This window comes from Setaria italica, chromosome V (genome assembly GCF_000263155.2).
Source record: "Setaria italica strain Yugu1 chromosome V, Setaria_italica_v2.0, whole genome shotgun sequence".
Taxonomy (NCBI): Eukaryota; Viridiplantae; Streptophyta; class Magnoliopsida; order Poales; family Poaceae; genus Setaria; species Setaria italica.
In genome coordinates, this window is record NC_028454.1 from 32,076,200 (window position 1) to 32,146,743 (window position 70,544).

At 45.4% G+C, this 70,544-nt stretch overlaps 5 protein-coding genes across 5 annotated transcripts; 1 reads left to right on the forward strand and 4 right to left on the reverse strand.

Annotated features, from left to right (window-relative positions):
• Nucleotides 1–14,531: 14,531 nt before the first annotated feature.
• Nucleotides 14,532–17,480, reverse strand: LOC101764490 (U-box domain-containing protein 35). Its single transcript, XM_022827043.1, has 4 exons — nucleotides 17,049–17,480; nucleotides 16,869–16,963; nucleotides 16,671–16,795; nucleotides 14,532–16,534 (listed from the first exon to the last, which is right to left on the reverse strand). The coding sequence occupies exons 1-4, from the start codon at nucleotides 17,251–17,253 to the stop codon at nucleotides 14,683–14,685; spliced, it is 2,277 nt and encodes a 758-aa protein (XP_022682778.1). The 5' UTR covers nucleotides 17,254–17,480; the 3' UTR covers nucleotides 14,532–14,682.
• A 180-nt stretch (nucleotides 17,481–17,660) lies between these two features.
• Nucleotides 17,661–21,834, reverse strand: LOC101764899 (lycopene epsilon cyclase, chloroplastic). Its single transcript, XM_004969360.3, has 10 exons — nucleotides 21,361–21,834; nucleotides 20,052–20,223; nucleotides 19,811–19,946; nucleotides 19,498–19,711; nucleotides 19,209–19,352; nucleotides 19,016–19,123; nucleotides 18,723–18,819; nucleotides 18,511–18,639; nucleotides 18,255–18,387; nucleotides 17,661–18,150 (listed from the first exon to the last, which is right to left on the reverse strand). The coding sequence occupies exons 1-10, from the start codon at nucleotides 21,682–21,684 to the stop codon at nucleotides 17,985–17,987; spliced, it is 1,623 nt and encodes a 540-aa protein (XP_004969417.1). The 5' UTR covers nucleotides 21,685–21,834; the 3' UTR covers nucleotides 17,661–17,984.
• An 11,885-nt stretch (nucleotides 21,835–33,719) lies between these two features.
• On the forward strand, nucleotides 33,720–38,233 carry LOC101765290. The gene is made up of 5 exons (XM_022827134.1): nucleotides 33,720–33,864; nucleotides 34,039–34,500; nucleotides 34,586–34,644; nucleotides 34,748–35,428; nucleotides 36,949–38,233. Exons 1-5 carry the CDS (start codon nucleotides 33,729–33,731, stop codon nucleotides 37,951–37,953), a joined length of 2,343 nt encoding a protein of 780 aa, XP_022682869.1. The 5' UTR covers nucleotides 33,720–33,728; the 3' UTR covers nucleotides 37,954–38,233.
• A 10,928-nt stretch (nucleotides 38,234–49,161) lies between these two features.
• Nucleotides 49,162–50,557, reverse strand: LOC101766113 (1-aminocyclopropane-1-carboxylate oxidase 1). The gene is made up of 2 exons (XM_004969363.2): nucleotides 50,344–50,557; nucleotides 49,162–50,221 (listed from the first exon to the last, which is right to left on the reverse strand). The coding sequence occupies exons 1-2, from the start codon at nucleotides 50,461–50,463 to the stop codon at nucleotides 49,403–49,405; spliced, it is 939 nt and encodes a 312-aa protein (XP_004969420.1). The 5' UTR covers nucleotides 50,464–50,557; the 3' UTR covers nucleotides 49,162–49,402.
• A 1,487-nt stretch (nucleotides 50,558–52,044) lies between these two features.
• Nucleotides 52,045–57,988, reverse strand: LOC101765698 (beta-galactosidase 2). The gene is made up of 19 exons (XM_004969362.4): nucleotides 57,504–57,988; nucleotides 57,250–57,345; nucleotides 57,020–57,132; nucleotides 56,632–56,698; nucleotides 56,420–56,512; nucleotides 56,192–56,335; nucleotides 55,923–56,011; nucleotides 55,712–55,817; nucleotides 55,543–55,630; nucleotides 54,889–55,007; nucleotides 54,632–54,796; nucleotides 54,286–54,455; nucleotides 54,105–54,214; nucleotides 53,916–54,025; nucleotides 53,709–53,819; nucleotides 53,523–53,624; nucleotides 53,226–53,431; nucleotides 52,826–53,144; nucleotides 52,045–52,735 (listed from the first exon to the last, which is right to left on the reverse strand). The coding sequence occupies exons 1-19, from the start codon at nucleotides 57,660–57,662 to the stop codon at nucleotides 52,625–52,627; spliced, it is 2,478 nt and encodes an 825-aa protein (XP_004969419.1). The 5' UTR covers nucleotides 57,663–57,988; the 3' UTR covers nucleotides 52,045–52,624.
• Nucleotides 57,989–70,544: the final 12,556 nt, after the last annotated feature.

The following is a 70,544-nucleotide window of genomic DNA, read 5'->3' on the forward strand; positions in this document are numbered from 1 at the left end:
CTCACAGAAATCGGCATTATTTTTGTAACGGCTAGCATCGCAATTTGGACACTTTTCCAATGTTGCGTACTCACCATGGTACAATATGCAGTGGTTCCTGCATGCGTGTATTCTTTGCACACGCATCTTCAATTGATTGATAATCTTCTTTGCTTCGTATATGTTTTTTGGCACAAAGTTAGGCTTCGGGAGCAACTTGCCCAGCAGAGTAAGGAGATCATTGAAACTATTATCTAACCAGCCGAATTTAGCCTTCGAAATCAGAAGATGAAGGACGAAACGCAACACTGTCCACTCATTCCCACATCCCTCATACATACAGTACTTTGCTACCTTCTTGAGTGTCTCAAAATTCTCTGACCCTTTAGCACTCCCTAGCAACACTTTTGGTTCAATGTGGCGCAACATGTCCTCCATATCAACATCACGTTCCTCGTCCACCTGTAGTTCCACACGCGCATCTGTTTGATCACCATTTTGATCTCCACTGTCATAATCATCATCTATCATAATATGATCATTTTCATTTGCATCATCACCACCCACTCCATTAGAGCTAGTATCGATGTCTGTGTTGTTGAAAGTACCTCTTGCCTCACCAGGATGGGACCAAATTGTGTATCCATCCACAAAACCTCGCTTTATCCATCCAATCAATATTCTCCCATACAATATTGTTGTTACAGTCAAAACACGGACAACATATTTGTTTTGTTCTGCAAATGTGAGCGTGCTTCTCTGCAGCCTTCACAAACTTTGATACCTCTGACATGAATGTATGCGAATATCTCTGTATGCCATACATCCATGCTCTATGATCCATCTTTGACAACCTATGACAACAATTCTATATTATATTAACTAATTTAATGAGCTATGGATCGCAATTCTATGAACTCGATTAAATTATGGATGCATTAACTAATAAGTAGGAAGAAATATAATAAAAAACAATTTTATATTATCCTAAATGAAACTCAATTAAACCATTGATGTAATAATTAATAAGTAGAAGGAAAAAAATCAAACTTAGTTATATATTAAATTCAATCAAACTCATTAATTAAAACTATGGATGTAATAATTAATAAGTAGAAAAATATAATCAAACTCAATTCTATATTATATTAAAATGATAAACATAGCATTATAATGGTTATAATATGATCATAGAATTTTATTTAAAAAATAATCCATCTCTAGTTACTTTCTCTCTCTTCTCTCCTCTCTCTTCTAGGTCTAGATCTAGATCTAGATGACAACCTAAGAAGTTAGAAATGATGGATAGAAGTTGAAAAAGAAGGTTGAAATGGCACAAACTTACCTTTTATAGCCACCTCCTCCAAAGAAAACAAGAGCAAAACCTTCCCCCTTAGATTTGGTATTTTTGGAGTTTTTCCCGAGCTCCTCTCGAGCAAGCTCCAAATGGAAGGTTGACTGGAGAAGAAGCTATTTGCAGCTTTATCTGGGCAGCATTTGTGCTGGTAGGCCACCTAACGCACCCGCCAGCACAGATGCATCCCATCTATGTTGGCGAGTGCTTAGATTGTCCGCCAGCACAGAGCCATCTGTACTGGCGGGCACTAGCCCGGCGGCCTCAGTCACCTTTGTGGTGGCGGGTGCGAATTCCACCCACCAGCACGCTAATTTCGACGTGCCAGCATAAATTATTTCTGGTGTAGTGTTTTCACTTGTACTTCTATCTAATATTTTGCACCCCTCCAACGATTTCTTCTTTTATTTTTGCAATGGAAAAGTGAATAGTGCACATTTAATTTAATTGACACTCACATTTTTGTTTCTCTTGATGCACACTCTATTTTAAGTTAATGAGATTCATGTTTTATTTAGTGGACAATTTAACTTGATGAGATTCTTATTTCTTTTTTTCTCGAATAATGCAGGAGAGAGTTGCATGTCATTTCATTGAGAAAGGATACAAAGTACAACAAGTTAGACCAACAAACCAACCTGAGCACCAACACACACATACACAACACCAAGAAACTAAGCTTGGGGTGCCAGCGACCCTGCCAGGACTTTTTGGAGATTAGAGGCACCTGCCATACACACCACAAGGTGCATTCATCAGCCACAGTTTGTATAAGAGCAAGAAGGTTAGGCGTTGTCCCCTCAAACACACAAGAATTTTGGTGTTTTCAAATCTTCCAAGCCACAAGGATGATGAGATAAATAAGTCCTTTTCTCAAATCCTTTGTCACACCTCTAATAGCCTTTTCCCCACCAACTAGAGAAGCGAGTTGCCATCAATGTAGGCGCTAAAGGAGTCAAATTCAGATGATTTAAGACAAAAACCAGACCTGCTGATTGAAGACACAAGAAACTAGCAAATGTTGAATAGATTCATCTCTAAGCTGAAGCTTTTGTATATGACTTATGTAGGGAACACCTAATGTTTTCCTTAAAATTTCCAGGGTTCTTCATTTTATTGATAATGAAATTTTGGAATCTTTGATTATCTTAATAACCTGACATCAAGAAGACTTGGTGATAAGAGAGTTGGGCTTACATGATTTCCTTGTTGCTAAGTATATATGTGAGTCTGACCTAACGAATATTAGTTGGTTTATTCTAGCTATGACATTGGCTTATTTTCAGCTCAACTGATGATCATAACAAGGTTTGGTTCAATATTTGATACTATATATGCTTTTCTCATTATGGAATTATGAACTGCAGTATATATACGTGTAGAATTTCAAAACATAGACGAAGAAGACTGATAATAGCTAGTTGATTGATTTCCTATTGATCTCGCTAGCCTTCATGCCATCTGGCCCACTTCATTAAGCCTTCCACTATAGAGCTGTTGGGAGTTATGGACTACCACACCAAAGAACTAACCCCAATAAAAAAAAGATATATATGGAGGAAAATATCAGTATAGTGCATACACATTATAAGATGACAATGTTAATATTATTATTGGATCTACATGTGTTTAAGTGTACCATCAAGTCAAATGAAATCTTGTGGAAAGTATTGAACAGTAACATAGTTCTTCTATTGATAGTTTATTCACCTACACTAATCACAACCTTCAAAACTCATGCACACAACTAGTACTTGCTTGACATACTGTTGATTGCCCGATTCCAATTCCATGCACTTTGTCAAGCATAATTGATTTGTTCAACCGGTTCATCAATCACAGAAAAATAGATATCATAATTTACATAGTTGAAGGAGGAAAAGGCATCAAATTGCTTCTGTATGTTTTGTTGATCTGAACTTTAAGTGCCATATCTTCAATGTTACCTTTTTCTCTTATTTGCCTGTTTTGAGCTCTAGGGTTATTATATGTGATAATTCCTCCCATAATCTCCTTTATATTTTTAAGGTATTTGGTATCTACATCCTACAAAAAACTGTCAGCACACCAGTTTTTTGTGTTAAACTCTTACCTTGTGCACAAAGGTATTTATTCCTTTATCTTACTTTTTTGTTTCTATAATTTGGAGCATTAGCTTTCTCTGTTGACGGCATGATGTTGGGTTTCAAATTTTTAAATGAAATGTTTCCTTTGTTGTTGATTTGTGCACCTATTTGTGTTATCTTGAGGTGGAAAGTGTTCATAGTTCTAGTTCATAGTTCAATTACCAATTAGTTGCATTCCAAATTTTGTGTAAGCCTGATTTTATTTGTATGTAAGTTCCAAGTGAATTTGTATATTTGTGCAGCACTCTTGTCTTGTGGATTGAAGATGGCATCTCGTAAATGATTTTTATGTATGTCCATTTATTTGTAATGAGTGACACATTTAATTTATTCTTATTTTTTCCATTCCATTTTGTTTGATGTTCCCTTACCCATTTTTATTCATTTTTTGTGTATGTACATGTTCTGTTTTGTTCATGTTGGAGAAGGATTTCTGCACCTGACGCTACTCGTCGGACTTGTCCTGGATCAGCTTCCCAACCTACCACCCAGTGCCAGCAGGTAACCCTTTCCTTTTGATTTTTCTGTTGTGATTTGGAGGTGCTTAGATCAGGGGATGCTGGGGTTATGTCGTCCTTTTTGTTTGGGTTGAATTTATGTGTGATGCATTATGTGTACTGTGAAATGGAGACATTTAAATATTATATTGAAGTCAACCTGCATATGGTTTTATCTTTATTCAATCTATCATGGGCAGTTATTCTAATATTGTACACTATCTATATTTTACCTTTTACTGAAATTGTAGTATATTTGCTCATGTAAAATTTGTTCTAGACTGTAAGTGCTAATTTTTCAATGTTCATTATTATTTTTTTGCTATGATTTTATACTGAATTTTCATGTAAATACACTAAACCATCATGCTTTAAACAAAGTATGATATGAGCCAATATTTATACGAGTTGTTGTGCCTGTTAAATATTTCTTATTTGTTAGTCACCAATAGATATTATTTGCATAGGGTAACTAAATCTATATTGTCCAGTTATGTATATATTTTAGTTTTTGTTTATATTTTTCTCCTATTCATAATTGGACCATCATAACATCTCCTTGCTGATTATTTTGCTTCTCTTTTTGTTGTTGTCACTCGGTGGTTGTTCATGGTTCTTGTTTTATCATCATCTTTTTCTTTCTTTCTTTGTCTCTCTTTTGTGTCTCTCTCTTGTGAGTGTATGCTTGTATCCAAGGTTATTATTTGTCAACTATTTTTTATGTTATCAATAATTTGACATGCCTTAGGTTAGGGAGCATTAATACCTATTGATTCTTCAATATTTACGGTGCCTAATTTTAGTTGACGTGAAATTTGTGTGGCACCTAATTATTTTACATATCTAATAATAATTTTTTAGAGTGTTATGCTGCTAGCATGTTCGAGTCATTGTATTTAAGCCCCACCATTTGTCATTCTATGTTCTTTGGCTTTATTTTTCTTCATTATGCAAATATTCATCTATCATGCAGAATTTCAGAAGATAGATGAAGACAACTGATATTAGCTACTTGACTAATTTTTTTATTTTGATCTTGTTAGCCTTCATGCCATCTTGCCCATTTCATTAACTGTTTCACTATACAGCTATTGGGAGTTATTGGCTACTATGCCGAAGAAATGACCCCAATAAGAAAAGATATATGGAGGAAATATTATGTATAGTGTATGCATCCTATAAGGTGATGGTGTTAAATTATTATTGGAGCTGCATGTGTTTAAGTGTACCATCAAGTTAAACAAAAGCTCATGGAAAATATTGAACCTGAACATGGTCATTCTATTGATAGTTTATCCACCTAGTGATCACAACCTTCCAAGCCATGCACACAAGTAATACTTGCTTGAACTACTGTTTATTGTCATATGCCAATTAAATGCACAGGTTCTCTTGTAGGTGACTGGCTAGTGGAGCTTGCTCTCAATCTAGAAACCCAGCTTCGAACCCTGCACCTTCTTAAATCGAAGTGGGGGGCGGTCTGCCTCTTCCCATCAAGTTTTTTTTCAATCATAATTGATTTGTTCGACTGGTTCATAAATCTAAAAAAAATTAGATATCAAATTTACATAGTTGATGAAGAATGAAAAGAGAGGCATCGAATAATGTTTTAAAAGAGAATGTCTATTAGTCAAAGTCATAGCACTATTGTTTAATCAACTAGCAATGCAACAATGATTTCTTGTTTGTCTTCTTCAAAACCAAAATCCATGAAATATAATATACATATAGTTCAAGAAAGCAGCTTTTATGAGCGGGATAAAAAAGTGTCTTAAAAGAGATTGTCAATTAGTCATAGTCATAGCACTATATATGTTTAATCAAGAAATATGGTGCTTTCTCATTTAATTGTGCTAGTCAGTGCCCTGCCCCTGAAAGTTGCTTTTGCTGACCATGCCCTTGGCTCTTGTTTTTATTGATGAAACAAGAGCAAATGAAACAATTCCAAACATAGCCGCTCTACTACAAGGTTTCTTCCTCTCCACTACCTTCTTATCATAATATAAATCTATGGATATAATGTTTTACGCATGGGTAAGACATAAGCTGCTCAATGTCATCAGACATTGCTGTTGGAGGTATGCCCTAGAGGCAATCATAAATATGATATTCCATTTATATTCATGATTTTTATTGTGTTTCTTAAATATAAAATATAGGCTACTTGAATTGATCTGCAATTATGTGAATTGTATGTGGAACTCTTTACTTGTATGGTTATTCTAAAGTTGTTCCTAGTCGGAGTTCATGTGAGGACACACATGAATATTAGACTAGTACATGTATTAGTTGATGACTATGTTTCACAAGTCATGGACATGGAGATGTCAAACTAATAATGTAGCCACATGTAGAGACATGTGCTAGGACTGACCCAACACGAGAAGTAGTTCTCTCTTTACACAACATGTACGCTTTGTCCTTAGACCTGAGATTGTCGCATGTACTCAAGATGTTGATCGACTTACTTAGGGGCTATCAAACGCTACACCGTAACATGGTAGTTACAAAGGTAGCTTTCGGGTTTGCCAAGAAGCATGCTGTGAGGCATGGTCAAATCAAGATGGGATTTGCTCCTCTCTGATTGAGAGTGATATCTCTGGGCTCCTCGAGTGATCGGATCTGAAAATGCATGGCCATGCTACGTAAGGTTAAGAGTTAACCAACAAAAGGGTTTCGAGTCACAGGATCAAGAAAGAGTGGTCAGCTTGGAGCTAGACCAAATATCGTGAGGCAAAGGGAATAACATGTATGTGATGTTGTGACGGTTCATCTGATATGATCTTCGTGAGCGTATAGGAGTTGGCACATCTTACTAGAGGTCGCTACCGACTATTGGGCTGAGTAGGAGTACTCGGGCCATGTCTATACGTATCCGAACCTATATGGTCACACACTTAAGGGGCTGGAAGCCCAATTCGGATGTGATCTGAATTGGATCAGGTTTAGGAGTACTAATGGGCCTTGGACCCAGAGGCCCATCAGGAACCCCTATAAATAGAGGGGTGGGGGTGCCCTAGGGTTTGATCCCTTTTGGTCGAACCAACAGCCACTACGCCTCCCACGCCCTCGCCCTGTTGCAACTCGCGGATCTAGCAGTCCGGCTTACGATGCTTCCTCCCTGCACGTGTGGATACCTTGGAGGTGTTGCACCTACAACACTTGGACGAGTCGCCGACGAGCCACGACGAGCCGCCGACGAGCCGCGGCATGAGGAGGACCTTGCTGTACATGGACGAGCTGCTGAGGAGCTGCTCAACGTCGACGTGATCGACTACGCTGATCAACTTCACTGCCCCGACGTGATTCTACATCTTCCGCACCAGTGCATCGAGTGGTAATCCCGTGATCCATATACGACAATTTTCCTGGTATACGCGGTAGAAAAATTTTATTTTGCGCTAGCGTAGCCTACCTCGTATCCCAACAATTGCTAAGTACCACAAGAGGATCTCCATAGATATACCGGCAAGTTTGGAGCAGGTTCTCCTTAGATGGAGCACCATTGTCGAGGAACTTGCTGCAAGGACAAGGTTATTCCTCGATTCTTCCTCGATAATGTTGTTGGTAAGTGACCATGCAATGGTTTGGTATGTGCCATTGGTAAAGAATACCTCATAACGATTTATTTGTTGAGAGGGGTTGGATTGGGTGTTCTGAAATCTAAGGCTCCAATCACATATAAAAACCTATTTCAATTTCTATCTTGATGTGCACTAGATTTTTCTATGTGTTGATATCTCTACTGCAGAAGAGTTTTGCACCCTAGGTTCCAATTCTATAAACTAAACATGGCAATTCTCGGAAAGGTAAATGCAAAATGTAAAGTGCAATAAGGAATGCGGAAGGTAAATAAGGTAGAGAAGGCAAACTCTCGGCGTGGTGACAAGGTGATTTTTACCAAGGTAACAGAAAGCAAAACTTTCCACTAATCCTTGTTGTTGGATCCCCTCTCAAGGGAATGCCCGCGCATAAACTCCCGAGTCAAGTAATTCTGTAGGATAACCGATGGGCCTTCCTCACACATAAATGGGTCTCCACCTAGCCTTTCCCGGATGCTCTCCTTGCCGCTCTTCACTTGGTAGAGCTTTGGCATAACACCTAGGACCTCTCCTCCCTATCACAAGCACCGGCGGCCACTCCACAAACGTGGTTGGAGGGTCTCGCAAGACTTACAAGCCCCGGATTTATAACTCTTGGTGCGCGCAAGCACCAATACAAAGGAGGTGTGAGAACCTCACCCAACTCTAGGCTAATCCCTAAAGCAATGCGCTAATAGACCTAAATTAGCACTAATCAAGATCTAATCCTAATGCTAATTGTTTTAATCTTCTCTTAAGTACTTTGGTGGCTAGAGCACTTGTGTGTATGTGAGAACCAAACCTATAGCTTCTCCAAGCTCTAACACACCTGAAATGGCCGGGCATAGGGGTATTTATAGCCTCAAGCTAAGAAACTAGCTATTGCTCCAACGGTCACTAAACAATGATCACATATTTATATTATGACCCCTCATAGCCATCACCGTATCAATCAGTGATCACCGATTGATACTCTGATATTGCTGCTGTGATGACCGTATCATTTGGTGGATGCATTAAAAACTTCTAGAACCAAATTTGAGCCGATGCCGGGATGAGCCGATCACATCGATTCATACTATGATTGCGATTGTGATCACCATATCATCCTATTATGCATGTTGACTTCAAACCTTGCTAGTCACCGATTCATCCTATGCTCCCTTCATGGCCATCACTCTATCATCCTATGATCACCAACTTATACTCTAATATTGTGACTGTGATCACCAATTGATACTTTGATATTGTGACTATGATGAATCTTCACTATTTTGCTTCATTTCTTTTATGATATCTTGGGTTGCTTTAATGTCTTTTAGGGTCTTGCACATGTCATCTTAAGCTTTGTTTGATGTGTTTAATCACTCAGGCCCATTACCTTGCATCCATGTGACTAAACCTTGTATACTCGCAAACATTGTTAGTCCCATAGGTTAGTGTGTGTTGAGACACAAACACCAAAATCACTAATGGCCTAGCTAGGACCATTTCCCTTACGGAGAGCCAAGGCAACTTGATCCACAACATATTTGTACATTGATTGTACAGTGAAGGACCAGTGTTGGACCCATATTTTGAGATATTTTCCACTTAATTGAATCTTGTTGGTCTTCAAGCTACACAAAAGAAATTATTGCAACAAACTCATTCCATTTAAGTACTCCTCCCCCCCCCCCCCCACTAAAGCTCTTCTAAAAAAATGTCAAAAGGGTGAGGAACTAAATGCATTAGCTACTATAGTGTGTTTTTTTCCTAGTAATGTTGTACAAAGATGAGTATTGTTTTTAAGAGATAGGTTTACAAACCACACATCCTCCCATTATCTATTTTGAGTACCATCGTGAATGTTAAAACTGAAGAGACTAAGAAAACAATCTTTGACCTTCACAGGGCTTGACCAGAAATGTGAATCTCCTTGTTTCCACTGAATTCATTTTGTTTCTAAGATGTTCCAGCCAAACCTTATCTTCATTCTTCAACTTATAATCCACTTGCTAAGCAAACAGATGTTTTGGATTTCAAAATTCCTATACCACCTTAATCTTTTGGCAATTAAAGAATTCCATATTTCGTCAACCTATATTTTTTCTTATGATAATCACCTTTCCAAAAAAGGCAGACCTATATAAGTTCAATTTCTTAAGAATTTCTTTTGGTATTTCAAAAAACATATCAAGAACGTGGCTAGACTACTCAAAACTGATTTTATCAAGTCTAGTCAACTACCATAAGAAAAAAAGCTTTCATTTCCAACTACTCATAGAAAAAATGACCTTCGATTGCTTTCCAATCTTTATTATTAAATTTCTTATGATTCATTGGAATTCCACAAATATCATAAAGAAAGATGGCCCATTTCACAATAAAAAATATGGGAATAATGTTCCATGTGACCATTTGCTTCTTCGTAGCAAAACCACTCACTCTTATGAAAATTTATTGTTAATTATGAAAGTTGCTCAAACACAAACAAAATGACTTTCATATTTTTTGCTTGCTCCAAGTCATGCTCCATGAATAAGATCGTGTCATCATTATATTACAAAATTGAGAGGAAACTATCATATGCGGGACCATTCCCTAAATCTAACTTTTGGTCTTGCAATGAATATGGATTTTTGGTGATCTTACCCCTACTTTGAAGTGCAGTTGTATTTTTACCCTTATTTTTAAATTATTTTGTGATTTTTCCCTTAACTATTCACAAGTCAATGTGATTTTGCCCTTGGTCTTTGCATATTTGCCCCATTTTTTACCCTTGGCGGAGGACAAAATCGCATTGACTTGTGAATAGGTGGGGGCAAAACTACAAAGTTGAAAACGAGGGCTAAATCACAATTACACTTCAAAGCAGGGGCTACAACACAAATGCCCTGATGAATAAAGCCAACATATTTGCAACTAGATTAAACATAATGGGTAGGAGTGGGTCCCCCTGATAAAGGCCTTTCTCCGGTCTAGAGAAAGTGATTGCCCTCACGTTTCTCACCAACCATATAGCATATATTTGTTCATGGAGGGATGCATGTTTGGTCCACATGCAGAGAAAGAGGACTAGATTGCTAACTTCTTGCTGCAAACATGTAAGTCATCTCTGAGTATTCTTCCCATCACTGGACCTTGAGAGGTTAGCAATCAGTACAGTCATTAAGCATGCCTGCAAGGATGAGAGGGTAATCGAAGAGTTCTGTCAAATTGTTCATATCAACAGTGATGATATGAACAAGCTTGCAACTGATAGTGTCATCAATAAATAAAACAGAATTATTTGCTTCCAATGCAAGGTCATTGATTATTGTTGATCTTGGTCACAATAGCGGTGATGCAACATGGAGAAGGTTTCACTCCTTGATTTGCCTCAAAAATAGTGAGAACAACATAGTTTTACTCATCAGAACATGGAAGGAAGTCTCCAGGTTGGGGACGACATAAGCATTGAGGATGAAGAAGCTTTATCGAGATGAAGTAGTGCACTTGGAAATTGTGCATGGTGATTATCCCCAGTACCGTATCAGAAAAGGCCATCCATTATATTTGGGTAATCATGTTTATTGTGGGGACTGCCCTCGGGCGTCCACACATAACGCATTTTAGTGCCATCCCTGGATTAGTAACTGGCACTAGAAAAACTCGACCTGCGGGGGTACAACAGCCCCTGGGCATTTCACTAAAAGGAAGACATTTCTCATGCAAGTCGAGAAAGTCCCCGAACCCCTGCTCTACCCTTACACAGCGGCACTGTAGTGTTGGTGTATAGACCCGGCAACCTACCGAGGGGGTGCCCGAGGTAGTGTTTTGGTTAGTGGGGCTCGTCGAGATCAGGAACTCGAAGGTAAATGCAGACACATGATTTAGACAGGTTCGGGCCGCTGAATAGCGTAATACCCTATGTCCTATGTGTTGGTTGGATTGAACTACTTTGGAGGGGTCCCTGCCTCTCCTTATATTGCCGGGGGCCGGGTTACAGGTCAGTTGGTTACAAGAATACTAGTCGGATTCGACTAGACGAGTTCTATTCTTATCCCCTGGGCACTTCACTAAAAGGAAGACCTTTCTCACGCAAGTCGAGAAAATCTCCGAACCCCTGCTCTACCCTTACACAGCGGCACCGTAGTGTCGGTGTTTAGACCCGGCAACCTACCGAGGGGGGTGCCCGAGGTAGTGTTTTGGTTAGTGGGGCTCATCGAGATCAGGAACTCGAAGGTAAATGCAGACACATGATTTAGACAGGTTCGGGCCGCTAAATAGCGTAATACCCTATGTCCTGTGTGTTGGTTGGATTGAACTGCTTTGGAGGGGGTCCCTGCCTCTCCTTATATTGCCGGGGGCAGGGTTACAGGTCAGTTGGTTACAAGAATACTAGTCGGATTCGACTAGACGAGTTCTACTCTTATTGCTACAAGTACTTTTCATAATCCTCGACTAGTTTCTATCTTGCCATGTAGACTACGCTGTCCAGCGTCATAATTGTGGCGTCGTGCCCCCCCCCGGGGCCGAGCCCGCTTACACCTGGCAGCTCTCTAGGATATCAAGAATTCTCTCACAGACCAACACAAGTCTTTTCTGCGCACTTTGTCCTCACTCGTGCGCACCCGGGAAGAACTTCCCAGTCGATCACCCATCCCGAAATTGCTCCGGGCCAAGCACGCTTAACCTCGGAGTTCTTTGAGGATGAGCTTCCGGAAAAGAAGTTGCAACTTGTTGGTATGAGTATTCTATCAATCCTATTAAGCCTTGGGCCAGAATGTCACATACTCACCCCCTTAGAAGACCGACGCCCTCGTCGGTCAACCCCAAGCCAAGAATGTCCCCTCTTGGCCACGTTCGTGTGTCCAGTGCCATGCTGTCGCGCCCCCCGGGGCCGGGCCCGCTTACACCTGGCAGCTCTCAAGTTGCAACTTGTTGGTATGAGTATTCTATCAATCCTATTAAGCCTTGGGCTAGGATGTCACAATAATCCCCATGTCAGATACGTCTCGATATCCAGCCCCATATTTAGGACTATCCAAACCTTCTAGTGGGTCCATATATGTATGTACAAAAGCTCCCGAGTACTTTTTAGTCAAATGCACAGTTCTAAGTACTTTTGTAGACTTCACCGACTAGTGTTGGTACTCTTCAAGTACTTCATCTAGTTGAATCTTCAAAAGTACTAAAAAACTGTCATGCGGCTAGAATGTGCTCAAGCCTCATGTAACACAGTCTTGTATCCAAGAATCTCATGTAACACGAAAGTCGCACTCCATATGGAGTAACCCCCGAACCTTAGGTTGAATCGAAGAATCAGGTTGAGGGTTAATCTGTAATTTGTATCACTTTCCCCTTAAAAACCCAGAGAAAAAACTTTTTGTCAATAGGCACGTGGCACACAGGCCCCAAGCTTTTTACCGACTAGTTTGGTGGGTATAAGGGTCAACCTCTGGTGAACGTGACCATCTTTGAAAGGAAATCTAATATCTTCCGAAAATAGAGGTAACCGCCAATCCGCAAAATCCGCGGATCCGTTAAACCTGAAATTCCTTTATTCATGCTGTTGTTACTACACTGCAGTTATAAATAACGGAGAAAGTTATCCCTTTCGTTTCACTTTTGCCATCTGCTGTTCCAATCTCCACACTGTAGCCCTAGCGCTACCGCTGCTCAATCTACGAGCGCTAGCGCCGCCGTCCCCCACCACTCAGCCCCCGAGCATATGCGACAGAAGAAACTCGTGACATCAAGGATGGGGAGAAAAGCTGCTGCTGTCAAGCCTACCATGGAGGAGAAGAAGAAGAAGTCTGACAAGAAGGAGTCGCAGTTGCCGGCGCCCAAGTACGGGAAGACGGACCAGACTGCGCCGCCAACTCCTGTTTGCGCTTGGAAGCGATCATCCTTGAAAGAGGAGGAAATCAAGACGCTTGTGGCTACCAATCTGCTCCAAAATTAAGGTGTTAGGTTAGAAATTGAAAATTCACCAAAATTCTTGACGAGACCCTCCAAAGCTTAACGCTAGAGCTTGTCTGCAATATGTGTACATGTACGCAAAACTTTGCAATCATTTTCCCTCGTTGGATCTTCATTCAATTTTAATTTTGATTCCTCCCAACTTCCATGTACTACTTATTTATTTTTATGGTGTACTTGATGGTGGATGGCTCCATGCTGAATTTAGGTTGTATGTTGAATTTTTACCATGATTGGTACAATGGTGTGCCAATGATTCCTGTCTTGCTTAGCGAGTGAGTGGGTGAGGAGACGAGAGATTGACATCGCAATTTTCACCATGGTTAAGTACTACTCCCTCCGTTCCAAATTGTAAGTCATTCCAAGAATCTTGGAGAGTCAAAACATCTCAAGTTTGACCAAAATTATAGAGAAAAATATAAAGATTTATGACATCAAATAGATATACTATAAAAATATAATTGATAAAGAATCTAATGATATTTAGTTGACATTATAAATGTTATTATATTATTATATAAATTTGGTCAAACTTGAGATACTTTGACTCTCTAAAATTCTTAGAATGACTTATAATTTGGAACGGAGGGAGTACAATGGTGTACTACCAATTATCCAGGTCTTGCGTAGCGAGTGAGTGGATGAGTGAGGAGGTAGCTGATATAGCCGAGTGGTACATGTGCTAGTAGAAAGAAAACACACCAAATAAAAATGTGGGCCAAAACCACTAAATAAAAATATAAGTTACATGCTCATGATTTGATTTTATGTTTTTTATTGTATTGTATATGAGATACAAGATGGTCATGTGTAATTTTTCTATTCTGTGATTTTAATGAGCGGTGGATAGAGTCGAAGAAGGTACATGGCCATCAACTTTCTCCTGTTGGCATACTGCTTTATGTCCGCTCAACTTTTTCCTGCCCGTGAGTAGTTTATATAAAGGTGGGTCAAACAGAAATACGTTCATCAAGGATTGATGGGTAGGCAGCCGTGACCCTCAAATCAAATCAGAAGTTAAAATGGTGAGAGAGGCTCTAGAGCACTGCAAGACGTGTTAGTATTTCTCATACTCAGAAAACTGTACATACACCAAGATTTTTGGATTGAACCCTCGGCAAAAAGAAAAGGAAGAAAGAGTCTTCTCCCCGTTTAAAAAGCTCGCTCTCTAACTGACACAGGACAGGACCGCGCCGCCGCTAGCTCTCCGCCGTTTTCCAGGACGAACCGCCACCACCCACTGTTGGGGAGCTGACGGTGGTCTGCACGCCACCGTCGCCACTGCCATAGCTGGGCCCGGCCGTGACGCTCGCATCGTAGGCGATGCCGAGGTTCCTTAGCCGGTTGAGCTCCGGCAGGATGACGGTGGCGAGGTCAGGCCGGTCCCTCCGCCGAATCTCCGTGCACTTAAGCGCGAGCTTGGCGAATCCGAGCGCCTCGTCGACAGGCCAGTCCTTGACGGTGATGTCGAGCATCTGGTGGAAGGTGCCGGCGTCGATGGCCTTCTCGACGTGATGCGTGAGCCCCATGGGCGGGCGCGCGGTGACCACCTGCAGCAGCAGCACTCCGAGGGAGTAGATGTCCGACTTGACCCCGAGCTTGCCCGTCTGCTGGTACTCCGGGTCGATGTAGCAGAAGGTGCCCGCCGTCGCCGTTAGCCGGTACTGCGTGACGCTGTCCGCCACCGCCGGCGGCACGAGGCGCGCCAGCCCGACGTCGCTGATCTTGCTCACGTAGTTGCGGTCCAGCAGGATGTTGGCCGGCTTCAGGTCCCGGTGCACCAGCGGCTCCGGCTTGGTCTGGTGCAGGAACAACAGCGCCGTCGCGATCTCCGCGGCGATCCGGAACCGCTGGCTCCACGGGATCGGCGGCGTGCCGCCGCGCCGATAGAGGCGGTCCTCGAGGCTGCCGTTGTCCATGTACTCGTAGACGAGGCAGCCGTACTCCGGGCAGGCGCCGAGGAGGAGCACCATGTTTGGGTGGCGGATGCAGCTGAGCACCTCCACCTCCTGCTGGAACTGCTTCCGGCCCTGGTGCGCGTCGGGGCGGAGCACCTTGATGGCGACGGGGGTGTGATCGAGGGAGGCGCGGTACACGGGGCCGTACCCGCCCTCGCCGATCTTGAGCTCGTCGGAGAAGCGCTCGGTGGACATCTCGATCTCGTCGATGTGGTACCGGCGGTACCGGAAGTCGTGGTTGGTGATGGCGTCCAGGGCGCGGACCTTCTCGTCGGCCTCCCGTCGCGCGCGCACCTCGGCGTTGCGCCGCCGCTGCGCCTCCAGGTCGGCCAGCCGCTGCGCCGCCTCGGCCGCCTCCATGGCCGCGCGGCACTTGGCCTTCTCCATCTCGGCCACCGCCAGCGCCGCCTCCTCCGCGTGCTGGGCCTCCTCCAGCCGCCGCGCGTCCTCCAGTTTCAGCATCTGCATCTCCTTGGCGCGCTGCTTCGCGTTGATGGCCTCCCGGCACGCCGCGTTGTACATGTCCATCGTCTGCTTCAGCTCCAGCCGGAGGCGCCGCATCTCGGCCTCCACCTCCCGCTGCGCCTGGCAGGTGGCCGGTGACATGGGCTCCCCGCCGGGGCTGGCAGCGAGGGTCGTGGACATGTCGAGGTTCTCGCTGAAGTCGATGGAGGAGAAGCGCGTGCTCTGCCCGAAGTCGAGCTCGGCGAGGGACTCGTGCCGCGTCGACCGGGAGGACGCGTCGGAGTAGTCCTTGCCGGCAGGCATCACGTGCTTGGCTGACGACGGGAGCGATCGCTCGCGGAACGGCGGCCGCGAGGTGAGCTCCGGCAGGGTGGAGCGGCTGTCGACGGAGCGCCGAGCATCGGGCATTGCCGGCGGCAAAAGCCCCCTGGAGCCGCGCCGAGAGTACAGCCCGACGGCTCCCCGGAGGGACTCGTTGTCCGGGAGGACGTCGGTGCCGGTGACGGCCGGAACGCCGCACTTGGCGAGCCTGACGTTGACGGACTTGCCCTTGGCCACCACGTAGATGTTGCAGTAGTCGGGCGCGCACTTCATCAGGGTCGACGGCACGTCCGCGTTCTTGAATTTCCTGCTCGAATTATAGAGGACGCAGTGTTTCATTTCAGGGCGTTTTAACTAGTGTCTGTCGATGATTCTCCGTTGAATCATACGTGCAATCCGGAAGAAAAATTGATGGAAAAAAGAAAGTGGAAAATTTGCGTTACTTGGTGAATGCATTTCTGCAGGCTCCTCCGAGCGCAATGCTCTGGATCTTGTTTGCAGTGATGTAACCTAGAATGGCCTTGGACACGTCTGCCTCCTCCAATATCACCTCGGATACTTCCACCTGCTGTAAACATGAATGATACCATCAGACACAAGATTGCAAATTTGGACGCTTTGCATTTGTCATTTGTCATTACAGCATTTCGGTTGAAGAATCCTCTGTAGGGGACAAAGATCTCCTTCATTTCAGCCTCCAGCGCACCCTGCGTCGTCTCTGCCAACGCAAATCCATCTGCACATCATCAAACGAAAACCATAGCTCAGCCGCCGCTGCTGCATGAAGGAACACCCGGCCGGCGATGAGAACGACGACGTACGGGTGGCGGCGGGGTAGTGGGCGGCGACGTGGAGGAGGATGACGTGGGAGGCGCTGGAGAGGAGGTGGTCCACGACCCACTTCGCGGCCAGCGGGCTGTTCCGGTCCCGGTCGATGGCCACGACGATGGTGGGCGCCGGCTGGTGCAGAAGCGCCGGCGGCGATGCGGCCCGGTACTCTTCCGGACTCAGTGGGCCCCCTTGCATCGCGCCGCCACCGTCCGGTGATTGTGGCAAGCCGCCGCGGCCACACCAACCGAGATGGACGCTGGTGACTGGCCGGTCGGTGGGTCGTGCGATGGATGCGGGAGGATGGGGGCGCGGGAGAAGAAGGCAGAGAGGTGAAGGGAGACGGGGTGTTCCGCCTCTCCTCCTGCCCTTCTTCCTCCTCTCTCCCTTGCCTCCAACCTTTGTCTCCAACAGGCCTTGTCCAATCCTTCCTCTACATCTTGCAGGCTAAATGCCATGGCACAGGAGCAAGGACAGCCTCATACTATTCTTGCACATCTTTTTTTAAAAAAAATAATTTTCTCTTTGTGCAAATATTGTTGGAAAAGAAAAACATTTTGGCTTGGAATTGAGCAACCTAAAATAAGGGTGTAATTGATTGGGCATGCATGTAAAAAGCCTTGAAATAGCAAAGACAGGGATGGAAACAAATACAAGAGACAGAAGGCCAAAAAATGGCCAATCCAGGAACCATGACCATCAGTTGATCTTTCTACTTGTGTTCTTCCAGCATGACAACACCATGTGCTTCCCTATCCCATCACCATAGCAAACATAAACAGTTTCAAGCGTATTCTATATCATGCCAGTGACACCGAGACCCGCCGTCAAACGGCAAAAAGAAAAGTAACCCCTCAGATCCCCTCTAAGTTATATACAACTACAAAACTGTACAGTTTCTAGAGTTCTTGCAGACTGGTGACTTGGTTTTACAAGGTCAGGTAGGTCTTGATCATTGTTGAGCCGGTCGGATCAGAGAGTAGATGTCTGACGAGGTTCATTCGCAATTGATTCGGAGCTATCGCAAACATGTAGAATGAAAATAGTATTAGATCTACCGATGAAAGGGTTGAGCCCAAGAACCCTCGCCACATCCTGTTGACAATAACAATGGCTGTCAAAACTTCTTGGAAATTGTTACCTTCAGTACACCGAATCTCTATGAAAATAGACTGAAAACAGGGCAAAAGTGAAACTACCATTTCGGCACCCTGAAAAAGGCTTCGAAGAATGTTTGTATGCCTTCATTATTCAGTTGGATGATCAATGCCAATCCGAAAAGGAAAAATGAGCGTTGCCGTTTCCTTTCTTGAGGCCATAGTGTTCTCCAAGCTGAAACATCATATAACAATTAGAAGCAGAAGGTTTTGCTCACTTGTCTAAAATTTAAAAAGACTGAAGCTGTACTTGTCCAGAAGTGATGTCTACGAGAGTAAAAACCAGCAGAATACTTACCAAGCATTGATGGACTGTAATTTTGAGAACTTCCTGGCAAATATTGCGCAGGAACTCGGTTCCTTAAGATATCTGATATTACAGAGGCATATCTTGGAGCCTCAGACAAAGATCTGACCACTGAGTAGCCTATGAATTTTCCAACACGTTGTGAATATCAGCTAGATTGCAAGGAAGGACATGGTGTGTAAAAATTAAGGATTTGGCCATACCAGTTGCAGGGTGCACCATACTTGCTGCAGCACCAAATGCAAGATTTTTCTGATCTGTATTTGGTAAGGAACCTCCAACAGGAATGTAGGACCATTCCTGAAACCAAGCTTCAGCATTTCAGTTTATGTTCACAATACATATGAATGAGAAATTAACAAGCTGTTTGGCTGAGATTGCTGCAGCTGCTAGCCTTCTAAAACTACAGGAACCAGAGTTGTTGGTGCTGCAGGCGCAGCTGCAGCGCAGCGGCAAGAATCATAGCCGAACATGCTAGTGACCCTTAACTTCTTACCTCCTCATGAACTTTCAGGATCCGAACTCCCATTGCATCCAACCGATACATCAACCTTTTCTTAAGTACATCAAAGGGCATCGCATCTTTAGAGGCTAAGCATGTTTCCTGTGATAAAGAATTTGATCGGAAACTTTGAAGCATGGAAGTACTGGTTGTAGAATCACAGATGTAATGGAAGTTCCATACAGACCTCAAAGAAAACTCGTGTGGATGACATAGGCATAGCATACAGGAAAGTTGGATTTTCTTGTTCAGAATGCGAGAATTTCTCTTTGAAACAATCTCTGTAGTCCATGAAAACCATTAAGCTGGGATCATATGGATTGTTTTCCACCTGAAAAATTCAAATCATTCTGAAAGAACATATAACTAGTAACCAAATGCTATGTTGAAAGTTTCATCAAGAACGAGAATGAGCACTGATATTATGTAAACTATGAAATGGCAAATGAATTGAAAGTAACAGCTTCTTTGTGTACCTCAACTTCTACTCCATATGCAGTCTGCACACAGACACGGGGACCTCCAACCTCGTATTCTAAAAGCCGACCAGATGCTGCCCCCGAAGCAACAATCGCAAGCCTACAGAGTATCTCACGGCCCCTTTCACAACAGACTACTCTATGACCATCTGGAGATTCGATGATCTTGTCCACTTTCGAGTTGAGGTATGTAACGCCAGCTTCATAGCATCTGCCAATGATTTAAGTGTTGCTACTTGTCAATCATAGTATATCACGTTGCTTGGTAATTCATACTTTTGAATCCCAATATTGGTACATGAGAATTTACCTTCTCAGCAACTCCTCATGCAGCAGGTCACGGTGCACCCTGCCATATGGACGGCCAATCAGTATTGGTTCATTATTGTCTAGATAGACAATGGTATCCTTCCAGACATGCTCAATACAGCTCTCTAGACCAAGATCTGGACAGAAAAAGAGAGAAAAGAATAAGTATCGTCAAAGTAAATTATGTTGATAAAGATATTATGCAAAAACTCTTCATCGTAGCAATGCAAATAATATAATACCTTTGAATTCATCCTCCCACACACCATAGTTATTCGTGAACGGAAGGTCAGGGCCAATAAGACCAACAGTGAGGCCTTTCTTGGCTGACTCTGAAGCTAGAGAAAGACCGGCAGGACCACAGCCAATGATAACCAGATCAAGTACTGAATTTTCATTGGATATGGGCAGCAGCTGCGAAAAAGAAAAGACCACATATTCATTTTTCCTGAACCATACAGCGAACCTATGCCAGTACGATTTTTAGCTACTTCATCATGTAAGGAAATACTTCATTCCCTAAGAAAATAGGTTTACGATAAAACAAGAACTAAAACATTGTTAATGTGCACATATTTTTAACAGCACATGTTTCCGTCAAAGGTTTGAGCAATCCTAGGAAAAATGGCATAATTTTGAGGGATTACATGTGCCTAGACTACCCACTTGACTGCTTAAATTAAAGCAAAGTCAAACTGCGTGACATTAGACCGTAAATGACATGCCCATGTGTGTACAATCCAGTGAATTCAACATCACTGTGCATTCAGGCAACATCATACTGTTGGTGGAACTAGTAAGTAGTAAACAGAAAAAAAGAGACATGATCTTCATGTGCAAACACCCTAGGACGTGTGGCTGTGATTTATCTTCTTACAATAGTCCGGAAATGGAAGTGACTAGTCATTGTCCCTCCCCACCAATCACAATACCTTGAGTCTTGTGACAGTTCCTAAGTAGATTTTTCAGATCGCAGTCAAGTACAGTTACAGCACAATGTTCACTTTGTAATAGTATAAAACTGATAAGCTACTCTCATTTTCATGATAAAATGCATTTCAGAACTTTTAAACTACAGTATACACTTCCAAATGGACATAAACGATGATCAACTGTGTCAACCAGCCGAAGAGGAGATGGACAAGTCATCACCACCCGTTTCCACGGACGTCATTGTAGCCAAAGCACGTGAAGTACGGCGCGTGTGGTTCCATACTGAATTGTGCAATATTTTACTACGCTCTTAAATGATTACCCTAACCTACTTGGCTGGGGTTATTTCTCTTGAAAAAGATAAAGTTCGATTGCTGATGGATGGACAATATGAATGGTGTGCGGTTACAGGCAAAAATGAGAAATAGAAAGCTTCGATGTACATGAATTTTATCTCGTACATGTTAATCAAAGTTTATAGTGGCAGATGTTATGGATTTCATGTCCAGTAAATCCCAAAATACTAGTACAAGATAAGGGGACGAAATCTATAATCATGATCATTAGAACAAGCACAGAAATTGATTAGAGAATTATCAGTATCAGTAATCTAATAACCTTGGAGGCGATCTTGGACTGGCTTTCCATGGGCTTGGTGGCCTGCATTTGCACGTAGAGCAGCTCGCCGCCGCCCCCCTTGCGGTAGTCCTCCTCGTCCGCGAACTCCACGCCCGCCGCCGCCGCCCCGACCGCCGCCGTCTCATCGTGCTTCTCGGTCGCCACGCACCTCACCTTCGGTCCGGCCACGCGCCGGCCCGCGCCCTCCCGCCGCCGCCACCTCTCCACCTCCGCCCTCCGCACCTTGCTGCCTCCGCCGACCGCCCCGTGCGGCAGCCCGCGGCAGCCGAGCGGCGCGGAGATCGCCGCGCCCGAGAGCCCCATTGCGCCGCCCCTCCTCCGGCTCTCACCCACAACCTCCTCTCCCGGCGCCGCTGTCTTGCTTCGAATTCCGCGGCGGTTGGTCGGAGGCGGCGGCGAAGACTAGCAGAGCAGAGGAGGTGGCCGCTGCGGCTGTGCCGTTGTGGAGGGAGAGGAGAGGCACGGGGAGAGGGGTATACCGGATATGGCACGTGGCGGATGTGGATTGGTCACGGGCCCCCGCGGCGTGGATATGGTTTTCGCTTTTCGGGAGCGAGGGCGTCGGGGGCCGTGACTCTTCGGCTGCGTTGCCCGTCCCGCGTGTCAGTGACGTGGTGCTTTCCAGAGTTGACCTGGGCTGGATAGAAGGGCCCTGTACCGTGTGATTTGGGCTGGAACCTTTTGGACGGGTACTTGTACTTTAGACATTTAGAGCTACTCCAGCGTATAATCTTTCCAAAACTTGTGAAATTTGACATATCATATAGATGCTAAGCCAAACAAAATGCTTCAGCCTATAAACTAAAGCAAAATCAACTTTTTATAAAAAATACTTATGTGCGTTAGCTTTCCCTACCCGTACATGCAACAGATAAGGAATGATGGACAAATAAAACACTATTTTATTTAAAGCACCAGGTGCAAAAGTAAACACCATATCTAAGGTGGAGCTTCAAAGCACTCCCTTCTCCAGCATGAAGAACTAGGCAATCTTTCTCTAACATCTTCTAGCACCCCCTTAGCAACTCAGTTGGAGTTGTTCTTATTGGGATGTTGAAACTGTTGATCATCATTTTCTCCGATGTGACAATGACGTGGTACCAGTTTTGCCACATGGAATCCAACAGACGGCCACTACGTTGAATGAAGCTGATAATTCAATCAAACATATAAAAATTCATTCTTAACAATGTTTTAAAGGTCACAAGGCGACTTTGGAAACATGTGCGCACCTTATCGCCTACGCCTAGGCGACAAAGCGGACCGATTCCCCAAGGTGAGCTGGGTTCGCCTGGATGCCTAGGCGACGCCTTCAAAACATTGGTTCATAATTCCTTAAGAAATGAAAATAGCACTCTGCCAAGAGTTAGTGGTTGCAACAGGCAATTGATAGTGGGCTCATATTATATTTTACTCTTCAAATATTGTATAGATGAATCTACATACTCTGGGGATACCTTTTCATCAAGCATCACACTTCAGATTGCATCGGTTTTGCCCATGTTGTGGGCTTGTGGATGTTATTGGGGATTGGATCGGAGCATGTCACATCTAGTTATGCATGATAAATCTGCACCTACCTGGATAAAATTCAGGTGATTATAAATGGGCGACTACGATATGATTCATTATCTCATTTTGTAAATATGTAGAGAGACGATATGATTCATTGTCTCACATTATGATTCATTATCTCACATTATAGTACGTACAGAGATAGAAGGGGCAGATCCAGCATGGGGGCTAGAGCCCCCAACACACCCCCACCAAAAAATCAATGAATACAAAAAGGAGGAAGAAAAGAAGGGAGAGATGAACCCCTCTTATCTCAAGATCTTGGAGCCGCCCTGATAGCCCATTTGGATTAGATATAGGGCCCTGTTGGCTGCGCAGCTGCTGCTGCAGCTAACGTTTAGTCACCATAGCAGACGCAGCAAGGCTTGTTGCATGCTGGTGTTGTTCTGTTGTGCTCCTTGAGCTGCAACCCAAACACTGTAGCTGTAGCTGCAGCCAGCCGCAAGTAACACAGCCGAGCCGGGCCATAGCTTTTAAAAGCTAAATTACACAACCTAAGTAGATACAAATATGATGGTAGTTTACTACTGATAGTTTCTTGGCGATATAATCAGTGGCAGAGCCAAGATTCTATAGTTGGGTATTCCCTTCTCCTAAGTTCTAACCCAAAAAAAATCTAGATGAACAGGAATCACTTAAAGACATTTTTTCAAAGCTCTATGATCTACACTTAAATACATACACACTAACTAACTAAAAGGTAAATCAGTTGTTCTACAAAACTTCTAATTGCAAAGCTCTGCTCATTAGTCAATAACATTAGCACTCACCGTTCAGGATTTCGTGTGCCGTTCCTGCAGCAAGTCCCTGTCGCTGTTGGCCATCTCCCTGTTTGGCCAGCTGGTCTCCAGCGGCAGCGGTGTTCCCCTGCCCCTACGGCCATGCGCAGTGCGTAGCGACGCTTGGCGGCAGTAGGGTCACTGCTAAGGAAAGCCCCATCAGTACCAGGTTGGAACTCCCTTTAGTACCGGTTGCACAACCGGTATTGCTACTTCGATACTAAGAGGAACCTCTTTAGTACTGGGTGAAATAACCAGTACTAAAGAGGGTATTAAAAAATAAAAAAAGAAATCCCACCCTGCCTAAGCCGCACCCCGCCAGCCCGAGCCCGACCCACACCCCCCCTCGAGCTCGAGCCTCGCCCCTGCCCCCCGCCGCCACCCTTTCCCCCGAGCCGCACCCCGCCTTCCTGAGCCTGAGCCCTCCTGCCGCCATCCCTTGGGCCCCTCGCCGAAGACGCACCCCGCCGCCACCATCCCTGCCGTGCGTCCTGGCCTCGCATCGCCACATCCACCCGTTGCCGCCATGGGAGAAAGAGAGATAGTGTGAGGGGGGCTCACCGTCACCACCGCATCCACCCGGCCGCCACCGCAGCCACCAGCGCCGCTGCCGCATCCACACGCGCGAGCGACCGCATCTCCTGCACCGCCACCGCTCCTCACTGCCACAAGTGAGGGGCAAGCGAAGGGGGGAGGGGAGGGGCAACGGGAGAGAGGTCCGGCGGGAGAGGGAAAGAGGGAGGGGGGCGGGGAGGGTCGGGTCGGTGAGAAGATAAGATGAAGAGAAGAGGGAGAGGGAGGAGAGGAGAGGGGAGAGGAAGAGGGCCAGGCCGGTGAGAAGATAAGATGGAGAGGAGAGGGAGAGGGCCGGGTGAGAAGATAAGATGGGCTAGGCGGAGGAGATAGGGATGGGTGACCCCCCTTTAGTACCGGTTGGGGCTCCAACCGGTACTAAAGGTCACCCATTAGTACCAGGTGGAGCCCCCACCCGGTACTAAAGGCCCGGTGGCACATTAGTACCGGGTGGAGGCACCAACCGGTACTAATGTGCAGCCTTTAGTACCAGTTGGTGGCCCCAACCGATACTAAAGGGGGTCACGGAGCACTAGCCGTTAAGCCTGGAACTAATGATCACATTAATATTGGGCCCAATTTCAACCGGCACTAATGCAGTGGACGAAAGATCCATTCTAGAGTAGTGGGTGCTGGCCACAGCTCCTTACCGACGCTGCTCCCGCACTTCGGCCACCGGGGTCTTGGATTTTGGGGAACAGACTGAGAAGAGAATTGGAGAGAGAGGAACTGAGAGGGAAGCCGTGCGAGTCGTCTGGCCAAGTCGCCGAGACGGTGTCTCTAGAGGACGAGCGGTGGTGGGAGCGGGCCAGCGAAGGCTGTTGCCGGTTGTGGGCGGAAGTTGGCCTGGGTGGGAAGAGGACTGCAATTCTAGGTTGGAACGGCTTTGGACTAAGTTTTAACTCAGGAAACTAAGATTGTGGCCTAACATGGCATGTATATATGTAAATACTTAATGTATATCTGATTTGCAGCTCAAAAAATTAGTTATTCCTGGGAATACCCAAGAATTCAGCAGCCTCTGCCAGTCCGCCTGTGGACATAACAATGTATTTTTTAACAAAAGACGTTCTTGTCATCATATACCTTATTTATATTAAGAAAAGCAATAAATAGTACAGAAAATATCTTGATAGAAAATAAAATTGTAATAACTTTTAGAAAATTTCTTCTCCACCGCATCGATCACAGCCATGACGTCGACTAGGGGCGGATCCAGCGATGGGTCAGCCAGGGCTCAAGCCCCTACTACAGCTCTAGATATAACGGAGCCCCTCTCAAGCCTCTCCTAACGTTTTAGTCATGGATGAAGGAGAGGAGGAAGAAAAGAAGAAGCAAAGAAAGGAGAGAAGGAAGATGAGCCCCTCCTAACTTATTACACTATCCGCCAATGACGTCGACCATTCTAGGCCGTTCCCCATCTGCGTCGATTATACTGGCATAAGAATGTTGTTGTCATGAGTTAATTTACTTGTCCATTCGTACCTTTTATAAGACAACAGGATCAGAATTAATAAACATCATCCAATGTTCCGCATCCCAGATATATAAATGGCCGTAGTCCATTAAATATATGATATATTTATGTAGTGCCCACCATCAAACCCCAGCTCATATAAATCGAGGAGACCAGGATATCGAATAATCCAATGCTTGTTCCCATATCTAGCGCGTGCTCTTTCCGGGCCACCAGATTACCCATATCGGAAAACCTACCTGTTTGTCATTAGTTCAGAGAGGAGATTCGTTTCAAAAAAAGGAAACATGCTGATTCCGAAGCTGACTTTGTGTCGAGTCTTATCAGGGCACCGATGCTTGATCATATAGAAATCCATGAACAGGAGCTCCAAAGTAGAAGTGACTAATGTTGTTGCGACAGAGAAAAGAAGAGAGAATTCGTACAGCAGAATAATTATTGGGGAGCACCAGTTCTTATTACTTTTCTTGGCACTTTGCTTCACCGTTAAAATATTTGCGTTGTAGGAACTGTTCCCTTAATGGAGTGATCATTTATTTGCAGCAGATGCTAGTAACTCAGTTTTTGCTGCCAACATGATATCTACTTCACCGTTTACATGTTTTGGTCACATAATAGAATATGACAGTGTTAAGTTGTCCATTAATTAGTGAACCAACATTATCCAGAATTTTGGAGCAAAACGATATAAAAAACTATATTTCTAATTTCAAGCAGCTCGAGTATATGCATATATTCTTCAACAATCAGTTTTTTCTGATTAATGGTCAGTTTTTCGGTGCATTAACTCTCGATATAAAAGGAGAAAGGATTGTGAGTGCATACCCAGTGCTACCATGGATTACGGTGCTGCTATACCGTGCCATCAAACATGGTAGCTCTTAAACTAGTGCATGAAAGATTTATCTAAAATATATGGGTGGATCGAGAAAGTATATATTATCATGCAAAATTTGATGTTGAATAAAAAATAATGCAAAGAGAAATAAGAGAAAATTTGAATAGCTGCACATAAAAAGGAGAAACATGGCAGATCGAGTTTGGAACAATGTTATCTCTCTTTCTTTCTCTTTTTTTTTTACCATTTTCACAACTTTTTAAAGTATGGAAACACGGAGCGCATAAAGGTTGGGAGCACCATATTTGTTCTTCGACGAGGACGGCACATCTCTATCTTACATGAGTTTTTTTATATGCCCGAAGAGCCTAACTATCTGAATAATGACGTCATAAATCAAGGAAAACTATATGTAGGCAATGTAGGAGTCAGCGGGGCTGTCATCGTGGTATCTTATGGCAGGCCAGCATTATTAGATCGATGACATGACTACTGAACTTGTCATGCATGTAAAGACGTCGAAAAAATTATAATGTTGGAAAAATTTAAAGTGTAGAAACGGGTGGCTACTAGCAGCGCTAGAGCCTGGGAATAAACCTGAGCTGATGTGGTGCTATGCATATTTTATTTGTATGTAGAAGAATAAATATTTTGAGAAGAATCACGCGGCCGCCAATGAATGGAAATTAATTAAGGAAAATAAACTAATAAGGTTGCCCAGCTATATATGAACCCCTCTGTGTTCTCCATTTGTCTTAAGCACACACACGTAGAACACCCGTTCCGTGACTAACACAAGCTTATTACACAGCAGCCTATGTGTACATCACTCCACTGTCAAATTAATATGTGTGCTACGCATGAACAAGACAGGCGAGGAGGCAAAGCTATAGTATTTACCACGCACACAGTGGAATTGATGCATCGAGAAAGTTGCGGCTAAGCTAGCTGCATGATGATGAAGGTCGGAGCTCTGAAGCATATGGGAGTCTGACAGCAGGTCAGCAGCCTTAGACGCCTGCTGCTAGCTGGAAGCATAGCATAGGAGACTCAGCTCCAACGGTTTGGCGTGAAGGTGACAGAAGAGAGTGAGCACACGTGGTCGCTTCCCTGCATGTATTTCTCGTGCTTGGAGCTACGCGTGCTCACTTCTCTTCCTGTCACCTCCCCTCTTTATCTCTCTCCATAAGCCGTATCCACTTACCTCTAAACCTTTTTAACTTTAACTATGCAAAAGATTTATAAAGATTGGTAGCATAAAAATAATAGTAGTAGATTCAACATGAAACCGGTTTTCATAATATGTAACTTTTTATATTTAAAATAATTTATTTTTATAGGTATTATTGGTTAAAGTAGCTAGTATTTTAGATATTGTGTTCATATCCTAAAATGTTTAGGTTTGTGGATAGACGGAGTAATTATGTTTTTCTAGCTAGCTCAACTGATTAGGGTGGAAGATACGGTAGTGCACTCTAACCATCCAGGTTCGAGTCCCTCTAGCTTAAATTTGGATACCTATTTCTTCTTCTTAATAACTTAATGAGAAGTTACTCATCTCCTCCTAGGTTGATCTAACTTTTGTAATTATGTTTCCTTGCCTCTTGTTTGAGTATAAGCCTTTTCTTTTGGGCACGTTTATTGATATAACCTTAAGTTACCTATGTGAAGTTTTTATATATAGGCATGCACCTACGATTGTTCATCTTTCACCATTATTTGGTTAGACCTCCATATTTTGCCAGTTGCTGCACGCACTAAGCACACCGCTGATTTATAGATATACAACTGGCTTACAAATAGTTTTGGTCGAAATTTCAGATTCACGGCATGTCACCGCTATTCCAACTTGTTATAGGTAAAGTTAAGTTGGTTCACATTTTGAAGTTTGAAATTTATTAGTTGGAATCCTTGGCTGTAAAAGCTGAAAGTTCCGGTCAGCAGCCAAGAATTGAAACGGTGTGGTTAATGGGGTGTGTGTTGGGGGTGTCGTACATACGTAGTGGTGGTAATAGATCATGGCTCTAATGTCTCCTTCACAATCCAACTTAGCCCTATCTATTTTTAGTTCAAAATCATATAAATTTATGGCTCAGTCTTTATTGAGCCCGATCCTTAAATTTACTAGGCAAAATTAGAGGGCCCTTTACCACCTCTATACATACATCTATGGGCCCACCAAAAGGTTTGGACAGACCCATACACAGAGCTGTACACCGAGACGTATCAGACATGGGGACTATGGTGCATGCTGGCATAATCTACGTGGAGGACAGGAACTAGTCGAGGACTTGGAGACTACTCGTAGCAGTTAGAGTAGAACTCTCTGGTCGAATCCGACTAGTACTCTTGTAAAATAACCGGCCTGCAACCCTGCTCCTCCGATATATAAGGACGGGCAGGGACCCCCTCCAAACGAATTCGGTTGAATACAAAAGAACAAGACACAGGACGTAGAGTATTACGCGATCTAGCGGTCTGAACATGTCTAAATCGCGTGCCAACGTACACCATTGAGTTCCTGATTTTGGTAACACCCACCAACTAAAACTCTACCTTGGGTACTCCCCTTGGTAGGTTGCTGGGTTTAAACACCAACAGCTGGCGCGCCAGGTAGGGGAAGTCGTTGAGATTTCCCTTGTGAGTTCGCTAGCACAAGTCATCATCAAACCTGCAGTCGTGTTCGAAGCAAGCGCGACGTTCATCTTCGGCTCCTGGGCCTGCGTGCGACGATGCTGAAGGCTTCCACCACCACATGGAGGCCCCGGAGGAGAAGTTTTACAACATCAACCTTCATCGCCAAGCTTTGGAGGAATTCGTTGAGAGATTCAACAAAATTTTTTACCTCTTCCAAGGATCAAGAAGCAAGTCCAAGTACTACTCGGGCTCTACATCTACTCGGATCGGTTCTCATGAGTCGGCATTCCAGCCATCGTGCAAATCGATTCAAACTCCAAGTCAATTCCCGTTCGGATTCCGTAACGCGGCTGCCACCTATCAAGCAGGCCTGTCTAGATTGCAATCCAACCCGGGTGCGATCAAGGACCCGACTACAATCACTACTCGGATTTTGATGAGGAGACGCCATTATCAGGTCCGCAGCAGGACCTGGTGATCACTTTTTCCCCCCAAGGCAGATTCATCTACTGCCCTGGCATGAGGCCACCCGCTCTTGCCCAGGACAACAAGTCACGCTTCATCGCCCACATCGACGTTCTCCCATACCAAGAAGTGACGCCCTTATCCCCTATCCATGAAGGCAATGGCTCTACAGAAGTCATCACCTCAAGTTCTGGAAGCCACTCGCCAGACAGTGAACTCTTCACCCTCGTCACAGGGCAAGATATGGAGAACAGCGATTCACTGGAGAGGAATCCTCGACACGAGCGTCACCCAGATGACGTCTCGTAGGATGAACTCACCGCCAACATCGTCGGGGAGGAGACCGAAACTCAGAGAACCCGGCGACGAGCAAGGAATACAACGAGAGCAGACCGTCACCACTGGCTTGCAGAGGGGCTCCCGATCATGAATTTGGACAACGCCTTTGAAGCAGTCCAAACGCGGCAACACCGTACGCCTTTCGCCACCATTGCTTCTATCGACCTTATTACCCATGCCATGCCACATAACAGATATACTAGGCAGTTGGCAGCGCTGGCGGAACGCGCCTACGAACAACTCGACAGGTAGAATCCAATAGCATTGGTATCACATACTCCATCCCAGCGAAGTCAACATGGCAGTAGCCATAGAGGCTCTTCAGCTCGACAATCCGGAGGCGCCAGACAAAACAGGGATGTACCCGAGGGTAGTCGGACACCTTCTGTGGGAGGTCGCCGCCACCACAGAGCCGATCCTGAGCTCGCGCATCCCACAGGAGATCTTCGAGAGGTAATAAACAACAACCGCGATGCTCGTAACATATTGAAGGACGGCATCGTGAGCGCGAACTCGAAGTCGACTACAGGGGCAACGACAACGATAGCTTCCCGGCTTCTACAAGTCGGATCAGGAAGACTATTTTACCTGAGAAATTCAAACCTCTGGGCATCTCCAAATACGATGGCAAGCAGGACCCAGTTCAATAGCTTCGATGCTACTCATTATCAGTTCAAGCTGCAGGAGGGAACGATGACACAAAAGTCATCTATTTCCCCATATGCATGGAATCAACACCGCTCACTTGGCTCGAGTCATTGAAGTCAAATTTGATTGACTCATGGCAAGACCTTAAGAGGGCGTTTACCAACAACTACGCGGGAGCAATGCAGCGTCTAGGTAACAGAATTGACTTGGCAAAAATCAAGCAACAGCAAGACAAGACCCTGTGAAGCTACTTGAGTCGTTTCTTCGATAAGAAGGTCAACATTGTAGATATCAAAGAGCAAGATGTGATCAACTGTTCCAACAAACTCCATTAGAAGCAAAGGAAGAAGAGGAGAAGAAGAGAGGACAAAGAAGAAAAAGATGAAGAAAGGGTGTAGATGGAGGAAGAAGAAGCAAGTCTCCCTTACTTTTGATCTTGCCTCCACCATTCAACTTTTGATCTTGCCTCTGCCATTGAATGCAAGTGGATGTCCAAGAGCATTGGGTAGTTAATTAGTTCATTCAGATGATGAGATTCAAGTGTACGCACCCAACGACTAAAAAAATAAAACTTGCATCCTTTCCTTACCTACGTTGTATATACCGAAATATTGTAGCTAGCTTCGTTAGTGCATAATTCAAATGTGGAATTTCTCAATCGAATTTGAACTAATTGTTAAAGAGTATAATTCCATCTACTACTCTCCAATATAAGATCTACATTCTTAGTCTTTTTATTTCATTTTTCTATTTGTTACATAAATTGTCCAGAAAGAATTCAGAGCGCTGCTTACTTTAAGCTAAAATTGTGCTTACAGGCCACCAGTTTACGGGCTTGGGTGGTAGCCTATTCTGTTAAATTGGGCTGGGCCTAACACCAAAGCTATGTTGGGTACTTGGGTGCTACTGTTGGGCTAGTAGCTTTCTTTGATCTAGACTTTATTTCCTTCCTCGGGCCACCATCATCATGGGGAATATGTATAGTTGTGTGCCTGAATTTGTATCCATCAGTTTCGGTAAGATTTGAGCTTTCATAATGTTGTTATAATTTGATTATAGAACAATGAGAGGGCGATTAATTAGTTTGAATCTGAAAAGTAAAATCTGTTTTTCCTCTCGAACCATGAAGCTTTTTCACTACCTTCCATATGGCAGTCCTTTTGGGCCACACCGGTGCCATCAGTACATTCCCAGTGGATGTTTTAAATTAGTGGATAGATACAAATCACCACCGATAAATTGGAAAATACACTCGAAATTAGAAAGAAAAAAAAGAGCGGCACCAGACAGGGAAAAAAAAAGAGTAGCTCGAAACAAAGCTAGCGGATCGTGACTCGAAATTAGAAGCATCCCAAACCCAGCCATTCCGCACAAAGCGAAAGGTAGGCCAAGTAAAAGAGGCTGAATTGCAGCACGCTTTCAATTGAAACAGCATCATCTTCTTGCATTGTGTGCCTAGAGAAGAACGCTGGCATGACAGTGACATGCCGGATTGCCGTGCCTGCGCTCGCTTTTCCTCGCTTTCAGTGGCGCCGCGCGCAGAAGCAGAGAGATCAGCCTCGAGAGCAACGACGGCGGCCATGGGGTGGGTCACATGCTGACGGCCACGAAAGACGCGCGCGTATACCCGGCGAACGACGACGAGGGAATGAAGAAAGGGAGAGGAATACGGCCAGGAAAGACGCGCTCGTCGCGGTGGAGCCGTGGCCGCTTGTCGCCAGCTCATCTTTACACAACTGCACTTGCCCATCACTCCACTCGTCGGAGGAGGCCATGACAACTTGACAAGAGCCAGTTCGGTGGCCGCTGCAGCGTATGCTACCAGTAATCCAGGTCTGACCCTTGTCTTGTGGCCTGAATACCGCGGCCGTTACCAGAAAACCAGGGGTGCATCGACTCAACTGCTTAAGCAAATAATTAGGGCCTGTTTGGATACACCCTCATAAACTTTAGGACACTCATAAAGTTTAGGAGCTAGAAACTGGTAGTCCTAAAATTTATGAGTGGGCTGTTTGGATGGAATCATAATCTTTAGGATGTTAGAGGGGAAATGACTTTTGTACCCCTAATTACTCCATCCCTGCTCCGTTTCTAGCGCCGTGGAGAGAGAAGGGAGGGGCAAGAGGGGTAAATGATGGGCTGGGGACCACTTTTAGGAGAAAAATGATCCATTATGATGGTTTGGTCCTCCTAATGAAAAAAGCATTCCTAAACATTATGAATGCACTTTTATGACATATGTTTGGATGCACAAGTCCTAAAAGTGGACTAAAAGTGAAGTCCTAAAGATTATGAGTATGTATCCAAACAGGCCCTTAATTTGATTTTCATTAGTAGCAGTCATAGCCCAGGAGAGAGAGAGAGAGTTGTGCCGCACAAACGTAGTGCAGAGAGCATGCCTAGCATAGCTTTGTATACATTATGTGGGCTCAAAGAAAAGCGAGAAAAGGCTACGACGAACGACCTGGACCGGCAGCAACCAGCCACAGCCCACAGAACCACGGTGGTCAAAACCGTGGAAAAAAGATGTCCCGTTTCCAAATGGGATTTCAACCAGTGCTGTGATCGCAGTTGCTGGGGGCAACAACACTATCCTCTATGTGCTCCGGTCTATTTGCCTGACATACTACTTGTCACTGACACCCGAGATGCCCGTACGACATTTGGCATCTAAGATTCCAGACTGCCGGTGGAAACAAGATAACACTAAACAGCCATGTTATGACAAAGACAGTGATCAACTAATCGTCAATTTGCCATGTCAGACAAGATGGGTACACGGTTTTGTGGCCCACAGTATTGTATCACACTTTGTTAGACATTAGCAGCACGATTGACACTCATATCTGCAAACTATTACACCTCATTTGTCCTACCTCCAAAAACACCAAAACTTTTTGCAAAAGCAAGCCATTTTTCGTGGAAACATCGTGATAATTCCACGTCATGCAGCCACCTACCACCTGTGCCTACCAATCTCCGCGTCCTAGCAGCACTATACATAAAGGCAGTCAGTATGTGTGCGACCCAGCAAAATTGCATTACACCCAAGGCCAAGTTCAACCCGAATACTCAATTGCAGAGAGATACTGATTTGAGGAGGAAAAAAGAAAACGAGAAGGGATCAAGAGACACTGACCTCTGCTTTTCGTGTGGGGCTCTTCTCCCTGATGCTTTCTTCTCCACGCCCATCTTCCGTCCATGCACCAAGGAATCAAATCTTAATCAAATTCCTTTCATTTCCCTCGCACCAATTCCTCTCCATTTTTTTTTGTTTCTCTTTCTTTGACCAAAATCGGTGAACGAGTTGACATATGTACCCATAGGGCCGGCGCCGCCTCCTCAACCTCCGCAAGGGCTCTGTTTCGGCGCCCCCTCCTGGCCATGGGGAATCGGGGAGCAGGGCCAGAGCTCGCCCAGCGCGTCGTGGACTGACGCCATGGTGGAGGGGGGCGACGGAGGACAAGCCGGGCTGAGGTTCCTCCTCCAGTTCGATCCGGGAAGGCCGGGCTTCGATCGCACCCTGCTCGGCGTCTCGCTCTCCGCGCTGCTCAGCCGCCTTCTCGGATGGAGCAAGGACGGCGGTGGCCAGGGGAGACTGTCCGTGGCGATCGCGGGGGAGGAAGGTGGTGGCGGCGGCGGCGGCTCCGGGAACGCCGCCATGTCCGCCGCCGCGCTTGCCGCGGCGGTTTCTTTTTGTCTCGCGGCGATGTACGCGTCTGACCAGCGGCCTCGCCGCGCACCGCCGCTGCCGCGGCAGCGACGGCGCCTACCGGCGCCGGATTCAGGTGGCGATTCAAGTGCTCCCTTTGCTTCGTTCGCGTCTCGATTCGATGGTGATTCTGAATTTTTTTTTGTGGATTTTTGTTGCAGCTGCTAGGCTTCGTGCTCTGCCAGCGCCCGACGATGGGCTCAGGATTCTGTCGTCAAACGTGAGTTCTCAACCCAACGACTTTCCGTTTCTTGATCATGCCAGCTCCGCACAGGCCTTTTGGAGTCGACTCATAACTGATCCTCCCATTTCCGTGTGGAAAGGATGAATCTTTGGAAAACGTGATTCACGGCGCGTCCATCGGCGCCGGAGACGACGAGCCGGATATTGTCGCGCGAGTGCAGATGGATACTACGACGGCCGAAATCGTCGGAGCAAATGCCGACGACGAAACAAAGCAAGACCCATCGGAGCAAGAAGAGCGGCAGGAGCTCGAGCGGCAAGAGCACGAGCGGCTCAGGGAGCTGTGGCTGTCGCTGCTGGAGCGGGAGCAGAGGCTGGAGCTCCGGCTGCAGGAGCTCGAGGGCCTCAGGGCGCAGGTGGCCACCCTGCGGGAGCTCGAGGGACGCGTCGCCGCCGCCACCGTGGAGGAGCGGCGCCTGCAGCTCAAGGTCTCCACGCTGCAGGATGAGAACGGGAGGCTCAGAGCACAGGTGGAGGAGCTCGACACCGCCCGCGCCGAGCTGGCGCGCGCCAAGGAGAAGCTGCGCGCGATCAAGGCGCGGGTGCAGGCCGAGCAGGAGGAGGCGCGGCGCGAGGCGGCTGTGCTCCGGGCGAAGGTGGCGGACCTGGAGAGGGGCGGCGAGGAGACGGCTGGTGCGCTGGCTGCAGAGATTGCGGAGCTGCGGAAGGCGAACGCCGCGCTGGAGGAGGAGAACTTGGAGCTTGCCCTCAGGCTGCAGGATGCACAACAGGCTGCGTCCTCTGTTGATCCAGTTCTTGAGGTAATTGGCTTAACTCATGTCTTCAGTAAAATTTAATCTTTACACAGTACATTATCTAATTATTAAATTTTTTTTCTGAATTATTAGATGCTATTTTGTTAGTTTATAATAGCGTGATAAACCCGTTGAAGATGGTACCTTGCAAAACGATTGAAAAATGAGTAAAATATAGTTAATGGAAGTAATTTGGTCCACGAGGTTCAAATGGATGCTTGCATTCACCATATTTATGCGATTTGCATCTGTGCTGGTGAAGTGCCCTTTGTCATTCCCTTATGTTGGGAATAAAGCTCTCTCTAAAAAGCAGAGGCTGAAATTTGTGCCAAGTTCGCCATGTCATTGTCATAGCTTTAATTTGACTTGGTTCCCTTATCAAATTAGACTACCACATCCTGGGTGGGTTTGTTTATTCCGATGCTAAAGTCATGGTTAGAACCTTCTGCTACTGAATTATTGGCGTTGAGCACGAATTGGTCATTTTCGCCGTTGAATTATATTGCTTAAACAAATTAATCTTCTTTCTCCCTGACTAGCATATGCTGAACGTGATGGGTCATAAACTTCTCCGTGCACCTTGCTCAACCATAGTTTGTTACTCCTTCAAGACCTTTCAAATGCTCAAAAGCCAAAGAAAATTGCTATTTTACTCTTCTACACAATACCCGACTTTTCCTTTGATTCAATCTTCAATCCCCACCCCTTCCCCAATTCTCTTGAGATTCCTCCCCCTCGCCTCTACCTCCAGGGACGTCATGTTTCTTCGACGGGTTAGGATGAGGAATTAGGGATTTTAGAGGTTATGTTTGAGGGTCGAGGAGGAGGCAACTTGCTCCAACGGTTAGGACAAGCACAACAAGGATCCGGAGGCGGGAGCCGACAGAGTTGTGAGTGTAGGAGAGAGGGCGAGGGCCAACACATATCATACATAATGTACGACGATGTTGCGAGTGGAGCAGGGAGAAAGAAGACTAGAGTGAGAAGAAATAAGGAGAAACATTGGATTACATGACGATAAAGATCAAGGATTTAAAATTCAGATTTGTGAGGAGGGTGAAATGGAGTACAAATTCATGTCAAAAGAAGGGAATACAATTCTTCCATAGTTCTAGCATGCGGGAGATTGCCTTTCTTCAGTTCTGCTTGCAAATTTGTCAGAGCAGGCAGATGACTCCCTCGCAATTACATTCACTTTCTTATGCAAAATTTGATATTCCCAAATGAAGAAATATGTTCTGTAGCTATCACATCCCAGGTCTCAGGCTTTAAGCAGCATAAGCAGTTAAGCACACACCAAATAAAGGAGGAGCGTTCCCACAACAGAAAGAAGCACGTGTAGTCAAGCAACATGCCACTTTATTAGTGCCATACGGCTCTGCTCTAAATTAGTTTAGTTAAGCTTCCCAAACTGCTATCCTGGAAACATCCTAAGCTTTGTTCCAAGTGGTAATCGGAACATTTCTGCACTTGATCTTCTGGACGTGCCATCCTGAGGCTAATCTTGTCCTTTTCTCCGCATGCAGGAGGACATGGCTGAGGAGGCGAGGTACCTGAGGGAGAGCAACGAGAGGCTGACCAGGCAGATCGAGCAGCTTCACAACGACCACTGCGCGCACGTCGAGGAGCTCGTCTACCTCAAGTGGGTCAACGCCTGCCTCCGCCACGAGCTCCGCGACCATGACGGCCACCCCACTACCGAGCAACAGGACCACCACCACGATGACAACGCCGGCGCCGGAGACCTGTCGGCCCTGGAGCTGAGCAAGAGCATGAGCTTCCGCTCCAGCGAGAGGGCCAAGCAGCTGATGCTCCGGTACGGCCACCCCGGCCTCGAAGGCTTCGACCCCGCCCTCTTCTCCCCGCTGCACGAGTCAGTCGATGGCGATGGCGACGAGCGGTCGCCCGCGCGCAACTACTACGAGCCGGAGCGGAGCCCTTATGCTAGGTCGGAGAAGACGATGGCCGCCTCTGCCGCCGCCGGTAGCGCGGCGGCGGCGCCAGGGAAGAAGGCCGGGCCGCGCAAGCTCAAGTTCCTGGGCAACATCAAGAAGCTGCTCCCAGGCGGCAAGAGAGGCCACTCAAGCCACGGGCACGGGCACGCCGGCCGCGACAGCAGCAGGAAGGCGCCGGCGCCGAGCGATGAGTACCTCGAGAAGGCCATGCAGTGGCTGTCGGCCCACGACGCGTTCGACGGCGGTGACCACTCGTACGAGAGCACGCCGCTGTCGTCGTGCGCGCGCACGCCGCTGAGCAGCGTGACGACCGCCACGACGGCGGACTCGCGCGCCCGCGGCGGCGGCGGCCACAGCGAGCGCGGGGAGACGACGACGCGGGCGGAGGCGGGGCCGACGATGGCACGGTCGAGGAGCGACGCCGGCAGGTCGTACGGGCGGGAGGCGAGCCGGTACCACGCGCTCAGGCCGGACCACCCGGCTGGCGGCGGGATCGAACCGGACGGGTCTCGTGCGACGGAGAAGCGTGAGCCGAGGAGGCGGTCGGAGGAGCTGAGGAGCCCGGCGGTGGCGTGATGAGGACAGGGGGCATGCATTGAGACTTGAAATTGAAAGTGATGCGCAGATGCAATCAACGCATTAACAGGAACTGGCTTATAAAAAAAAAAGGGACTGCAGCATGCAAAAGACAGGGTTTTTCTTGTGAATATTTGTACTCATGTTGAAGCGTGAACCTGGATCGAAAAAGTGCCATGTTGATGATTGATGACTGATGAGTCGAGAAAAGACGATGTAAGAGAAGATCCGCATCATGTTCGGATGAATGATGATAACAACATTTTGTAGTTTTCTCCCCCATTTTCTCACTTCTTTTGTTTCGGTTTCCTTTAATTTGCCAAACTTCCTATTCTTTAATCGCCCGAAACATTGAGTGATCTCAAGCGACAATGTAAATAGAAGCTAGCCAATTTCCTCGTAGGTGCAGCAGGTGTTATTGTTTATGGTTATGGAGTATAGATTTTTGTAATTAATATTATTTTAATGAAAAATTGTAAATGGATGCCAAAATGAGAAAATCATGAATCTAGTAGCATGTCTGCCTATCAGGTACCGAAGAGCATAATAGCTTAATACTCTCTCCGTTCTAAATTTTGGAAACTGCCAATGAGTTTTACTCTTTATTTTATATGAAAGACGCAGAGAGCTGTCGTGTAAAGAGAGGTGCTAAACATCTCTCTGTTTTCTAACGTGCACTTCGTGTTTTTACAGGTAGAGACATATATATTGGTTCGACTTCGATCTCTTACAGATATTGTATATTATAGTCTCTTGTGGATTTTATATTCTGGTGATATGTGTGAGTGTTGCTTAGTTTGCGAGTTGAAATTGGACGCTACCACATACAAAACTGAAACAACACATAAAAAAGTGATCAGGGACGCCCATGTACTGAGCCCTCACACGCCTAATGCTTAACAACAGAGAAAACTGAACACAAGCATAAGCCCATACTATTCAAACCAGAAAATGGACGAAATCAGCCGATGTGGCGGGGACAAGCTCCAGTGATCAGGCCATGCAGAGCTACGAGACCGCGTGTTCTGGCTGTCCAGCGACCAGTTGCGCTGCAAACGGCCATCTTCTCCGACCTCTCCCTCGGCGACTCCCTCTCGTCACCACCCGATGCCGCCGACCAGCGCAACAAAACTTCCTGTCACGATGGCCTCGAGACTTTCGAGCGTGCGAGCGATGGGGCCGCGCATTGTGGTTCGGGTCTCGGCGGCGAGCCCAAGCGGACTAGGCAGCTCGTGTGGAGGCAGAAGGCCGAAAGACAAAACTAATGGGCCTAAATTCGAGAGTACAACAGAAACGAAAACAACCCAACATATATCTGAGACGCAACACAACGAGAAAAAAATAGGCAGGTTGTGTGTGAAGAAAAAGAAATCGACTGAAGAGACCAATAAAAAATTACTCGAGTAACCAACGAACGTTTATAAATTATGTAAATTGTTTTTTTGAAACATAGAAATTCTGTAGATCAAAACACTAGTTGCCGCCTTTGCTTACGACGAGGTGGGAAAGGCCAGATGAAACTATTGTCTTTGTGTACGAACTATGAAGTGAGCGGCCCAACCGCCCACGTCGGCGTGCGTGCTCGGGCTCGCGCACCAGCGGGCCGCGCCGTGTGGCCCACGTAAACAGAACCTGTTTTGGCCCACAGTCAGTTGTCGGCTAAATTTCAGCTAAAGATTATCTGATTGAACCCAGCTACAGGTACCTCGGTAAAATCCACCGCTCGTTCCCCTCCCACGCCCCCTCGCGGCTCGATCCCCGCGCGCTGCCGCTTTGCACGCCGCCGCTGGTCCACTCGGGATCCGGGCCTCCTCCTCCACGGCAGGATCCGGGCCTCCTTCTCCGGCGGCGGCGCCAGGGAGTGGGATCCGCCGCCACCTCCACGCGCCATCCTCACCAATTGCGGTCGCCTCCCCGTGCTGTCTTCGCTGGCCTTCTCCGCAGGGCCGGCCCTGGGGGGGCAGGGGGGGCGGCTGCCCTGGGCCCCCAAATCCCAGGCGCCCTACCCCCAGGCAGTCAGCGAGACAGGTCCCAACGGAGGCCCAGGCAGGGAAAAGATAACGAGTCACGACACAACTCCGATTCCTAATTATTAAAGGCAGGCGCACAGGTGACAGGCCCCATCGGCCATCGCAAATTCGCACACGCAGGCCTGCGCGCACGCCCCGTCACCCCTAGGCCCTAGCGCCGCCCGCCGCCGAAAGGCTGCAACCTGCTGCCGTGCTAGCATGCTGCGCGCCTACTGCCGTGCATCGCGCATGCGTGGCGGTCGCACTCCCGCGCGTGGCCGTGATCCCCTCCAGAGCTGTCAGCTGTGTCTCGTGAGGGTTTTGTTCCGGTTCTGTACTTATGTTTAACCTCGCTCGACGAGAAACGAGATCAGGTTGTTCCTATTTGACTGCGACAGCAACTAGGTAGGATGCTTGATTATCAATTTTCCAATTCTCCATACCATTAATTATTAATTCACTATCATAAGTTATTTAATATTAACCAATTTATAACTATTGTGTATTTATAATAATTTCAGCACTGTGGGATATCATGTCGTCTAGAAAATATGAATCAGGCTGCGAGAAAAGGAAAAGGAAAAGACGTGTGGATGAGTTGATAGAATCACAGAGAGGAGCTATGGATAAATTTTGCAAGAGTTATCATGACCCTAAGAGTAATACGGGCGCCTCGACGAACCCAGATGAGTTGGCAATAGTTGTTGCGGATGAACCAACTAATGGGAATCAAGAAGAAAATGTTAACATCAACGTCGATGATGACAATGTAAATGACTCTCAGACCACAATAAATGCATCAGGTGCACATGCACAGTCTGCTAGTGTTGATGAGGAACCAATTTACACTTCAGATATTTATGATCCAAGAAATTGGGATAATCTTGATAATAACGCAAGAGACATATTAGTCGAGAAAGGGCCTATAAGAGAAGAAAATATCAAATTTCCTCTAGATGCTGCCTCAAGACATTTTTCATATGCTCATTATTCTAGAAAATTAAGCAATGGAGAGGTACATGATAGAAAATGGTTAGTTTATTCAAAGCATGTTGACAAAGTTTTTTGTTTCTGCTGTAAAATCTTCAAGTCTAGCACTAGCAAGAGTCCTAGTTCCTTAGCAGGTGATGGGTTAAGAAATTGGAAGCATATCAGTGAGAAGCTTAAAGAACATGAAAATAGTGTTGAGCATATTAGTAACATGAATAGTTGGAATGAATTAAGAGCTAGACTGCGGAAAAAGGAAATAATTGACAAAGAATTGCAGCAGCAAATCACAAAGGAGAAAGAACGGTTGAGGCAAGTTTTGTTAAGAATAATAGACATTGTGAAATTTCTTGGTAAACGCAATTTGACTTTCAGAGGAAGTAGTGAGCAGCTTTATAATGATAGTAATGGTAATTTCTTAGCTTGTGTTGAGATGATTGCAGAATTTGACTTGGTAATGCAAGACCATCTTAGACGTATTCAGAACAAAGAAATTCATTATCATTATCTTAGTCACAAAATTCAGAATGAGTTGATCTCTCTTTTGGCTTCTGATAACACAAGTTATATCATAAAGGTTGTTAAAGAGGCCAAGTATTTCTCTGTTATCCTAGATTGTACCCTTGTCAGTCATCAAGAACAAATGACTTTATTAGTTCGATGTGTTAATTTATCTGATGGCAAGATAAAAATTGAGGAGTACTTTTTGGGGTTCTTGAAGGTGGATGACACATCTGGTATGGGCCTTTTTAATGTATTGCTTGAATCTATGGAGTCATTTGGCCTAAATATTAGTGACATAAGGGGTCAAGGATATGACAATGGTTCTAATATGAAAGGAAAATACAAAGGGGTAAAAACACGGTTACTTGATATCAATCCAAGAGCATTGCATATGCCATGTGCGTGCCATAGTCTAAATCTTACTCTTTGTGATATGGCAAAATCTAGTAGGAAAGCTGTTTCATTTTTTGGAATTGTTCAACGCATATATGTGTTATTTGCTGGTTCTATGAAAAGATGGAATGTTTTGCTTAAACATGTTCCTAGTCTAACTGTCAAATCATTGTCCAATACTCGTTGGAAGAGTCGAATCAAAAGTGTTACAGCAATAAGATATCAAGCTACTGAGTTAAGATCTGCATTGTCTGAGTTACATCATGATTCTGACGTTGAACCTAAGGATAGAAGTGATGCAAAAAATTTATTTGATGCACTTGGCAGCTTTGAGTTTCAAATTGGTATGGTTATCTGGCATGATATTTTATTTGTTGTAAATAAAGTGAGCAAGAAGTTGCAATCACCAGCCATGTGCATTGACTCTACTTTGAAGCAAATACAAGGTATAATGCAATACTTTGAGAATTACAGAAATGAGGGGTTTTCTTCTAGTCTGATCATCGCCAAAGGTATTGCAACAGATATGGGTGTGGAGGCATCATTTTCAGAAAAACGTCGTGCTACGAGGAAGAAACAATTTGATGAAAGTAATTGCCAAGAAGAAATTCTTGAAGCTGAGAAGGCTTTTGAAGTTGAATATTTTTTTGTTTTGGTTGATATGGCACTCGCTTCTTTGAAGAACAAATTTGAAGAACTCATGGTGTTTAAAGATATATTTGGATTTTTGATGAGCTCAAGCACTTTGAAGTCATTAAATGATAATGAACTTGATGAATGTTGCATTAAATTTGCAGAAACCTTTTCTTTTGATGGTTCATCTGATGTTGAGGTATATGATCTTATTTCTGAATTAAAGATTATGAAATTCACTTTGCCAGATGACGTAATGTCTGCTATGGAGATTTTTGAGCATGTCATAGATGTGGATTGTTATCCTAATATCTCCATTGCTTACCGACTCTTATTTACTGTGCCTGTGACTGTCGCATCGGCTGAAAGAAGCTTTTCAAAGTTGAAGTTATTGAGGAACTATTTGAGGTCAACAATGACTCAGGAGAGGTTAAATGGTTTGGCAACATTATGCATCGAGAAGAAATTGTTGGATGAGATTGACATAAACTCTATCATAAGTGACTTTGCATCGAGGAATGTTAGAAGAAAATTTTAAGGTAATATGTATAAATAATTTGATATGAATATTGCTTTTAGATACATTTAATTATGTATTGGTACTATTTTATGTATATATTTGTATAATGTTTATATTAAAAGGCCCCAACTTTTACTTTCGCCCCGGGCCTCCCAAATCTTAGGACCGGCCCTGCTTCTCCGCCGATGGGAGCGTCGGGGTTCGTCTGGCCACCGCTCGCTCGCCAGGCCGCCACTCGTCGGGACACCGCGCTAGGTCCGCCACTCGCTGCGACGCTCCCTCGCATAGAGAATCCGCTCGCCGGGACGCCGCGTCCCTGCGACTCCCTGCCCGCGGCCTTGCGGGGTCCCTCCCAGCGCCGCCGCTCGCAAGCCTCGCGCGCCTGCGGGACCTCGACCTCAGTCGCAACGCGCTCGAGGGCCCCGTCTCCATGGTCCTCGCCGTCGTGTCCCCGGGCTCCGCGCCGCTGTTCGACCTCTCCGCCAACCGTGCTCGAGCGCCCTGTCTCCGTGATTTGTCAAATATGGTGGTGTTGCAGATCGATTTGAGATCAAGCTTCTTCGATTTACAGCATGCGAGCTTGATTTTTGGTGGTCGTGTAGCTTGATTTGGATGTACATGGGTTGGATTTAGCGGCCCAGCTTCGCTGTGGTGGCAAGAAGACAAGAACTTGAGTCTGGTGCCAGTGCAATGCTTTGCGAGACCGCCGAGACGAGAGCGGCGTGAACGGATTTGGGCAGAACATATTTGATCTGGGGTTGGATTTGGATAGGATATGGCTCAGCTGAGAGATCGAGATTTGGGGGTGGATGCACAGAGAAGCAGCAAAGGAAGAAGAGGATCAGGGGTAGGCTATAATTTAGCCTAGCTAAAATTTAGCTGCCCTGACCTGACCTGGCTAAAAAAGAGGCACTAAACTATTAGATCTAGCTAAAAAGAGGCACTAAACTATTAGATGGGTGGATCCAAACAGTAACTTATTCTAGCGTATTTTAAGTTGCGGTACACTTCTTGTTTTAGTGGTCGTGGAGTCATGCATGAGCGTTCTCTTCCGCCCCGTTTGGATATCTGAATTGAAGCTCAGAATTGAGAATTGGAATTGGAACTGACGAATTCTGTTGTTTGGATGCTGATAGTATTGAGAATTGATATTGAGATCCAATACCATGGAATCCAACCACAACTAAAACAAACCTCCATCAAAACCAAGCCTCACCCTTTGTATTGGAAAGAATCGGTCGTTCTTTTCCTCCATCATCCAAACTCCACAACACATGAGCACCGCCGCCGGAACTCCACCCTCGACCTCCATCGTCAGAGATTCCCTACCGTCGGAGCTTCCTCACCGCTGCCAGCCCCATCCTCTTCTTCCTTGCGTTGAGCGCCCCCTCATCTTCTTCCTCATAGCTGCGCCTCCTCCTTTTCCGCGCAGCCATCGGCCCTCATCTTCTTCCTCGGAGCCGGCATCCCCTTCGTCTCTTCCTCACCGGTCGCATCCACTTCTTCCTTCCGCACCTCGCTGGGGAGCGGCAGCCGGCGGCGGGGGCCTGTGCCGCTCATTGAAGCACCGACTGGCGGTAGGGGCCGCGCCTCTCCTGCCTCCCTCCGCGATGAGCCGTGCCGCCGGCGACTTGCGTTGCGCCTCTCTTGCCTCCCTCCGCGACGAGCCATGCCACCCCACTGCCACCAGCCTCCGCCACTCCCCTTTCTCCCTCCCTTCATGGATCTGGGCACGAACCGACAAGGAGTTGGTGGTTGGGCGCATGGACCTCGAGCTGGTTGTTGGGCGCTGGCGATGGGAGGAGCAGCGACAAGGGGCTGCGCACGGGAGAGAAGATGAGTCAATGCTGAATTTCACGTGATGCACATTCAAACACGAATTGGTATTTGTCGTCTCCTTGAATTCCAAATGTGATTTCATCTACATCCAAACAATAGATTTGGTATTGTGACCCATTTTCAAAACCTCTCTGATTTGGTATTGAGACCAACTCAATGCCAAGCCTCACAATATCGACATCCAAGTGGAGCTTGTTTTTTTTCCTGTTCTGGGTTCCTTTCTTCATTTGCTTGGCCAGCCGACCTTTGGAGAGAGCCTTCAGCCTTGCTTGGATAGTGTGTGATCCATTCCAATCCTCAAGTAACTGGTTCGACAGAACTCCTCCAGTAGCTGCACCTGCAGCTGTGTCACTAGGGGCGGACCTAGGACCAATTTTGAGTGAGGGCATATGTGGCGGAACCAATTTAAACTCGCTTAAGTGTGTCTAATCACTATCGGAATAGAAATTATTCATAATGCATTTGAAACAGTTTAAATCCGGTAGTCTGTCGAGTGTTCCTGGAATAACCCGAATTATACACATACAACTTGAATCTTAGCCATACATCAGGATCACTTCCACGAAGGGAAAGCATCAACAAATACTACTTTTTTACATAAATACTGAAGGGACAAATTATTACAAACCGTAGTTTGAAACAAACTTAAAGTGCAAGTTAAACCATTCTAAGAGTTTCAAACTAAAACAAGCCTGGGAAGTAAAGTAATTAAACAACTAAGTCCAACACTAGGGCATATGAGACTCGTAGAATACTCTAGTTTTCCGGGCCTTCCTTTTCGGCAGATTGCTGCATCATGTCTGAAAACAACAAAAGTGGATCCCCTAAGTACAAAGGTACTCAGTAAGACTGACCCGTCTAACTAGCATAGATAAAATAAAATAAAATTTCAAGAAGTATGATAGCTTTTTAGTGGACTAGCTGATTCAACATTTTGCGAAAAAGCTTACTATTAGTGAAACATTAGTTTTGTGATTTTATTAACCATTTATGTTTACCTAACCAATCTAGGTTTATAAATCATTTGCGCAGACGAGTTGTTTAGAACATCATACAACAATATTAATTCAAGGAAAACATCATATTGAACTTGTTTACTCTATGATGCTTAAGCGACGATCAATTGCATTCATAACCGAAAATTGCGGCGATCCGGACCGATTTACATCCTGCAGGAGATACCTAATCACCAGCCATGCACAACTAATCGGGTTGCGCATAACGACCTTTTGATTAGCCGTACCCAAAGATCGGAAACATAATTATCCAAACCCAGGGACGCACCCCCATATGGGACCTCACGTCTGGCCTGATCTCCATGTGAGTTTCAGGCTATGCCCCTGCCTTTCTCCCGCACGCCAAGCACGAGTAAGGACATTTCCAATCAAAAAGCCAACTAATCTACTGGGCTTGCTAGTTCCCAATAGCAGTAAGCAACTAGGTAATATCACTTGATCAAAGGTTAAGACAACGAAAGGGCCTTAATTCATTAATCTCAGTAGACAAAACTATCATCTCTAGCTCCTGTCCATGACTTTAAAAAATCAGGCCATTTCCTTGATCCAATCGTGTATGAACATGATTACCTTAAGTTAATGAGCAACAAAAGTTACTCTAAGTATAGGTTCTAAGAAATGCTAAGCATAGGACATTACTAGTTATTTTGAACAGGTGGCAAAAATGTCCAACAAACCAGGTTGGATTGTGCATAAAAGTAATGTTTCAATCAACTCCTAGACTTAATGCATAAATAGAGAAAATAACCAATAGTTTGGACATGTGAATATAAATCTCTAAAAATAATAGGTGTAGATGCTCCGGGGCTTTCCTTGGGTCCTAAAAAAGTTAGCTTCTTCAGAAGACCCTTCAATAACAGGAGCTAGCTCAATAATCTCCTCGAAATCATGAGGTTCTTCAGACAATTCCACAAATTCCACCTCCGGTGCTTCAGATTCTATGGTATGATGCAAGTCATAGTTAGTAATGCAAAACTTTTTGATAAAAAGAGATTATACAACTTATGTTTATGATAAAGTTGCAAGCAAACACTAAACTACCTAAAAAGATTAGCCCTCCAATTATTTTCTTAACTAACCTAACTTAAGCCTTTTCTATATTTAGAAAAGCATTATAAATAATTTCTAATCTTAAAACCTAATCCCTATGGATTAATAAGAATTTGTGAATAATAAAACATTATTCAAAATTTTATTCATTTTATAAAGGTTAAGTATTTATTTAAGTACCTTAAATAAAGGCACTAAATAAATACCTAATTTTTATTATCTTTTCCTAGGGTTTAAGAATTTTAATGCATAAGGGAAAAATAAAACACACCTAATAAAATTGGTTTCACTAATTTTGGATATTTCTACAAATTAAAATGAATTAAATATGAAAACATAATTTAAATCTAATTTCTAAAACCCCTAATCCAATTTCTCCCAAAAAAACCCTCAGGAAAAATCTTCTCACTCACCGCCGCCCTACCGCCCTCTTACACTCCTATGGCCCCGGTCAACACACAGTACCCCACCCTTGATAGTGGGTACCGGCACGGGTAACCGCGAGAACTCGCCGTCGGCGAGGTCTCCGGCAACGGTGGCGACCCAACTAGGCTTGCCTTGACCACGTGCACCTGCTGGGGGTGTTGTTGGGGTGGGTTGGCTAGCGGCGGCGGCGAACGGCAAAGACCAGCGGCGGAGTGGGCGGCGGTAGGTTATGCGGCGGCGTGCAGCTCACCGCGCGCGACTCCAGGTCAACAAGCGAGCTCCATAGCTACGACTGGACCCAAGACGCATGGCGCACCCCAAACCCAAACTTCCCGTGGCCGGAGCAAGGCGCTCCGCAACGACGGCCATGGTGGAGGCGCGCGCGCAGCGGCGCAGGAGCTCCGGTCAACTCGGCTGTGCTCGAGGCCAACAAGCGGCTGCTACACCATCTACTGCACCTACGTGACTCAACCGGACCCTAAGACGGCCACGAGAACAATGGCAACACAGGGCTCCACGGCGGCGGCTTACCAAAAGCAGAGCCGACAGTCGGACCTGAGGAAGACGGTGGTGGGAGGGTGTTGTGGTGGAAGGGGCTAGACGAGGACTGGCGGAATAGGTCAGGGATGGTCAGGAGAAAGTATTTACGGCAGGAAAAAGCTAGCCGTGGCCGAATGACGAGGGAATTCGCCAGTGATCGAGGAGGCGGTGAAAAAGGGGCAGCAGCGGTAAAAGGGATGAACACAGCCGGTGAGCGCGGTATATATTCGAATTTTCACCGCCTCCACGTCGGCCACCTCAAGCCTTCTCACCTGCTTCGCTCGCACGCAGCACCGGCACATGGCACGGGTGAAACCGCCTCCGGCCATCGGCGGCAAGCAGCTTTGTGGCAGCACCGCGACTCTGCTCTTCTCCCCTTTTCTCCATTTCCGCCCGATTTTATTCCAAATTTGTGCTCAACTTTCAATCCAAGCTCTGCAATCTCCTTTAACCAAACTTGTAAGGATTCATGGGGCTTCATCCAATAGATTTGCACTTTGAGCAATGGATCACTCAAACGCTCGAATCGAAGCCCCGAAAATCAGCCAATGCACTGTCGGTCAGTGCTCAATGGCACATGCCATTTAGTTTCGTCATTGTTGCCTAGGAACAGCTTAATTTTCAAACTTTGACCTCCAATTAAAATTTAAATTCTTAACTTTCTGTGTTCAACAACTTATCTAAGATGTTGATTAAACATCCAAGATTATTTAGGGTCCCTCGAGTTCCAAGATTGTCATTTAGAATTTCTCAGAAATTGAGCTCCAAGTTGAGCATTTAACTCTGTTTTCAGACTTTGGGAAATTTCCAAAAATTGATAGAGTTGACGCTGGTCAACAACTTTGACCATGAAGTTGAGATGCTTATGACTTGAGTTTGGTCCCAAACTTGATTCCACTGAGTTCCAAACACTTTCAACTTATGATTCCATGTTTGATTCAATTTTTTCCAAATTTGACCATTTATTTGAATTTTTGTCAAATTCCATCTAAATTTGAACTTAACTCATAATACCTTAATTTACTCCAAACTTTATTATTATCATCTTGATGACCTTTTAAAGTTCCAAAAACACTTGGTGTTACACCACACCTTAAGAACAATTAAAATTTGAAAGCTTATATATGGTGAAAATTTGCAAACTACCCTAGCATGATAAAATTGAGTGAGGGCCTGTACCCTCACTCACACCAACGTAGGTCCGCCCCTACGTGTCACTGATGCGTAGGTCCAGATTCACGTGTCAGTGACAAGAGAGATGTACTGCTGAGGATCTCTATCCCAATTTTCCACCGTAATCCATTTGTATCGGAATTCGGAAGACAATGGATGATGTGCAAACTGCAAACAAGCTCTTGACGGCCGCACCATTAGTCAACCGCAGAATGCTTACAGGTAATCACTAACCATCACGTAAAAGATTTGCTAAAACAAACACGCAACTAACCCAAATGCAGGCCATGGATCAACAAGCAAAGCACGGAATCGAGACGCAGAACAATATATCCATGAACGAAAGCATCGTTGCTGGCTTAGCCGAGCAGCTTCTTGACAGCCTGGAACCTGGCGTCCTTGTCGCCGAACTTGGTGCCCTGGTAGTACTCGAGGTAGTCCCCGAACCTGTACGGCCCAGGGTAGGAGAGGGCCGCCGCGTCCCCCCTCGCCGCCGGCTCCACCACGGCGTCGGGGCCGGGGTTGTAGAACGTGGCCACGGACAGGCGCCGTCCCTCGTTCCCCGCCGCGACGCGGTGCACGACGCTCCGGTACGCGCCGCCGCTGATGACCTCGATCTGGTCCCCGATGTTGACGAAGAGGCGGCCGCTCCTGGTGGGGCCGACGGGGACCCACTCGGCGCCGCCCCTGAGGAACTCGAGCCCGCCGACGGCGTCGTCCTGGAGGAGCAGGATGATGCCCCCGGCGTCGGTGTGCGCGCGCAGGCCCCACACTCGCTCCGGGCGCGGGCAGGGCGGGTACATGGCGAACTTGGTGCCGACGAACGGCGGCGCGAAGGCGCCGGCGACGTGGCCTCCGGGGAGGCCCAGGTTGAGGCTCACGCACTCGGCGAGGCGCTCCGCGAGGGACGCCATCTGGGCGATGTACGCGTCCAGCGCCTCCCTGGCCGCCGGCGCGATCTCCGGGAAGTCGGCGGCGTTGTTCCTGGGGCGGTGCTGGATGAAGTAGGTGGACTCCCAGTCCACCTCGTCGGAGGGCTCGCCGCCACCGTCTTCGGCCGGCAGGTTCCTGGCGACGTTGGAGGCGTAGAACTTGGCCTCGAGGTGCTCCTCGTAGTGGCCGTAGACGAAGCGCTTCACCTCGTCCATGAGCGCCGCATCCACGCCGTGGTTCTCCACCTGCCGCGCACGAGCACGCGTCAAATTTTTTGCCAAGCTATACTACGAGATGCGTTGCACTAGAAAGTAGTAGGAACAAATCACTGTACAGCAGAGGAATGCAGGATGCATTGCTAAATTACCCAGAAGAAGCCCCAGTCCTTGCAGGCCTCGTGGAGCCGCGCCATGGTCCACGACCTCTGCTCTTCGCCGCCGCTGAGGCCGCCGAGGTCGATCACCGGAATCTCCATCGGTCCCGTCATCGCCTCGTTTTGGAACACAACACTAGTGTACTTGTATCTCCTTGCAGTGTCTAAACTTGTGTTTGCTGCATGAGGGGGAGGTGCCTAGGCTGCTGCTATTTATAGCGCTTCCGACATCGCACGAACATGTATAGTTGCGTTGGCATGTATGTGTGCCCCCATAAACAAATCCAGTTGGTGTAGTGATCTCTAGTCTTCCAGATTACCAACTGGACGGTGCCAACAACTTGCAGGCAGATGACTAGGCAGCTCTAGGCTACATCGATCGATCCCACATGACATGTGGCCATATGCCAGAGAGCAGCCAGGTGAGACGTCCCGTCCCGTCCGCGACAGGGGCAGGGGGTTGGCATGAGCGAGGAAGCCGGTGGCTTCCCGCGGTTTCAGTTGCTTGGTTTGGAATGGCAGCAGGTTCAGTCTTCCCCGGACACACCGCGCGCCGGGCGGCCGGCCGGGCGGCCGTATGCAGCGTAGCGTACGACACCGATCGAGCTGATCGATCGGCTGTTCTAGTAAGTGGAGTACTATTAATCAATACTGAGCTCTGAAGAATCGAATCTGATGTGATCTAAGTGAAGGACGCGGCGGGGCCTAAGTGCATTGGACTGACCCTGACGAACCGATATTCCGATGCGTGGATCCGATGCAAGCGCGGCGTCAAGCATTTGCTTCGCGCCGTGGTCTCGTACGCCGTACTCGACGCTGTTTCGGCCGGCGCGCCGCCGCATCCGGGGGCCTGATCCTGCCGGATCTTCCGACAGGCCGCCGGCAATGCCGTTTGCTTCGGTCGTCAGTCAGACGCCGTGTGCTCGCGCGGTTTTTCCACCGCACACTGAATTCACCACACCAAACCAGATTGCAGCAGGCACACATCATCCAACGTGTTCAACGGTTCGTCTTCGCCTTCGCAGAAAGTTACTCCTCCTAGTCTAGAGAGTAGAGACGATCACCAGACGACATCTACCGAAAGTGATCGGCTTTATTTTTGGCCAGCTCGGCTGTTGCCTGCCGCCCCGCCTGCAGCTGCAGTGAAGACTTGAAGGATCATACCAGGCAGCACGGCCACCGGCGGCGGTTTCGGCCGAGCCCCGGCCCCCGGGTTCCCCTGGAAACTGCGAGCGCGAGCACAGCAGCAGCACATGCCGGAAACACACCACCAGCTACTGGTGGTACTGCTAGCTCTCCAATCTCCATCGTGCGTCGCGTTTATGCGTTCTGAACCCTGATCAGTCAATCTGCGACCGTCAACATGCCGCCAGTACATTCAGGACCATGCGGGGCGGAGACCTTTTGACCATGTCAGCATCGCACTAGATTCAGTGCCACTCAATCTCGTGGGTCGTCTCTGATGCAAAGCATTCAGCAAAAGCAGATTCATGTCATTCTCAGTTTATTTTTTTTAAAAAAAAAATCAAACTCCAGCCTTTCTATTAAACGTGAGCAAAAGGAAATAAAGAAACTCAAGTTTTGAATTCCAAACTTTTCAAACAGGTATTCTTTTCAGTGCCGGACGCCCGGACCCAACTCATCAGAAGCAAACCATGTACTGCGGCATCGTGCATGGTCATGGGTCGTTTCTGATAAAACATATAAGCATTCAGCAAGATGGTATTCATGTAAACCATGCCCAACAAAGCACGGAATCAGGTAAGTTTTAGACAGAATAGGACACAGTTCTCATTTATAATCCGAATCAGATATTCTTGGCTGCTTCATTACTAGCAAGGACAGTACCTGAATGATGGGCCCTGAACAGTACATTGCACCCTCCAACGAGCTAAAATGAGAAGTCAGGAAATGCAAAACCAACGGTTCGCTTCTTGGCGTCCTCCAACCCAAGAGCCACCACGCACATGGACTCAGGTAATAAGCAGAGTCTCATCCGCGCCCTCCACCAGCCAAACCTATCTGTTGTGTCTAGAGTGCCACAGCCCTTAATTTCTCACACCTAGAGTCCTAACCATTTCTTCCATGCAAATTCTTGTGTCGGCTAAATTACATAAATTACATACAGATATCGATGCTTAAATCTAACATACAACTAATTCCTGTAACTCCTGACAGTCTGCGCGTCACGGTTGCTTGTGACTTTCACGTCCTGCCAGAAGGTTGATAAAGCGGCGTTATTGTAGAAACCGATGGCTTATATGGATTATATGGCTCAACCGCATATAGCCTCAACAACAGCCCTTTTCATAGTCCCAGGGCATGGATCCCCACCAAATACATCTGGAACCACGCTTACCCCACAGCGTTCTTGACCAATGCAGTTCTGCAAGAAACACCAATTTTAATTGTAGCGTAAACACCAATACAAGTTCAGGATTTTTGACTGTTCTACAAGTGTTTGCGGATCCTTTACCTTCAAAAATATGTCGTACGACTTGTGTGCATGGCAAGTTCCTTCAGAGTAGCTCCCACAGGAGCCCTGTGGTGTGCCAAAGCTGGCGAATTTTATCTCAGTTATCTTCCGTCCATGATCACACTGAAGGTGGACCTTGGCTTTCTCATAGTCTTTTGTATGCCAGCTCTTCATTGATGGCTGCCATTCAGAGACATCAGCACAGATACTCCCTGTGGTTCTTTTCACCATTGAGATTCCAGTAGGATCACCACCCCACTCCTCAAATATAACCAAAAGGTTCCCTGTAGGATTAAGCCATGAACGAGGAACGTGGTACCTGAACAAGAATGATGTGAATGTAAGAGCTTCATTGTAAACTTTTCACGGATATTGCTGCAGTAACCTATGAAGTGCCTACCATCTCTGCGAAGAGTCACCACAGTTGGTTTGACACTTTTTCTCATCATACTCTCCACGGTAATCACAGTTTCCACAGGTTCCAGAGGCTTTGTAGCCAGGCCAATACCGCCCAATACCTTGTCCATTTATCCAGATTTGCCCTTTACCCATGCTACTCATATCCAAAGCCAATGGCTCGTCGCCATCTGGTGCGTTGAAGAAAGCCTGCACAAAAGACAATAAATGAATGATCTTTTTGAAAAACAACATTTCGTTCCACATGGAAAGCAATGAAATTTATGAATTTCTTCCACACCTTGTACCATGTTAGAGGCTGTTTCTGCACAGGTTCTCCCCACTCTACTGATGAGCTTCCACTAAGTGAATGAAGACTCAAAGTCTCACCTTTCAGACCAACCTGCAACAAGTACAGTGCTGTTTAGGTTCATGTCTTAAACACATCACACATAAGATTAAGGTTCATAACAATAACAGAAATAACCTGATAGGTCCATTTCTGCCATGTGAGATCTCTTCTTCCCTCATTCAGGCCATCCAGTGTCACGGGACCTAGAATTCCTGCATTCCAAGTCTCAAAATGTTCTCCCACATTCTGCAGTGAAGGTTAACAGAATGAATCTCAAGACACTCGTACATCTCCCAATCAGTAGTAGAGTACTATCAGTTGTTAAGACAAACGTCCACTTACCGGGAGGCCAACTGCTATACTTAAGCATGAAACGGTGTTACTGCCTGGCCAAAGTTTCACGCTTCCCCTATATGTCAATCTTGGGTCTTCTACATTTCCATAGACAGTTCCTGCCAATGAATTGGAGAGCATATTGAAAATCAATGAGAGAGAGAGAGAGAGAGAGAGAGAGAGAATCATTTGTTTTACCTGTTAGTTGTCCATTAATGAAAATATGCAAAGCATGACCAGCTGACATAACAGTTAGCGTTGGATTCTTCCCATTACTCAGGAACTGCTCATCCTGAGCTATTTCAACACTGAAAGTGAAACCTTCAGCATCTTCGAATTGCAAAAACTAGTAATATATTTTCTGAGTTAGAGTACTCACTATGTTGTATACCATAAGTAGTCTGTTTTATCCCTTGTCACGTTTATCTGTTCCAGTAACCCTATTGTCGTAAACGATTCCTCACCCAAGGAGTTTATATCCTCATTGTATGATTGCCATGTCAATCCTCCAGCCCATTCCATTTTCATTTGTGAAATTTGACTCCCAACCTGTATAAACATATCAGTACAAAAATTCTTCTCCAAAATAATAAAAAGGTGCCTAGCACAAAGGAAAATGCTGCATGAACTAATTGAATATGGTACACATCTAATTTAAGCAAGCAACTCATTTCGAGCAAGAACAAGAGAAAGTTGCAGAATGAACAACAAAGACTCAATCTCACCCTGGCAGTGTTGTATACAGTTGTTTTGCAATCTGGGAGAATACTTATGGACCAGGGAGGTAGACCATAATGCATTCCATTGAATGCTACCCTAGCATAAGATACTTTATCCTTGTTCTCAAGGAAGGCCACACAAGCGCCTGTGCTTGATCTAAAAACAGATGCCTAGATAGGAAATGATCAAGAAGTCAGTCCTGAATAAAATACATATGGTCCAAGTGCAGAAGAGTGAGCATAATGTTATAATAGTTAATGACCTGCTGAGCATTGCCAAGTGAAGTAACAATAGGGTCTCCTGCAACCAAGGCTGGTTCGCATAGCTTGATAGCTTTATGCAACTCCTTTAAGTGACCCCATTTTGGTTCTCTCAACAAGCCTGAGGAAGTGAAGGGGGGGACTCAGATCAATTTGGTCAACAGAAGGATTGTTAAATCATAAACGGTTGAAACATAACCACTTCTCATTTAGCATCAAATGCACCCATCATATCCCATCAAAGTATTTTCAAAAATGTATGTTGCATGTGCTTTTGATTGCCAACACAATGTCTTACCCCAATCAAATCTTTTAATGATTAAGGAGAATACAGGTTACATTATATGCGTCAATTTGAAAATTTTAAACCACTTCAGCTCATAGGCTAGTAGCCTAGGAGGGACTGTGGATAGGATATCAAGTATACCATGCTGTAGCCATTGCCAATAGAAAACTTATCAGAAAATACATGCACCTTTGTTTCATTCAAGACGAGTGGAGCAACATTAAATCAACCTTATAGCATCTACGGAATTATGTATATATACTGTATCAGGGAACAATGCGTAGAAGTAAGCCTTACATGACGGGAGATTGATGCAAACTACAAAATAAATGCCTTTGCCAAAGTAGAATGTGTAATGTGTTCAACTCACCATACTCATCAATAGGAGCATCGTAGTCATAGCTAGTTGCAATGAATGGACCACCAGCTGTGCGCCCAAAGTTTGTTCCTCCATGATACTGAAAGGTGGTGTGAGAACTTTATTCAATCAATAATTTAGTAATAAGGCTCAGGTGCAAAGCATAAATCATGGGAGTTACCATGTAATAATTAACAAAAGAGCCACCCTTCTGAATAAATTTGGCAACACCATATGCTAGATCCTCTACTGGTCTATGTGGAACTGGAATACCAAAGCCTGTATACCTACACCCAAGAGAAAATACAGGAGACACATAAAGAGAGTTTTTTTATTAAAAAAACAAGTGCCTACCTTCTTGGGTTAAGAAAAAAGAAAGCAAACTCAATTACCAAGCTGTCCAAGCCTCAGTCCACATGGTAGGCTTGTGAGGTTTATTCGGGGAGAACCAGTCACAATAAAATCCATTGCACGTATTAATCTGCAACCATTAGATCAGAGAAAGTTCTTGTTAAGTGAACAAAGAGAGGGAAAACAAATAGCAAATCATACAATACATGATTAGTTTCCTTTCTTGGACAATGGTCACAAGGTCAGACCCCAGCACATTAAAGAAATGCTGCCCAAGGTGCATTATTAAAGAAAGAAGTACAGTGCATACAATTGGATCCGGGGCATCATCTTCTTTGCACATGATCCATGGGACACCCGTGTTGAGTGCAACCGCCATGTTAGCTGCCCATGACGCGTAGGCCTTGGCAGGTTCGCCCTGATCCCACTCCAAGGGCCCAAACTCATTCTCAATCTGCAAGGACAGCGGAATCCAAAGGTAGGTTGCATTCAAAAGCATGGCTCAATACAGACCAAGAATGTACAGTTGCAAACATACCTGGGAGAGGATGATTGGTCCTCCCTGCCATTCAAAGAGCCCTTCTGACTTCATCATGTCAACAATCTTTGTGGTGAATTTCTGCATCTCAGACTGTTCAAGATTGACAACACCCCCCCCCCCCCCCCCAAGGTAAAAAAAAAAGTTACTGAGTTTGCAGTAATTTTAGAAAGGAGAAACACTTGAAAAGCAGAGCGGTCAATGATTCTTGCCTTGAACGGCTCATTATCAGTCCTAAACCTGATGCCTGGGACATACTTAAGCCAAACAGGGAAACCACTGCAACCAAAAAGAGGGAAAGGAACATAGTTTAGCATACTTCACATCACCTTGACGTCAATGGATCTATATTAATTATTCCTCACTGGCTAAATTCAAAGCACAGGACTACGATTACAGGCAAACACTCACTGTCAACTACAAGAGCATGAAAGCTACTTCAAAAACCAAATTAACTACCAAATCTCCGCTTGTTTTTTTCTTCACTTGAAACTTATACACTCTTACGTTCAAAAAACACCAATGGTCACAGCAAGACCATCAATGTGGCCCAAAACATTTCATACAGAAATGGAGCAAAACCGAGCAAGTTCCCCTTACCCAAAATTCCACTCGGCGCAGACGTAGGGGCCAATGCGGAGGTGCACGTAGAGTCCGGCCTGCTTCACCAGCTTGATGAAGTGCACCAGATCATACCGCCCCTCGAAGTAGTACTGCGCATGGGACAACCAACCACCACATCAGGAACAAACAGGCGAACAGCAGAGGAAGTTGGGGGGAATCAACTGCTTTTCTTTACCGGCAATTTGTGCTCCGGCAAGGGTAACTACCTGTCCAGGGGAGGGCTCGTGGCCGTTCCAGAAGACGTACGTCTGCACCACGTCGAGGCCGCCGTCCTTGGCCTTCTGTATCAGATCCGGCCACATCTGCACGCCAGGAGAAGCAATCATGCAAGCAAGAGAGTCAGACACACTCCGCGAACTGCGGCGGCAGTGCAGCGAGCCCGCATTTTGGGGGGAGAAGGAACGCGAGGCGCCGGACTGCCAGAGGAGGAAGAGGAAGTGCAAGGGAGTGTGGGGCGCACCTCGGGGACGCTCCTGGGGTAGTGGATGGAGCCGGAGAGCAGGATCCGGCGCTGGCCGTTCACCACCACGGCCTTGCGGTCGTAGGTGACGGCCGCCGACGCCGCCGCGGCGAGCACGGCCACCGCGACCGCCGCGTAGGCGAAAGCCGGCGGCGCCATGGAAGGGGGGAAGGAGGAAAGGAAAGGGAGGGAAGTGAAAAGAAGGTGGAAACAAAGCGAGAAAAAGACCGCGCCTTTCGGTGCTTTCCCTCCACTGGAAGCAGGTCGGGCCACCGGACGGTGGGAGTGAGGCGCCGCTTCACGCCTTCACTCGTTCATCGCTTGAGTGAGGACAGTGAGGGATCTCTCTCTCTCTCTCTCTCTCCCCCCGGCACCCCGCTCTGTTTCTGGCTGCTCTGCATCAAACACCTCTCTCTGTGATTCTGTCTCTCGAGTTGGAGATTGCTTTCTCTCTCTAGATTTGGCCTTTGGGATCGGAGATTGAAGGAGGGGTGATTAAGCTCGCCCATCGATCTGAATAAAAAATGTGTTTGCACGAGAAGGGGTCGCGAGGATCTAGGAGAGGTCTGAGAGCGTGATTGCACTGCTAATAGCGTTGTTAATTAGAGAGAGAAAGGATTGAGAAGAAAGAGAATGTGACTGCATTGGTGGGCCCACAGCGTGGGACTGGTGTCGTCAAGATGACTTTGGCGCGGAGGGAGAGGGAGCCAGGGAGGCACGAATTTATATGCGATGTCAAATCTTGGTGGGGGTTGCCAGTTGAGGTGGCGGACTGCTCTACGCCTCTACCGTCACCGCCAGACAAGCAAAGGTTTATATTCTGATATTTCATTTTTAGAACAAAAATCATGCTCGTCCAACATAAATTCATGTCTAGTATAACTTGCAGAAAAAAGTTCCACAATTTAAATTTACTAGATAATTTTTCCTGTAACAAAGATATCATTTCATATTCCAACACAAAAATTGCATGTTCTTCGTAAAATATAACGACTTCATTTTAATTTTGCGTGCTTACATGCATGCATTGAAATATATATTTTCAGAACAATTTATAGAAGGTGGGTCGAGCTTTGCTCGCGCGGACTGCTCTGCATTGGGCTGCCAAACAAGCAAGGATCGATGTTCTGGCTGTTCTTGGTTCGAAAGAAAATCATGTTCATATAAAAAATTCATGCCTATCTCGCGTCGTTGGCAGAACTTTTTTTTTGGAAAACTCTTCATCTGTTTAAAATTAATTGTTACTATATTTTTTCATTACTAAAAAGATAATTTGATATTATTCCAATAATACAAAATGTGTGTCCTCCCTTCATACCTAACGCAGTTATTTTTGTGAAACATATTATAGACGCCGACACTAATATACATGTATGCATACTTACCTATATGAATACTCGCACGCAATCATGCACCTATGGGAGCCCCCAAAAGACTATACCACCAATTTTTAAGGTTGAATATGCATCACAGGCGCATTTCTACGGGCGTGTGGTCTACCATTGAAAAAAAATAGCATTTATGGCCGTGTGGTCTACCACTGAAAAAATAACATGATTAATTTCGAGCATAAATTTAGAAAAATATGAACATCCGCGTCAAGTTGAACAACTCAAGTACTCATGGATATGTTGTAATAATTACTCCATCCATTCCAAATTGTAGATCATTTTGGTTATTTTTAGCCAAAACGACCTACAATGTACAACGGAGGGGTAGTAACTACTCTACTTTGCATTTTTAAACAAACGAACCAATAGGAGAACCATTATATGGGGTAAATTTATAGAGAGATCAAATCTTGGTGTGTGTGTTCTTAAGTGGTAATGAACAGGATTTCCTCGGCCGTGTCATGTCACATGTGCAGGCAAGTGGCTGGCTCAACGACTGCCTAAACGTATCGTGTAGTGGTGCACGATGCGTGTAGCATGTGTTGCCCACGCTTCATTTATCGATCTGCCGTAACCTTTTTCACCGCGCCTCGATCATGTGCTATCTTTATTGTTACATAAAAGCAAATTAAAGCACCCTACGGCTCATGATATTTCACATCACTAACGCACAGTAGTGCTTCAGATACCTGACGTGTGGACCTCACCTCATATACGAGAGCATGCTAAAGTATTTAATTATTTACACTGTACAGAGATTAGGGTAGAAAATAATAGAATATGTGTGCTTTTATTTATAATAAGAATATGTGCGCTCTAAAAAGGGGTCAGGCTTTTTTGTCCTGTTGGTGTGTAAGAAAAACATTCATGGAGTGGCACATGTAACAAGAAAAAAACACTCATCGCCAACCCGAAGCTACAAAATTGGCCATACTAAAAAAAAAAACTACACGTCTAAGCGGGTGAACAAAAAATAATAACTGTGCCGACCTTTTACAATTGATTAAATTTGGATTTAATTGTACACATATAAGCTGAAGAGTCTCTTTCTTTTTTTAAAAAAATGTTAAGCTACATTTGGTATTTGGATTTGTGCACAGGTTGGACCGCTTCAAAAAAGTAAAGTCACAGGCTTGTCCAAAAAAGAAAAAGGAAACATAACAGGCTCTGCACCTCTTACGGTCGGCTCTCAACTGATGAGTGGTGCTGGTGCTGCTGGCACAGGCATTAGCGTGGCATCACGTGCAAGGTGGCATGGTCGGTCGTGTCCCGTTCGATAGTAACAAGAGTACGTACGATAGCTGTGCCATAACTAACCTTTTAGGCGCCTACTTTGAGCTAGACACGGAGACATGGAGAGCCAGCAGATCCCAGAGCGCTCACTTTTTAACAGTTACCTTCAGCTACAGTACGTACCCACAGCGGCAAGGAGAATCGTCAGGGACTGCACGAAGCACGCCCGCGTCCTGAAGCTCCGCCTCTGTTCCTGGAGCATACATGCTGGCAAGGCAGAGGGGAGAAAATTCACTCACGAACAGAACACTATAGGTTTATCATTCATGGTTAGGAAACTTGACCTCCCGTACTCAGGTTGCTGTTGACCAATGACAAAAGCAGTGTACGAAAGAGATGGCTCAGGGCTACTCTATTAGCCTTTCCTCCGATCCCATCGATCCCACCTGCTGCTGCCGTGCTGCGTCCACCGCACCGCACGTACCAGTGCCACACTTCGTCCGCGTCGGTCCCTCCTAGTCCAAGGTCAAGATCATCCGCGGCGATGTGAGCGGGCGTGGTTCTTCTCCTATCCTTTTTCCTCATTCATTGTTCTGAACTAGACCTAGGATTGATTGTTGTAGTTTCTCGTTTAGTGTTGATGGTCAGTTCATGCACAGGATGGATCCTAACTCGAGTTACTTGTTGGAGATAAGACTTATTGGGAATCCTAAAAAACAAAAGCGTTTGAAGGAATTTGTAAGCTTTAACTTCAGCAAAGTTGTGGATTCTGATCTATGCAATTTCAAGGACCTTGTAGGAGAAATTGTGGAGCAGTACCCGCATGGATATAATGAAATAGTGCATGGTATTTACCATGATGTTGTGCAAAAAAGCTTCCCACAAGTCACTACAGATCAGGAACTACTTGAAATGTTTAGCAAACATTTTGATAGCAACGTTGTTCACATGACTATTGCATACACTGACCCCACAGATGCCATGCCTATCCCTGATATGTTAACCCCAAAAAATTTAGAGCTGCTTGATGTCCCATGCGCCCCATCCATGACTTGTCCATCTCTAGCCACAGCAAGCCAGTCAACTCAGCCAACAACAAGCCAACCTGCTGAACCTAGGACAAATCAGTCCACTGAACCTAGCACAAATCAGCCCACTGAACCAAACACAATGAGCCTGATGAAGATGATGAGAATGATGATTATCTAGCAAATCCTGAACCACAAAATGAACATGTGGGTGTTGATGATGAAGACTTGTACTTACCTGGATCTAAGGCAATTGTTGAGGAAAGTGAGTCTCAGTCTAAATTTGATTCTAACAAGGACTATGAGGAAGAGGATGGGTTAATTGGGAAGGATCCTTTACCACCAGTGCTGATCGTAGGTTATGACAAAGAAGACCCTCCCATGACCGTAGGAATTATATATCCTAACATTGAAGAATTTAAGTTGGCACTTGCTCAGCATGCTATCATAAATGAATTTGAGTATAACACTAAAAAGAGTGACCTGGGGAGATTGAGGGCTTATTGTTCAAGGAAGGTAGAAGAGAAGTGTAAATGGAGGGTGATATGAACCCGCTAGGGTTGATTCCCGATCTTTCGATGAGAGGCGTGGGATAACTCGATTGGTCGATGGAGACGATGTTCACAGCCCAACTACAGCCTTCCAAGCTGCGCCTTAGCAACCGATACACCACCTCCAATGACTGCTGCGATCTTGTGGAGCGCGTCACCTGACCACTAGGGCACTCGTCCTGCAAGCAATCGAAGAACTAGCAAGAACAAGTAGAACAAAGCAACTCAATTGCAAATATAGAGATGGAAACCAATCTGAACTCACAAAGTTGGGGTTCTGAATCGAGTAGAACGGATGGTCTAGTCGACACACGCGTCTACAAGGAAGTAGCAATGTCTAAACTTTCAACAAAACAAAACCCAATCTGTTTGTGGCGGCTCTAATCCTTATTAATACCTAGGAGGACGACCAGGAGGGTGTTGGGGTCGTGCTCCAACCCTAGGGCATGTCCCTAATGGACCCAACTTGATACATGGCCCATTGGGCCAAAATAAGGCGACGCAGCACCTCTGGACAGAAAACCTCTCGGTAGTATTTCGGTGATTGCGGCCGCCTCAAAATAGATATGAATATGAGTCTAGATCCATATGAAATTAGACTTCATAGGGATTCCAAGGAGTACTTGAACGCCCAAAACGGAGTCCGGATGAGGTCGTGGTGGTCGTTGCAAGTTGGGGTAGAGCTGCAGTCCGAATCCAGCGCCAAAACGTGTTGGATTGGATCTCTTTCTTTCCTTGGGCTAAAAGTGACGTGGTGGCCTGATGGAGGACGTTGGGAATACTTGGACTTGGCTCCCAATCTACTTCTTTGGTCCTCCATACCTTCCATGCGTGTTTAACACTATTTTGGATCCATATATGTATTTCTGAAATTGACAACGAACACACATCATGGTGCAACATCAATTCATCAAATGTATCAAATATAATCATGGTAAAGAATTGTTTCACCTGCGAATCAAAAGTTACTAATGTGGTTGTATCCGAGCAGGTGATGTCCTCATCAGAGGGTACATGCTTCTACAATGAATGACAACAAAACAATAAAGGTAATTGTGATTATTCATGTACAAAAAAGTTCTTGGTTATTGCTGGTTTTCTACTTGCTAATTCTTGCTAATTGTTGTCTGTCTCATGCTAGGTGAAGAAGAATCCACAGAAACATACTTGTTCTAGTGCAAGAAGAAGCAAGCAAGTGAAGAATGCAACCAAATTTTGGGTGTGTTAACAAGTGAAGGATTGGTTGATGGAGGATTCAAGTTTGGGAGCTAAAGATTTGCAGTGGAGGATAAAGGACAAGTACAAGGTAGAGGTGCCCTACAAGAGAGTGTATGCAGGTAAAGAATTGGCACATACAAAGTTGTTTGGTAGTTAGGACAACAGCTTTGATAATCTATACAGGTTTAAGGTAGAGGTGGAGAGGTGCAGTCCTGGTAGCTTTGTAGTAATTTATCATTACACTGTCAATAAGAAAATTAGATTTAATAGGCTGTTTTTTCTATGAAATCATGCATAGAAGGTTTTCTACAAGGATGCAGGCCATACTTGACGATAGATAGCACATTTTTTATAAGAAGGTTCAGGGGGCAGCTAGCATGTGCTGTAGTTGTAGATGGACACAACTGGATGTATCTAGTTGCTGTTGGAGTATTTGACTCAGAAACAAATGATAATTGGATTTGGTTCTTAGAAAGGCTTAGAGATGCAATTGGATCACCACAAGGCTTAGCTATATGTATCGATGCTGGACAAGCAGTGATGGCTGGAGTCAACGAAGTTTTCCCAATTGCAGAACACAGGAAATGCATGTTGCATTTGGTGACGAACTTCAAGAAAAGGTATATATGTAAAGTATTTGATGATCATATTTGGGCAGCAGTATATTCATGGAGCCCATACTTCTTTGAGAAGCATTGGAAGGCAATGGATGAGACTAAACCAGCAGCAATGAATTATATAAGGAAGTGTCATATAAGGATATGGACAAGAAGCCAATTCTGGTCCAGTTGCAAAGTTGACTATGTTACAAACAATTTGGCAGAATGCTTCAACAATTGGATAAAGAAGTATAAGGGTTTGAATTTGAATATGGACAAGAAGCCAATTATATAAGATTGAAGGGCTTATTCTACCACACATCATCAAGATTTGAGGGAGCAAAGCAGGAATTTGGATATGGATGTACACAAAAGCGGTGATTTTCTTGCAGAGGTTTCTATCAAGGGTGGTAGTGGCTACAAATGTGTAGTCAACCTTAGAGGCAGAACTTGCCATTGTAGAAAGTGGCAAGTCTCAGGCATTTCTTGCAAACATGCCGTTGCATTTATCACATTTCTCAGGGAACCATTGGAAAAATATGTTGACATGTATTACTCTGTTGAGAAATTCAAGGCTGCATATGAGGGTCTGACCCCTGCCATGCCTGACAAGTCACAATTGCTAGAATCTCACCATGGTTTCTTCATGAATCCACCCCTCCTAAAATCTACAGCAGGTAGAAGACATAACCAAAGGTTCAAAGGATGTGCAGAGGCTAATGGCAGCACAACTAGAAAGAAAGGGCAACATCAGTGCCCCATTTGCAAGAAATATGGCCATCGCTGGTACAATTGCAAAGATGGTGATCCTGAAGACATAGCAGCCATGCTAGTTGAAAGGTATAAAATCTACTCTTTACTTCAAATTGCACTTCCTCTCATTGTTGGACTACTTATTTATGATATCCCATTGCTGCTCATGCAACAAAAGGGGTCCACCAAAGAAAAAGAAGAAAATCATTGAACCATCATGTGAGAGCAGCATTGTACCTGTTGGACTAGCATCTAAAACAATGCATTTTCCTCCTAGGTATGCATCTATACACTTATATCTGATTAATTTCCTTCTGTTCAACCAATAATCATTGCATTCATTCCTAATTTATATTTGTATTACAGCCAAAGTGCCTCAGTGAGCATAGGTTCTGGAAACTCGCTCAGGTACATGTCAAACTTCCAATGACTTAGACTTCATTTTGATCAGATCATACTTATGTACAGAACTCGTGTGGATCTGGCTCAAACCAACTTGAGCCACTTTCCATCGAGTACCCTATGCCATCCACACGTGAAACCACACCACCTCCTACCACCTCGAAGGCTACACAAGAGAAGAAAGCTAAAGGGAAGGCAAAGGTAGCAGGGAAGAAAAAGAAGAAACAAGTTTTAGTGCCACATGGTAGTTCAGCAATGGGTACTAGAAGCAAGACCCCTCAAAAGCATAGCCCTGCCTCACATACAAGAAGCAAGAGAAAACTTCCAGATCTAAATTTCTAGTTGATGTAGGTCTCCTTATTTTGTTGGTCTTTGTGAAACCAAGTCTACTGTTAATTGCTAGGCCTGTGAGAACTGTTAGTTGATAGCAGTGGCTAATTGCAATGATGATGCTTGTATTGACATCAAAAACTACTCGTATGGCTGCCCGTATGGATGGCAGTGATGTTGTATGGCTGCTTGTATGGACGGCAATGATTTTGTATGCCTGCTTTTGTATGGTTACCAATGTGTTGGTATGAACTTTAATGGTTATGGTTGCTTATTCTGTCAAAAATATATGGAGGTCAATTTGCAATGTTCAGTGAATGTGTTTGACATCTTTGTGTTTGACTACTGAATTGTTATTGTCTATTATGCAATATTAATCTTTATTGAAACGGCACACAATGAATGAGACAATAGAATAATGCTTTCCTATCTAGGGGTAGTATTGTTATTTCATCCTCCACTTAACAACAGTTAGACTGAAAACTAACGGTAATGGCACACAAGGGAGTGGAAATTAGAATTGACGGAAGTGAAGGGAGTCTTTAAATTTGGATGGCAAATAGGGGATTGTTATAAATTCCGATAGCATACATGAAATTTACTTTTTTTTTTCCGGCCGAGATTGAAGCCGCCTACTGCCGTAGGCTGCTGTTTGCGTCGTTGCTTTTGTTGAGCAGCAACAGCATAGCCTGCCTGCTCAGTCTGGCCCATGGACTGCTGTCCCTGCCGCCACCTGCCAGAAATCGCCCCCTGCCAGAAATGATCGATCATTGAATTTTATGCTCGTACGTGCTCGTGGCAGGCACAGTTGGCGAGACTGTGAGTCTCCGGCGTACAAGCGTGTACACCATCGAATAAGGGGCTGGTTAGCAATAGGGTTTTAAAATTCATCACATCAGATGTTTGAATGCTAATTAGAAGTATTAAATATAGACTAATTACAAAACTAATTGCACAGATGGAGTATAATTCGCGAGACGAATTTATTAAGCCTAATTAGTTCATGATTTGACAATATGGTGCTACAATAACCATTTGCTAATGATGAATTAATTAGATTTAATAGATTCGTCTCGCGAATTAGCACAGGGTTCTGCAATTAGTTTTATAATTAACTTATGTTTAGTTCTTCTAATTAGCATCCGAACATCCAACGTAACACTGTTAAAGTTTAACACCTTATATCAAATACCCCTAAATGGTGACCGGCGCGGCGGCTCCCGCTGCATCCGGGCACCGGCAATGCCATTCACTGCCAACCCGGCATGGTATACTGCCATACTGGGAGGGATGGCCCAAGGATGGAATGGGAGAAACAGGGATGCATCAATGTGCATGGACGGACGGGATCACTGGCCGGCGGCCGCGGGCCGTCTGCTTTGCTCTGCTCTCTGTCTTTTTTTTTTGCCAGTGGGCAGAGTGGCAGACTGCTTGCCTTGGGGGGGTGGGGCACCGTGTCACTGTCAGCTGAGGAGCAATCATGGACGACTAGCCGACTAGCGTTTCCAAAACTGAAGAGTTTTTCTAAAGAAATGCGCATATGTGATGTACAGCTAGTATAGCACAATCCTCAAGCTGATACCTGGACCAGTGAATGAAGCACAGCACAATCCTGCTGCAATGATTATGCTGTAGTGCTCCCGGTCCGATCTTGCATCCATCCACGCAGCATTTCTCCAGGGCGGTTTTCAGAACCAGATTGCGACCGAGAGGGCCCAGCAACTGGTCTCCACTCTCCACTTCTCCAGGCCCCCCTAGGACCACAGCGGCCCAGCCTTGGTCACTTGGTCGTCAGACTCACGGCCGGAGAGCGATCGGCGACGCATTGCATGTGCTCCTGCGCAGGCACGCACCAAACATTCCCCCGTTCCCATCACTGCTTCCTGGACTATAGGCAGTGTTGACGTAAAAATTGGACTTCAGGGAACGGAAGATATGCTTAACTTCGATGCAGGTTCCAAATCGACTCGCAATTGATGCAAGGCACGCTAGTTATTTAACTTAAAAATTAACAAGATAAACATTAAATTTCTGAGCCGGTCAGCAGCGAAGCCTTTCGAACTTATGTGTAGGCGTTCTTGAAATAAACACCACAGCCATTAGGTCATGCGGTGTAAATAAATGAAAACATTAATACCATGTGCCATCGGTTATATGAGCCGATGGGCTAAAATAGAAGCAATGTAAACAATAGCCACAAAAGGAGTCCTTGCTAACTGTGCGCACGTCAGATAAACTAACAGATCTAGTCAATGTCTTGATAAGTGTATTGAACTTAGACAAGGTAACACCAATGAGAGGGCATTGACATCAATTTATTAATCTAAAAGATTAGAACACAGCAACAAGGACCTCTTGCCTACCGTACAAGCTGATTAAGCCAACGGATCTAATTAATATCATGATAAGTGTATTGAACTTAGATAAGGTAACATAAATGAGAGGATATTAACTTCGGCCCATTAACTTAACAGATAAGCTTGCGGCAGCAAGGTCTCGTACGCGCACCAATCGACTCAATGACATCATCGCACTTTTGTGAGATATGGATGATACCCAACTGATGCATCGGCTCTCAATACTAGCGTTCTGATGTTAGGATCCGACAGCTAGCAATATGAGGGGCAGGAGTAAAGATTTATTGGACCTAACATATATAAAGTAATAAAAGCATGCAAGATCTGACCAGCTGATATGATCAGATAACTAGTGAATACTTAGACAAGGTTAAGGAGCCGATGAAGACAACCTAACTAGATCTAAGCCGTTCGATAACTGTGAGCGCTTGATAAAACTAAGAGATCGATACAATGCACTTAATAGAACCAAACAACTCGATAACTGTGCGCAACGTCGAAGACAAGCAGAATATTGGACAAAACCTAGAAAGTTCTACTTGCAATTTAAGATAACTCGATAACTAGCCACACAACCGAATATCAAAATATAAGACTTCACTTGGAAAGTTCCCATAGAGGTCGTAATGACCGGATGACGGTACTTACAAACTTGCTTGAGATCGAAACCAATGCAGCCGTACGCGCAAGAAGGAACTCGTTGAAACTACTCTACTGCTACTCCTAGGGTTTTGGTGGCGTGGCGCCGAAAGGTTGTATTGATTGATTGGTGATTATTCATTACAAGGCTCATAGGCTGATACTTATACCCTAGAGTAAGTTAAAATCCTAGTCGATTACGACATGAACTGTTACAAACTAATTTAAAACTACTAATGATACATCTCTACGCTTTTCCTTATTTGGTGGAGTCAATTTTGCTTCGGATCGGACCTCCTCCAGTCTTCTATCGGTTTCTGGAACCCTGGTTACCCGCAGGTAACCAGCCAACGTGGAATCGTCAACGGGTTCCTTCTCTCTCCTTCATCGGCTGTCAGAACTTTATCCTCTTCGATTGACTCTGGTCAAAAACCGATGTCAGCAGGTAGAAACACCCTGCCTGACTATCCATGGTCCCGGCCAAACTGGCTATGCATCTTGCATCGTTGCTTCGCCGAATTCACCGCGCCGTGTATAAAACATCTTCACCTCCTGATCGACGATCGGCCGTCGCAGGATGCCAGGATCTCCAGCTCTTGCACCGATCAAAAGCCTAATTGCCGTCCGTAATTCTTCATAGCCTTGCATGTCGTCCACTGACATTTCTTTTCTAAGCCCGTAATTGCCCAACAGTTCACATGCCACGCCATTTTCTTTGGTGAGTCCAGAATCTCCTGATTATGACTCCTCTATATCAATATCTTGGGCTTCACCTCTAACGCCAACCAATCTCTTTCCCGCCGTTAACAAACTACATTCGGGTTCGGCAGGGGCGGATCTAGGGGTCTTTATTGGGGTCAGCTAATTAACCCCGATGAACTTTGGTAAATGTTGTGAAAAATCACTGCCTAGCACTGTTCAACAAGAGAGCTGATGCTCGTGTGCAATAGAGCTAACCCTCGGTGGCTTTCTCACCTGGATTCGCCCCTGAGGTTTGGTATGCTCTTCCATTCTTGCCTGGGAAAAAAAGAGAAAATCCTAGTCACCTCCATGACCATGACAGATTTAAAAATCTTTTTTTCATTAGTTGCGGCTGAAACTTGATCTATATCTCTAGCACAAATATGCATGCTCTCAAGGTCTCATTCATTGCTGGGTACGCTGATGAGGCGGTATGTACTTGACAGTTGAGGGAGTGCCACTAATTCTTGGCTTCGTTCTTTGCACGTGACGCGCGATTGCCTCTGTCTTACTGATCCGTCTCGTTTCTGGACGAGGCAAAGCACACGAGCTGATCTGGTCTCCTTCCTCGTCGCAAATGGCAGTCTCGCACAACATCTTCCCGTACCTCTCGCACGAGAGAGGTAACAACCTACTCCCTCCGTTTGGTATTATATGACGTTTCCGACAGCTCAACATAGCTAATTAAAAGTCATTTTAGCTGTCTGAAACGTCAAGTAATCAAGAACGGAGGTAGTATTATACTAGCATTCCTGAAGAATATAATGGTGGCTAATGAGGTATCGGTCAGCGTACAATAATGAAAATGTAATCCTGGCTCGCTTCAGGAAGGAACATATATTCACATCACCGTCGCTACTATGCATGCATCGACTCATCAAAAATCAAACCCTCCCAAACCGGGGCCTTCAAGTAGCCTACTACTTCTATTCAAATACCATGTGAGAGTTTACATTATCACCTTTTTAGCTTGGATTGTCCAATTTTCGAAGCAGAAGACCTCGACACTGCAAGAAAGTGAAGTCACTGCAAGAAACTGAAGTTTGGCATATTTGAAGGTATAGCCAATCTAGGTTAATACGCTTGCCTTATCAAGGTCACCTTGCTAAAACAATCCTTTTTCAAATATTCATAAAAAAAAGTATTATCGCGACGTCGTGTTATTTGTGCAACTTATTATGAATAAGCCACTGTTAGATGACTGTCTGCAACTCGGTGGTGCGTTATCTATGGCGGCACTGTTGCCTACCTATGTGTCGGTGGTGTTGACGTTGGAAACCTTGTGGGGGCATAAAACGTTAGAGGTACTATCATACTTGTCATCTACGACCTTGTACTTGTACTTGAATATATCTTGTGCTTCTTTTAATTTGTACAATATTGTGCTTGTACATGTACATGTAGTGTGAATGGTACACATGCTATTGGAAGAGACACACAATATATAAATATAAGAGTTAAATACATCAACAGTCCTCGAACTTATCTCGAGGTGCCACTTAGGTCCACGAACTCGCAAAATCAAAATGTAGCACACTGAACTTGTTAAGTTGTACCACTTAGGTTCATACCCCTTTAAAATCTGATGTGGCATGCCAACGTGGCTCCACATGGACGAACATATACACAAAAGCCCTTGAGTTTTATCTTCTTCCCAGGCCAGGCCATGTGGGGCGCGGATCCGCCTGCATGGAGTGGCTCTCGGAGCCTAAGGAACTGTCAGGCCGGAACATCGCTGGCTTGTGACTCCGAACTGCGACTACCTAATCATTAAGTGGCGAAAGCTTAACCAGCCATGG

Coding starts and splice junctions, on each gene's coding strand:
- LOC101764490 (XM_022827043.1), bottom strand. CDS start 17,253: ATGCAAGGGGGCCCACTGAGTCCGGAAGAGTACCGGGCCGCATCGCCG. Junction 16,964..17,048: donor CCACTACCCCGCCGCCACCC/GTACGTCGTCGT, acceptor GATGATGTGCAG/ATGGATTTGCGTTGGCAGAG. Junction 16,535..16,670: donor TGCAGAAATGCATTCACCAA/GTAACGCAAATT, acceptor TAATTCGAGCAG/GAAATTCAAGAACGCGGACG.
- LOC101764899 (XM_004969360.3), bottom strand. CDS start 21,684: ATGGGGCTCTCGGGCGCGGCGATCTCCGCGCCGCTCGGCTGCCGCGGG. Junction 19,353..19,497: donor CATATGGAGTAGAAGTTGAG/GTACACAAAGAA, acceptor TGAATTTTTCAG/GTGGAAAACAATCCATATGA. Junction 18,388..18,510: donor TTACAGTCCATCAATGCTTG/GTAAGTATTCTG, acceptor ATGATGTTTCAG/CTTGGAGAACACTATGGCCT.
- LOC101765290 (XM_022827134.1), top strand. CDS start 33,729: ATGTGTGCGACCCAGCAAAATTGCATTACACCCAAGGCCAAGTTCAAC. Junction 34,645..34,747: donor TCAGGATTCTGTCGTCAAAC/GTGAGTTCTCAA, acceptor CCGTGTGGAAAG/GATGAATCTTTGGAAAACGT. Junction 35,429..36,948: donor CTGTTGATCCAGTTCTTGAG/GTAATTGGCTTA, acceptor CTCCGCATGCAG/GAGGACATGGCTGAGGAGGC.
- LOC101766113 (XM_004969363.2), bottom strand. CDS start 50,463: ATGACGGGACCGATGGAGATTCCGGTGATCGACCTCGGCGGCCTCAGC. Junction 50,222..50,343: donor AGGACTGGGGCTTCTTCTGG/GTAATTTAGCAA, acceptor CGTGCGCGGCAG/GTGGAGAACCACGGCGTGGA.
- LOC101765698 (XM_004969362.4), bottom strand. CDS start 57,662: ATGGCGCCGCCGGCTTTCGCCTACGCGGCGGTCGCGGTGGCCGTGCTC. Junction 54,215..54,285: donor TACTTATGGTATACAACATA/GTGAGTACTCTA, acceptor TTTCACTTTCAG/TGTTGAAATAGCTCAGGATG. Junction 53,145..53,225: donor GGTGACTCTTCGCAGAGATG/GTAGGCACTTCA, acceptor ATTCTTGTTCAG/GTACCACGTTCCTCGTTCAT.